Source organism: Scyliorhinus torazame, chromosome 5, assembly GCF_047496885.1.
Source record: "Scyliorhinus torazame isolate Kashiwa2021f chromosome 5, sScyTor2.1, whole genome shotgun sequence".
NCBI classification, from domain to species: Eukaryota; Metazoa; Chordata; class Chondrichthyes; order Carcharhiniformes; family Scyliorhinidae; genus Scyliorhinus; species Scyliorhinus torazame.
Genome location: NC_092711.1, coordinates 52059512 through 52131600, shown reverse-complemented (window position 1 = coordinate 52131600; position 72089 = coordinate 52059512).

Here is a 72089-nt window from a genome sequence, read left to right as displayed (position 1 = left end):
GGCCACTCCCGGCCACCCACACACACACTCCAGGCCACTCCCGGCCAGCCCACACACACACTCCAGGCCACTCCCGGCCAGCCCACACACATACTCCAGGCCACTCCCGGCCAGCCCACACTCACACTCCAGGCCACTCCCGGCCAGCCCACACACACACTCCAGGCCACTCCCGGCCAGCCCACACACACACTCCAGGCCACTCCCGGCCAGCCCACACACACACTCCAGGCCACTCCCGGCCAGCCCACTCACACACTCCAGGCCACTCCCGGCCAGCCCACACACACACTCCCGGCCAGCCCACACACACAGTCCATACCACTCCCGGCCAGCCCACACACACACAGTCCATACCACTCCCGGCCAGCCCACACACACACTCCCGGCCACTCCCGGCCAGCCCACACACACACTCCAGGCCACTCCCGGCCAGCCCTCACACACACTCCCGGCCACTCCCGGCCAGCCCACTCACACACTCCAGGCCACTCCCGGCCAGCACACACACACACTCCAGGCCAGGCCACTCCCGGCCAGCCCACACACACACTCCAGGCCACTCCCGGCCATCCCACACACAGACTCCAGGCCACTCCCGGCCAGCCCACACACACGCTCCAGGCCACTCCCGGCCAGCCCACACACACACTCCAGTCCACTCCCGGCCAGCCCACACACACACTCCAGCCCACTCCCGGCCAGCCCACACACACACTCCAGGCCACTCCCGGCCAGCCCACACACACACACTCCAGGCCACTCCCGGCCAGCCCACACACACATTCCAGGCCACTCCCGGCCAGCCCACACACACACTCCAGGCCACTCCCGGCCAGCCCACACACACACTCCTGGCCACTCCCGGCCAGCCCACACACACACTCCAGGCCACTCCTGGCCAGCCCACACACACACTCCAGTGAAACCCTTAGTGCTCACTCTCTCTAAACTCCGTCCTAATTTGGAGTCCTCTGTGAAATTGCTCTTTACCTTAAACTGATCTACAGATTACAATTCCAGTTCACTAATCCCACCATTCAACTGAGATCCTCCATCCCTGACAACACTCCATTAAATACCCTTTGTTTTGTCTCCAAGATCCTCACATCCTTTTGTATATTTAGCGGCAGAACAAGAAGCAATTCCTCAGCTATGGTCCTCTCTATAAACCTGGTTATAACTCTATAGGCTATTGGCAAACTATTAGAAAGTGGGATTCAAATACTCAGGTGGTTGTTTATGACCTGCCCAGTCCAGATGGGCCGAATGGCCTTTCTGTGCTCTGGACCTCGATGACTCTATGATCCTAACATCCTTCTTTTAGGAGTCTCCGCCTCTATTGATCAAGTTAAATATCTTCTGAGGATTTTCCAATCTTATCACCATGACCTTCCAGTGCAAAGTGTGGACATGTCCCCGCTCCCTTCCTGTACACTTTTTAAACTTGTCCCGTTTAGTTTATATTTCCTGTCCTCTGCCCTCCTCCCTAATGCATCACCCACACGACAGTGATTTAAATTTACTTTCCCCGTGACCCTCCCTTTCACAGATCTGGGAACATGCTGCTGAAGATTGCTGCTACCCTGCTCACTGTGTCATTGCTGAGTGTCTGTCATTTGTGAATGTTGAAATTCTTTCCATTGAAGCCTATCGCAGTGAATTGTATCTTGAAGAGCAATTGTCCTCATGTGGACCCCGAGTGAACATCAGTGTCTCCTCCCCTCCTGTCTGAACAACTATCATTCACCGCTTCTCTCTGCGTTCTGTTTCTTAACCAATATCACATTATCACTGTCACAGACCCTTTAATCCACGGCTTTGGGACTAGAGAACAACTCTAATAAATTACATTTGATCACAATATGTCCCAGTACATAAATTCATATCAGTTCCCTGATTAATCCTCCAGTTATTTTGAAATATAACTGCAATAACAACATGCGATGTGATTTCCCTCGAATATCGCCGTGTTTCTGGTCACATAACACCATTTCGTCGCGAAGGAGCAATATTCCTGTTGCCCACTCTGACCCCTAGAAATGTCCTGGTGACTAACATTATACTGACTGCTCTGTCACTCCAGGGTTTAATCCCTCTCTCTCCTTTTATAAACAGGATGGAACAGTGAAAATGCCCCAGTCCCCTGGAACCACTCAGATATCAATGAGGATTGAGTATCAGGGTCAGTGTGTCCACTATTTCCACACTCCATCCCGCAGTCACTGTCACACAACCGATCCAGACCCGGCTCATCTTCTATTTCATTGTGATAGAAAAAGTATTGGATTGAAAGGGGTTAACTGAGCCTGTTTGTTGAGTGACTGTGATTAATGTCAGTCTCCATGGATCTAACCGCGTCACTGGAGGGTTTGTCTCTGTATTAATAAGCGATTCCTTTCATTGTGTTATCCCAAACTGTCAGCGGGAGCGTCAATTCCAACACTGCCAGAGATCAGCGGCTCCAGAGAGACCGAGAGGAGGGAGCAGAATCTTGGAACTACCCGCGGGAACGTTACAGCAATGGATCAGAATCTGGGAACTAACCACAGGAACGTTACAGCAATGGATCAGAATCTGGGAACTACCCACAGGAACGTTACAGCAATGGATCAGAATCCGGGAACTATCCACAGGAACGTGACAGCAATGGATCAGAATCTGGGAACTATCCACAGGAACGTTACAGCAATGGATCAGAATCTGGGAACTATCCACAGGAACGTTACAGCAATGGATCAGAGTCTGGGAACTACCCACAGGAACGTTACAGCAATGGATCAGAGTCTGGGAACTACCCACAGGAACGTTACAGCAATGGATCAGAATGTGGGAACTATCCACAGGAACGTTACAGCAATGGATCAGAATCTGGGAACTATCCACAGGAACGTTACAGCAATGGATCAGAATCTGGGAACTGCCCACAGGAACGTTAAAGCAATGGATCAGAATCTGGGAACTACCCACAGGAACGTTACAGCAATGGATCAGAATCTGGGAACTACCCACAGGAACGTCACAGCAATGGATCAGAATCTGGGATCTAACCACAGGGACTTAACAGCAATGGACAGGAGTTTATCCCTGGGTCTTTATTGGATTGGCCGACATCCTTTCCTTTCAGCATATTGGATCCAAGATGTACTCTATATAATTCAGGCGGGTTATTATCCTCTCCTGGCTGTTGTCGGTGTCCCTGGTAAGTCTCACTATCCAGTTATTTATTGTATAAACTATTTTAAGTGTATTATTGCTCTGGAATTTCCATCTTGGAAAGATTGAATGCATGTTCTTCAGTTCCAGTCACTAATGTCAGTCCCTATCCAGTATCCACACACTGCTCTCTGGCTGAAATCGGAGACTGGGGTCACAATCTCCGCGCTCCCTTTGACACTGAAATTATTTATATCCAGATGTTCTTTCTATTCCCAATCCTGCCCACTTGCCATCGCCTCATCGCAGAACAATCCATCATCTGTGTCTGTGTCAAATCCAGACTCGACTATTGCGATTAAATTCGAGTCACTCAATTGCTGTTATAAATCTTCATGAAGCACAGATCACCCGCAACTCTGCTGTCCATAACCTAACCCACACACAATGCCAGTCACGTACCGTCCCTCTGCTCACTGATCTACATTGGTTCCCAATCTTGCAGCTCTCAAGAGCAATGTTCTCATTCTATGATTGAAATTCTCCACAGTCTCACGTAAAAAAATTATCCCATTTCCAACGAATGGGAAAACAGTTAATTTTCGTTCCATGTCCAGTTATATTATTGTTAAGATGGTGGAGTGTCTGTGGATGGGTCTCTGGAGGTTGTGTTATTGGGAGGTTAGTGGAGGTGATGTGGATGGATCTCTGGAGGTTGTGTTATTGGGAAGTTAGTGGAGGTGATGTGGATGTATTTCTGAAGGTTGTGTTATTGGGAAGTTAGTGGTGGTGAGGAGGATGTGTTTCTGGAGGTTCTGTTATTGGAACGTTAGTGCAGGTGATGTGGATGTGTTTCTGGAAGGTATGTCATTGGGAAGTTAGTGGAGGTGATGTGGATGGGTTTCTGGAGGAAGTGTTTATGGGAGGTTAGTGGAAGTGATGAGGATGTGTTTCTGGAGGTTGTGTTATTGGGGAGTTCCTGGAGGCGATAAGGATGTTTTTTGGATGTTGTGTTATTGGGAGGTTAGTGGAGTTGCTGTGGATGTGTTTCTGGAGGTTGTTTTATTGGCAAATTATTGGGGGTGCTGTGGTTGGGATCCTTGAGATTGTTAGGGGCTGCTTAGTACAGGGCATTATAGGGGCTGTTTAGCACAGGGCTAAATCGCTGGCTTTGAAAGCAGACCAAGGCAGGCAAGCAGCACGGTTCTATTCCCGTAACAGCCTCCACGAACAGGCGCCGGAATGTGGCGACTAGGGGCTTTTCACAGTAATTAATTTGAAGCCTACTTGTGAAATTAGGCGATTTTCATTTCATTCAGTGGAGTTGATGAGGGTGGTTTTCTCGAGGTTGTGTTATTTGGAAATTAGTGAGTGTGCTGTGCATGTGTTATTGGAGGCTGTGTTATTGGGTGGTTAGTGGACGTCATAAGGATGTGTTTCTGGAGGTTGTGTAATTCGGAATGTGTGGAGGTGTGTGGATGGGTTCTGGAGATTTTGTTATTGGGAAGTTAGTGGCGGTGCTTTGAGTGAAATTCTGGAGGTTGTGTTATTGGGAAGCTAGTGGGGCTACTGTGGTAGGGTTTCTGGAGATTGTGTTATTGGGAGGTTAGTGGAGGTGATGAGGATGGGTTTCTGGAGGTTGTGTTATTGGGAGGTTAGTGGAGGTGATGTGGATGGGTTTCTGGAGGTTGTGTTATTGGGAAGTTAGTGGAGTTGATGAGGATGAGTTTCTGGAGATTGTGTTATTGGGAGGTTAGTGGCGGTGATGTTGATGGGTTTCTGGAGGCTGTGTTATTGGGAAGTTAGTGCACGTGATGTTGATGGGTTTCTGGAGGTTGTGTTATTGGGAATTTAGTGGGGTTGTTGTGGTTGGGTTTCTTGAGATTGTGTTATTAGAAGTTTCGTGGAGGTGATGAGGATGTGTTTACCAAGGTTGTGTTATTGGGATGTTGGTGTGGGTGCTGTGAATGTGTTTCTGGAGGTTGTGTTATTGAAATTAAAAGGAAAATTGAAAATCGCTTATTGTTACAAGTAGACTTTAAATGATGGACCCTAGTCGCCACATTCCGGCGACAGTTCGGGGAAGCTGGGACGGGAATTGAACCATGCTGCTGGCCTGCTTTCACAGTGGAGGTTCTCTGGATGTGTTTCTGGAGGTTGTGTTATTGGAAAGTTAGTGGAGCTGCTGTGGATGTGTTTCTGGAGGTTGTGTTATTGGAAAGTTAGTGCAGCTGCTGTGGATGTGTTTCTGGAGGTTGTGTTATTAGGATGTTCGTGGAGGTGATGAGGACGTGTTTCTGGAGGTTTTGTTATTGGGAAGTTAGTGGAGGTGATGTGGATGTGTTTCTGGAGGTTGTTTTAATGGGAAGTTAGTGGAGGTGATGCGAATCTGTTTATGGACGTTTTGTTATTGGGAAGTTAGTGGTGGTGATATGCATGTGTTTCTGGAAGTTGTATTATCGCGCTCATAAGGGGGTGGTGTTTGCTAGAGCTGTTGGGGAGGGTTGGAACTGCTGTGGCAGGGTGATGGGAACCGATATAGGAAGTCGGAAATTAGTAAAACAGCGTCAGAAGCAAAAGGCAGTGAGGGCGTAAGTGTAAGGCAGAGGAGCCCTAGTCAAAAATCAAAAAACGGCGACAGTACAAGGAACAGTGAATATTAATATTAAACAGTGAACAGTAATATCAAAAGGAATACAACGGGAAGTAAAAATATAAATGGTAAGTGACGCGGCAGGTTGTTACATGAAGATATGGGTTCAACGACAAGGAAAATTCGGAGAAAAGTTAAGAGGAATTATAACTTAGGAGAGGTTACTGATCGAGGTGTTAAGAGTCAAAACAGAGGTATAAAAGCCGACATAAGTGTACTTTAGCTGAATGCTCGTAGTATTTGGAATAAGCTAAATGAGTTGATGGCGCAAATCATCGTGAATGACTATGATTTAGTGGCCATTACTGAAACATGGTTACAGGATGGTCACGACTGGGAGTTAAATATCGAGGGTATCAATCTATTCGGATTGACAGATTGAATGGTAAGGGAGGTGGTGTAGCTCTGTTATTTAAGGATGACATCCGGGCAATAGTGAGGGATTACATCAGTGTTATGCAGGATAAGTTTGAATTCGTTTGGGTGGAACTCAGGGATAATAAGGCGAAAATGTCACTGATAGCAGAAGTCTATAGGCCACCAAAGGGTAACATTATGGTGGGGCAGGCAATAAACAAAGAAATAACGGATGCATGTAGAAATGGTACAGCAGTTAGCATGGGGATTTTAATCTACATGTCGATTGGTTTAACCAGGTCGGTCAAGGCAGCCTTGAGGAGGAGTTTATAGAATGTATCCGGGATAGTTTCCTAGAACAGTATGTAATGGAATCTACGAGGGAACAAGCGGTCCTAGATCTGGTCCTGTGTAATGAGATAGGATTGATTAATGATCTCATAGTTAGGGATCCTCTCGGAAGGAGCGATCACAATATGGTGGAATTTGAAATACAGATGAAGGGCGAGAAGGTAAAATCAAACACTAGTGTTTTGTGCTTAAGCAAAGGCGAATACAATGGGATGAGAGAAGAGCTAGTTAAGGTAGACTGGGAGCAAAGACTTCATGGTGAAACAGTTCAGGAACAGTGGAGATCCATCCAAGCGATTTTTCTCAGTGCTCAGCAAAGGTTTATACCAACAAAAAGGAAGGACGGTAGAAAGAGGGAAAATTGACCGTGGATATTTAAGGGAGAGTATCAAATTGAAGGAAAACGCATACAAAGTGGCAACTATTAGTGGGAGACTAGAGGACTGGGAAATCTTCAAGGGGCAACAGAAAGATACTCAAAAAGCTATAAAGAAGAGTAAGATAGATTATGAGAGTAACCATGCTCAGAATATAAAAACAGATAGTAAACGTTTCTACAAATATATAAAACAAAAATGAGTGGCTAAGGTAAATATTGGTCCTTTAGAGGATGAGAAGGGAGATGAAGAAATGGCTGAGGAACTGAACTGGTGTTTTGGGTCGGTCTTCACAGTGGAAGACACAAATAACATGCCACTGACTGATTGAAATGAGGCTTTGACAGGTGAGGACATTGAGATGATTGTTATCAGTAAGGCGATAGTGATGGGCAAGCTAATTGGGCTAAAGGTAGACACGTCTCCTGGCCCTGATGGAATGCATCCCAGTGTGCTAAAATAGATGGTTAGGGAAATTGCAAATGCACTAGTGATAATTTACCAAAATTCACCAGACTTTGGGGTGGTCCCGGCGGATTCGAAATTCGCAAACTTGACACCACTGTTTAAAAAAGGAGGTAGCAGAAAGCGGGTAATAAGCGGATGAGCTTAACTTCGGTAGTAGGGAAGATGCTGGAATCTATCATCAAGGAAGAAATAGCGAGGCATCTGGATGGAAATTGTCCCACTGGGCAGTGGCAGCATGGGTTCATAAAGGGCAGGTCGTGCCGAACTAAATTAGTGGATTTCTTTGATGGCATTGCCACTGCGGTAGATAACGGGGAGACAATGGATGTGGTATATCCGGATTTCCAGAAAGCCTTTGACTTGTCACACCTTGGTGCCACACAAAAGGTTGATGCTTAAGATAAAGACGCATGGCATTAAGGGTAAAGTAGTAGCATGGTTAGAGGATTGGTTAATTAATAGAAAGCAAAAAGTGGGGATTAATGGTTGTTTCTCTGGTTGGCTATCAGTAGCTAGTGGTGTCCCTCAGGGATGTTGAGCCCACAATTGTTCACAATTTACATGGATGATTTGGAGTTGGGGACCAAGTGCAATGTGTCCAAGTTTGCAGACGACACTAAGATGAGTGGTAAAGCAAAACGTGCAGAGGATACCGGAAGTCTGCAGAGGGATTTGGATAAGTTAAGTGAAAGGCCTTGACTCTGGCAGATGGAATACAATGTTGACAAGTGTGAGGTAATCCATTTTGGTAGGAATAACAGCAAAAGGGATTATTATTTAAATGATAAAATATTAAAACATGCTGCTATGCAGAGAGACATGGGTGTGCTCGTGCATGAGTCGCAAAAAGTTGGTTCACAGGAGCAGCAGGCGTTTAAGAAGGTGAATGAAATTTTGTCCTTCATTGCTAGAGGGATGGAGTTTAAGACTAGGGAGGTTATGCTGCAATTGTATAAGGTGTTAGTGAGGCCACACCTGGAGTATTGTGTTCAGTTTTGGTCACCATACATGAGAAAGGACGTACTGGCGCTGGAGGGAGTGCAGAGGAGATTCACTAGTTTAATCTCGGAGCTGAATGGGTTGGATTAAGAGACAATGTTGAGGAGACGGGGACTGTACTCGTTGGAATTTAGAAGGATGAGGGGGGGATCTGACAGAAACATATAAGATTATGAAGGGAATAGATAGGATAGATGCGGGCAGGTTGTTTCCACTGACGGGTGAAAGCAGAACAAGGGGGCATAGCCTCAAAAGGGGAAGTAGATTTAGGATTGAGTTTAGAAACAACTTCTTCTCCCAAAGGGTTGTGAATCAATGGAATTCCTTGCCCAGTGAAGCAGTAGAGGCTCCTTCACTAAATGTTTTAAAGATAAAGATAGATAGTTTTTTGAAGAATAAAGGGATTAAGGGTTATGGTGTTCGGGCGGGAAAGTGGAGCTGAGTCCACAAAAGATCAGCCATGACCTCATTGAATGGTGAAGCTGGCTCGAGGGGCCAGATGGCCTACTCCTGCTCCTAGTTCTTATGTTCTGTTCTTAAAGATCATTGTGATGTGGATGGGTTTCTGGAGGTTGTGCTATTGGGAAGTTAATGGAGGTGATGAGGTTGTGTTTCCGGATGTTGTGTTATTGGGAAGTTAGTGGCGGTGATGAGGATGTGTTTCTGGATGTTGTGTTATTGGGAGGTTTAAGGGGGTGATGAGGATGTATTTCTGGAGGTTGTGTTATTGGGATGTTAATGGAGGTGATGTGGATGTGGTTCTGGAGGTTGTGTTATTGGGAAGTTAGTGGAGGTGATGAGGATGGGTTTCTGGAGGTTGTGTTATTGGGAAGTTAGTGGAGGTGATGAGGATGTGTTTCTGGAGGTTGTGTTATTGGGAAGTTAGTGGAGGTGATTGTTTTTGTTTTAACAATACAGTGCAGTACAGGCCCTTCGGCCCACGATGTTGCACCGAAACAAAAGTCATCTAACATACACTATGCCATTATCATCCATATGTTTATCCAATAAACCTTTAAATGCCCTCAATGTTGGCGAGTTCACTACTGTAGAAGGTAGGGCATTCCACGGCCTCACTACTCTTTGCGTAAAGAACTTACCTCTGACCTCTGTCCTATATCTATTACCCCTCAGTTTAAAGTTATGTCCCCTCGTGCCAGCCATATCCATCCGCGGGAGAAGGCTCTCACTGTCCACCCTATCCAACCCCTTGATCATTTTGTATGCCTCTATTAAGTCTCCTCTTAACCTTCTTCTCTCCAACGAAAACAACCTCAAGTCCATCAGCCTTTCCTCATAAGATTTTCCCTCCATACCAGGCAACATCCTGGTAAATCTCCTCTGCACCCGCTCCAAAGCCTCCACGTCCTTCCTATAATGTGGTGACCAGAACTGTACGCAATACTCCAAATGCGGCCGTACCAGAGTTCTGTACAGCTGCAACATGACCTCCCGACTCCGGAACTCAATCCATCTACCAATAAAGGCCAACACTCCATAGGCCTTCTTCACAACCCTATCAACCTGGGTGGCAACTTTCAGGGATCTATGTACATGGACACCTAGATCCCTCTGCTCATCCACACTTTCAAGAACTTTACCGTTAGCCAAATATTCCGCATTCCTGTTATTCCTTCCAAAGTGAATCACCTCACACTTCTCTACATTAAACTCCATTTGCCACCTCTCAGCCCAGCTCTGCAGCTTATCTATATCCCTCTGTAACCTGCTACATCCTTCCACACTATCGACAACACCACCGACTTTAGTATCGTCTGCAAATTTACTCACCCACCCTTCTGCGCCTTCCTCTAGGTCATTGATAAAAATGACAAACAGCAACGGCCCCAGAACAGATCCTTGTGGTACTCCACTTGTGACTGTACTCCATTCTGAACATTTCCCATCAACCACCACCCTCTGTCTTCTTTCAGCTAGCCAATTTCTGATCCACATCTCTAAATCACCCTCAATCCCCAGCCTCCGTATTTTTTGCAATAGCCTACCGTGGGGAACCTTATCAAACGCTTTGCTGAAATCCATATACACCACATCAACTGCTCTACCCTCGTCTACCTGTTCAGTCACCTTCTCAAAGAACTCAATAAGGTTTGTGAGGCATGACCTACCCTTCACAAAGCCATGCTGACTATCCCTGATCATATTATTCCTATCTAGATGATTATAAATCTTGTCTCTTATAATCCCCTCCAAGACTTTACCCACTACAGACGTGAGGCTCACCGGTCTATAGTTGCCGGGGTTGTCTCTGCTCCCCTTTTTGAACAAAGGTACCACATTTGCTGTCCTCCAGTCCTCTGGCACTATTCCTGTAGCCAATGATGACATAAAAATCAAAGCCAAAGGTCCAGCAATCTCTTCCCTGGCCTCCCATAGAATCCTAGGATAAATCCCATCAGGTCCCGGGGACTTATCTATTTTCAGCCTGTCCAGAATTGCCAACACCTCTTCCCTACGTACCTCAATGCCATCTATTCTATTAGCCTGGGGCTCAGCATTCTCCTCCACAACATTATCTTTTTCCTGAGTGAATACTGACGAAAAATATTCATTTAGTATCTCGCCTATCTCTTCAAACTCCACACACAATTTTCCATCCCTGTCCTTGACTGGTCCTACTCTTTCCCTAGTCATTCGCTTATTCCTGACATACCTATAGAAAGCTTTTGGGTTTTCCTTGATCCTTCCTGTCAAATACTTCTCATGTCCCCTCCTTGCTCGTCTTACCTCTCTCTTTAGATCCTTCCTCGCTACCTTGTAACTATCCATCGCCCCAACCGAAACTTCACACTTCATCTTCACATCGGCCTCCTTCTTCCTCTTAACAAGAGATTCCACTTCCTTGGTAAACCACGGTTCCCTCGCTCGACGCCTTCCTCCCTGTCTGACCGGTACATACTTATCAAGAACACGCAGTAGCTGATCCTTGAACAAGCCCTACTTATCCAGTGTGCCCAAAACTTGCAGCCTACTTCTCCACCTTATCCCCCCCAAGTCACGTCTAATGGCATCATAATTGCCCTTCCCCCAGCTATAACTCTTGCCCTGCGGTGTATACTTATCCCTTTCCATCATGATAAGGATGTGTTTCTGGAGGTTGTGTTATTGGGGAGTTAGTGGAGGTGATGTAGATGGGTTTGTCGAAGCTTTCTAATTGGGAAGTTAGTGTTGGTGATGTGGATGGGTTTCTGGTGGTTTTGTGATTGGGACGTTAGTGGAGGGGATGAGGATGTGTTTCTGGAGGTTGTGTGATTGGGAAGTTAGTGGAGGTGATGAGGATGTGTTTCTGGAGGTTGTGTTATTGGGAAGTGAGTGGAGGTGATGAGGATGTGTTTCTGGAGGTTGTGTTATTGGGGTGTTATGGAGGCCATGAGGATGGGATTCTGAAGTTTGTGTTATTGGACGTTAGTGGAGGTGAAGTGGATGTGTTTCTGGAGGTTGTGTTACTGGGAAGTAAATTGGAGGTGATGTGGATGTGTTTCTGGTGGTTGTGTTATTGGCAGGTTAGTGGAGGTGATGTGAATGTTTTTCTGGAGGTTGTGTTATTGGGAAGTTAGTGGAGGTGATGAGGATGTGTTTCTGGAGGTTGTGTTATTGGGAAGTTAGTGGAGGTGATGATGATGTGTTTCTGGAGGTTGTGTTATTGGGAAGTTAGTGGAGGTGATGATGATGGGTTTCTGGAGGTTGTTTTATTGGGACGTTAGTGGAGGTGATGAGGATGTGTTTCTGGAGGTTGTGTTATTGGGAAGTTAGTGGAGGTGATGAGGATGTGTTTCTGGAGGTTGTGTTATTGGGAGGTTAGTGGAGGTGATGTGGATGTTTTTCTGGAGGTTGTGTTATTGGGAAGTTAGTGGAAGTGATCAGGATGGGGTTCTGGAGGTTGTGTTATTGGAAAGTTAGTGGAGGTGATGAGGATGTGTTTCTGGAGGTTGTGTTATTGGGAAGTTAGTGGAAGTGATCAGGATGGGGTTCTGGAGGTTGTGTTATTGGAAAGTTAGTGGAGGTGATGAGGATGTGTTTCTGGAGGTTGTGTTATTGGGAAGTTAGTGGAAGTGATCAGGATGGGTTTCTGGAGGTTGTGTTATTGGAAAGTTAGTGGAGTTGCTGTGGATGTGTTTCTGGAGGTTGTGTTATTGGGAATTTTGTGGGGTTGTTGTGGTTGGGTTTCTTGAGATTGTGTTGTTGGAAGTTTCGTGGAGGTGATGAGGATGTGTTTACCAAGGTTGTGTTATTGGGATGTTGGTGGGGGTGCTCTGGATATGTTTCTGGAGTTTGTATTATTGAAATGAAAAGAAAAATTGAAAATCGCTTATTGTTACAAGTAGGCTTCAAATGAAGGTCCCCAGTCGCCACATTCCGGCGACTGTTCGGGGAAGCTGGGACGGGGATTGAACCGTGCTGCTGGCCCGTTTCGTCTGCTTTCAAAGCCAGCGATTTAGCCCTGTGCTAAACCAGTCCCTACTGTAAACAGTGGAGGTTCGCTGGATGTGGTTCTGGAGGTTGTGTTATCGGGAAGTTATTGGCGGTGATGAGGATGTGTTTCTGGAGGTTGTGTTATTGGGAAGTTAATGGAGGTGATGAGGATGTGTTTCTGGTGGTTGTGTTATTGGGAGGTTAGTGGCGGTGATGAGGATGTATTTCTGGAGGTTGTGTTATTGGGAAGTTAGTTGAGGTGATGTGATGTGTTTCTGGAGATTGTGTTATTGGGAAGTTAGTGGCGGTGATGAGGATGTGTTTCTGGAGGTAGTGTTATTGAGGAGTTAGTGGAGGTGATGAGGATGTGTTTCTGGAGGTTGTGTTATTGGGAGGTTAGTGGCGGTGATGAGGATGTGTTTCTGGAGGTAGTGTTATTGAGGAGTTAGTGGAGGTGATGAGGATGGGTTTCTGCAGGTTCTGTTTTGATAAGTTAGTGGAGGTGATGAGGATGTGTTTCTGGAGGTAGTGTTATTGAGGAGTTAGTGGAGGTGATGAGGATGTGTTTCTGGAGGTTGTGTTATTGGGAAGTTAGTGGAAGTGAAGTGGATGGGTTTCTGGAGGTTGTGTTATTGGGAAGTTAGTGGCGGTGATGAGGATGCATTTCTGGAGGTTGTGTTATTGGGACGTTAGTGGAGGTGCTGTGGATGTGTTTCTGGTGGTTGTGTTACTGGGAAGTTATTGGATGTGATGTGGATGCATTTCTGGAGGTTGTGTTATTGGGAAGTTAGTGGAGGTGATGAGATTGTGTTTCTGGAGGTTGTGTTATTGGGAGGTTAGTGGAGGTGATGTGGATGCATTTCTGGAGGTTGTGTTATTGGGAAGTTAGTGGAGATGATGAGGTTGTGTTTCTGGAGGTTGTGTTATTGGGAAGTTAGTGGAGGTGATGTGGATGGGTTTCTCGAGGTTCTGTTATTGGGAAGTTAGTGGAGGTGATGAGGATGTGTTTCTGGAGGTTGTGTTATTGGGAAGTTAGTGGAAGTGAAGTGGATGGGTTTCTGGAGGTTGTGTTATTGGGAAGTTAGTGGCGGTGATGAGGATGCATTTCTGGAGGTTGTGTTATTGGGACGTTAGTGGAGGTGATGTGGATGTGTTTCTGGTGGTGTTACTGGGAAGTTATTGGATGTGATGTGGATGCATTTCTGGAGGTTGTGTTATTGGGAAGTTAGTGGAGGTGATGAGGATGTGTTTCTGGAGGTTGTGTTATTGGGAGGTTAGTGGAGGTGATGTGGATGCATTTCTGGAGGTTGTGTTATTGGGAAATTATTGGAGGTGATGATGATGGGTTTAACATAGAACAATACAGCGCAGTACAGGCCCTTCGACCCACGATGTTGCACCGAAACAAAAGCCATCTAACCTACACTATACCATTATCATCCATATGTTTATCCAATAAACTTTTAAATGCCCTTAATGTTGGCGAGTTCACTACTGTAGCAGGTAGGGCATTCCACGGCCTCACTACTCTTTGCGTAAAGAACCTACCCCTGACCTCTGTCCTATATCTATTACCCCTCAGTTTAAAGCTATGTCCCCTCGTGCTAGCCATTTCCATCCGCGGGAGAAGGCTCTCACTGTCCACCCTATCTAACCCTCTGATCATTTTGGATGCCTCTATTAAGTCTCCTCTTAATCTTCTTCTCTCTAACGAAAACAACCTCAAGTCCATCAGCCTTTCCTCATAAGATTTCCCCTCCATACCAGGCAACATCCTGGTAAATCTCCTCTGCACCCGTTCCAAAGCCTCCACGTCCTTCCTATAATGCGGTGACCAGAACTGTACGCAATACTCCAAATGCGGCCGTACCAGAGTTCTGTACAGCTGCAACATGACCTCCTGACTCCGGAACTCAATCCCTCTACCAATAAAGGCCAACACTCCATAGGCCTTCTTCACCACCCTATCAACCTGGGTGGCAACTTTCAGGGATCTATGTACATGGACACCTAGATCCCTCTGCTCATCCACACTTTCAAGAACTTTTCCATTAGCCACATATTCCACATTCCTGTTTTTCCTTCCAAAGTGAATCACCTCACACTTCTCTACATTAAACTCCATTTGCCACCTCTCAGCCCAGCACTGCAGCTTATCTATATCCCTCTGTAACCTGCTACTTCCTTCCTCACTATCGACAACACCACCGACTTTAGTATCGTCTGCAAATTTACTCACCCACCCTTCTGCGCCTTCCTCTAGGTCATTGATAAAAATGACAAACAGCAACGGCCCCAGAACAGATCCTTGTGGTACTCCACTTGTGACAGAACTCCATTCTGAACATTTCCCATCAACCACCACCCTCTGTCTTCTTTCAGCTAGCCAATTTCTGATCCACATCTCTAAATCACCCTCAATCCCCAGCCTCCGTATTTTCTGCAATAGCCTACCGTGGGGAACCTTATCAAACGCTTTGCTGAAATCCATATACACCACATCAACTGCTCTACCCTCGTCTACCTGTTCAGTCACCTTCTCAAAGAACTCGATAAGGTTTGTGAGGCATGACCTACCCTTCACAAAGCCATGCTGACTATCCCTGATCATATTATTCCTATCTAGATGATTATAAATCTTGTCTCTTATAATGCCCTCCAAGACTTTACCCACTACAGACGTGAGGCTCACCGGTCTATAGTTGCCGGGGTTGTCTCTGCTCCCCTTTTTGAACAAAGGGACCACATTTGCTATCCTCCAGTCCTCTGGCACTATTCCTGTATCCAATGATGACATAAAAATCAAAGCCAATGGTCCAGCAATCTCTTCCCTGGCCTCCCAGAGAATCCTAGGATAAATCCCATCAGGCCCCGGGGACTTATCTATTTTCAGCCTGTCCAGAATTGCCAACACCTCTTCCCTACTTACCTCAATGCCATCTAATCTATTTACCTGGAGCTCAGCATTCTCCTCCACAACATTATCTTTTTCCTGAGTGAATACTGACGAAAAATATTCATTTAGTATCTCGCCTATCTCTTCAGACTCTACACACAACTTCCCATCCCTGTCCTTGACTGGTCCTACTCTGTCCCTAGTCATTCGCTTATTCCTGACATACCTATAGAAAGCTTTTGGGTTTTCCTTGATCCTTCCTGCCAAATACTTCTCATGTCCCCTCCTTGCTCGTCTTAGCTCTCTCTTTAGATCCTTCCTCGCTACCTTGTAACTATCCATCGCCCCAACTGAAACTTCACACCTCATCTTCACATAGGCCTCCTTCTTCCTCTTAACAAGAGATTCCACTTCTTTGGTAAACCACGGTTCCCTCGCTCGGCACCTTCCTCCCTGCCTGACCGGTACATACTTATCAAGAACACGCAATAGCTGATCCTTGAACAAGCTCCACTTATCCAGTGTGTCCAAAACTTGCAGCCTACTTCTCCACCTTATCCCCCCCAAGTCACGTCTAATGGCATCATAATTTCCCTTCCCCCAGCTATAACTCTTGCCCTGCGGTGTATACTTATCCCTTTCCATCCTTAACGTAAACGTCACCGAATTGTGGTCACTGTCCCCAAAGTGCTCACCTACCTCCAAATCCAACACCTGGCCTGGTTCATTACCCAAAACCAAATCCAATGTGGCCTCACCTCTTGTTGGCCTGTCAACAAACTGTGTCAGGAAACCCTCCTGCACACACTGAACAAAAAACGACCCATCTAATGTACTCGAACTATATCTTTTCCAGTCAATATTTGGAAAGTTAAAGTCTCCCATAATAACTACCCTGTTACTTTCGCTCATATCCAGGATCATCTTCGCCATCCTTTCCTCTACATCCCTAGAACTATTTGGAGGCCTATAGAAAACTCCCAACAGGGTGACCTCTCCTTTCCTGTTTCTAACCTCAGCCCATACTACCTCGGAAGATGAGTCCCCATCTAGCATCCTCTCCGCCACCGTAATACTGCTCTTGACTAGCAGCGCCACACCTCCCCCTCTTTTGCCTCCTTCCCTGAGCTTACTAAAACACCTAAACCCCGGAACCTGCAACATCCATTCCTGTCCCTGCTCTATCCACGTCTCTGGCTGTTTCTGGCTGTTGTGTCACTGGGAAGTTAGTGGAGGTGATGATGATGGGTTTCTGGAGGTTGTGTTATTGGGAAGTTAGTGGAGGTGATGATGATGGGTTTCTGGAGGTTGTGTTATTGGGAAGTTAGTGGGGGTGATGAGGATGTGTTCCTGCAGGTTGTGTTATTGGGGAGTTAATGGACGTGATGAGGATTTGTTTCTGGAGGTTGTGTTATTGGGAAATTAGTGGAGGTGATGAGCATGTGTTTCTGGAGGTTCTGTTATTGGGAAGTTAGTGGAGGTGATGAGGATGTGTTTCTGGAGGTTGTGTTATTGGGAAGTTAGTGGAAGTGAAGTGGATGGGTTTCTGGAGGTTGTGTTATTGGGAAGTTAGTGGCGGTGATGAGGATGCATTTCTGGAGGTTGTGTTATTGGGACGTTAGTGGAGGTGCTGTGGATGTGTTTCTGGTGGTTGTGTTACTGGGAAGTTATTGGATGTGATGTGGATGCATTTCTGGAGGTTGTGTTATTGGGAAGTTAGTGGAGGTGATGAGATTGTGTTTCTGGAGGTTGTGTTATTGGGAGGTTAGTGGAGGTGATGTGGATGCATTTCTGGAGGTTGTGTTATTGGGAAGTTAGTGGAGGTGATGAGGTTTTGTTTCTGGAGGTTGTGTTATTGGGAAGTTATTGGAGTTGATGTGGATGCGTTTCTGGCGGTTGTGTTATTGGGAACTTATTGGAGGTGATGATGATGGGTTTCTGGAGGTTGTGTCACTGGGAAGTTAGTGGAGGTGAAGATGATGGGTTTCTGGAGGTTGTGTTATTGGGAAGTTAGTGGGGGTGATGTGGATGGCTTTCTGGAGGTTGTGTTATTGGGAAGTTAGTGGAGGTGATGAGGATGTGTTTCTGGAGATTGTGTTATTGGGAGGTTAGTGGAGGCGATGAGGATGTGTTTCTGGAGGTTGTGTTATTGGGGAGTTAATGGACGTGATGAGGATGTGTTTCTGGAGGTTGTGTTATTGGAAGTTAGTGGAGGTGATGTGTATGCGTTTCCGTAGGTTGTCTGTGTTATTGGGGAGTTAGTGGAGATGGTGTGAATGTGTTTCTGGATTTTGTGTTTTTGTGTGTTTAGTGGAGGTGATGTAAATGTGTTTCTGGAGGGTGTGTTATTGGGAAGTTAATGAAGGTGCTGTGGATGTGTTTCTGGAGGTTGTGTTATTGGGAGGTTAGTGGAGGGGATAAAGATCGGCATGTGGACGTTGTGTTGTGAGCTGCTGCAGATATTCAGTGAGAACAGATAATTTGGTGACCCAGTTCTGGACTAGGTCTTGGGACTGTAGTTACCGTGAAACTGGGTCTGGGACATGACCAACAAATGGAGCAAACTCTGCCGAGAGTGGAAAGGCTGGAAAGAGAGAGGAGGAAGGTCTCTGTGCCAGAATCTTGGGGAATTACAAGAACACTTTAACAATATCTACTCCTAAACCAGGAGCAGAGCGTCTGGCACATCTGATACAACAAGGAGCTGGTTACAGAACGGTGTCACCTCCTTCAGAACGGCCTGGAGCCTCATACCAGGCTGTGGATGGTCCTGTCAAATCTGATATAACAAGGAGCTGGTTACGGAACGGTGTCGCCTCCTACAGCACGGCCTGGACCCTGACACCAGGCTGTGGATGGTCCTGTCAAATCTGATATAACAAGGAGCTGGTTACAGAACGGTGTCGCCTCCTTCAGCACGGCCTGGAGCCTGACACCAGGCTGTGGATGGTCCTGTCAAATCTGATATAACAAGGTGCTGGTTACAGAACGGTTTCACCTCCTTCAGCACGTCCTGGAGCCTGACACCAGGCTGTGGATGGTCCTGTCAAATCTGATATAACAAGGAGCTGGTTACAGAACGGTGTCGCCTCCTTCAGCACGGCCTGGAGCCTGACACCAGGCTGTGGATGGTCCTGTCAAATCTGATATAACAAGGTGCTGGTTACAGAACGGTTTCACCTCCTTCAGCACGTCCTGGAGCCTGACACCAGGCTGTGGATGGTCCTGTCAAATCTGATATAACAAGGTGCTGGTTACAGAACGGTGTCACCTCCTTCAGCACGGCCTGGAGCCTGACACCAGGTTGTGGATGGTCCTGTCAAATCTAAAATAACAAGGAGCTGGTTACAGAACGGTGTCACCTCCTTCAGCACGGCCTGGAGCCTGACACCAGGCTGTGGATGGTCCTGTCAAATCTGATATAACAAGGAGCTGGTTACAGAACGGTGTCGCCTCCTTCAGCACGGCCTGGAGCCTGACACCAGGCTGTGGATGGTCCTTTCAAATCTCATATTACAAGGAGCTGGTTACAGAACGGTATCGCCTCCTTCAGCACGGCCTGGAGCATGACACCAGGCTGTGGATGGTGCTGTCAAATCTGATATAACAAGGAGCTGGTTACAGAACGGTGTCGCCTCCTCCAGCACGGCCTGGAGCCTGACACCAGGCTGTGGATGGTCCTGTCAAATTTGATATAACAAGGAGCTGGTTACAGAACGGTGTCGCCTCCTTCAGCACGGCCTGGAGCCTGACACCAGGCTGTGGATGGTCCTGTCAAATCTGATATAACAAGGTGCTGGTTACAGAACGGTGTCGCCTCCTTCAGCACGGCCTGGAGCCTGACACCAGGCTGTGGATGGTCCTGTCAAATCTGATATAACAAGGAGCTGGTTACAGAACGGTGTCGCCTCCTTCAGCACGGCATGGAGCCTGACACCAGGCTGTGGATGGTCCTGTCAAATCTGATATAACAAGGAGCTGGTTACAGAACGGGGTCGTCTCTTTCAGCGCGGCCTGGAGCCTGACACCAGGCTGTGGATGGTCCTGTCAAATCTGATATAACTAGGAGCTGGTTACAGAACGGTGTCGCCTCCTTCAGCACGGCCTGGAGCCTGACACCAGGCTGTGGATGATCCTGTCAAATCTGATACAACAAGGAGCTGGTTACAGAACGGTGTCGCCTCCTTCAGCACGGCCTGGAGCCTGACACCAGGCTGTGGATGGTCCTGTCAAATCTGATATAACTAGGTGCTTGTTACAGAACGGTGTCACCTCCTTCAGCACGGCCTGGAGCCTGACACCAGGCTGTGGATGGTCCTGTCAAATCTGATATAACAAGGTGCTGGTTACAGAACGGTGTCACCTCCTTCAGCACGGCCTGGAGCCTGACACCAGGTTGTGGATGGTCCTGTCAAATCTAAAATAACAAGGAGCTGGTTACAGAACGGTGTCACCTCCTTCAGCACGGCCTGGAGCCTGACACCAGGCTGTGGATGGTCCTGTCAAATCTGATATAACAAGGAGCTGGTTACCGAACGGTGTCGCCTCCTTCAGCACGGCCTGGAGCCTGACACCAGGCTGTGGATGGTCCTGTCAAATCTGATATAACTAGGTGCTTGTTACAGAACGGTGTCACCTCCTTCAGCACGGCCTGGAGCCTGACACCAGGCTGTGGATGGTCCTGTCAAATCTGATATAACAAGGTGCTGGTTACAGAACGGTGTCACCTCCTTCAGCACGTCCTGGAGCCTGAAACCAGGTTGTGGATGGTCCTGTCAAATCTGATATAACAAGGTGCTGGTTACAGAACGGTGTCACCTCCTTCAGCACGGCCTGGAGCCTGACACCAGGTTGTGGATGGTCCTGTCAAATCTAAAATAACAAGGAGCTGGTTACAGAACGGTGTCACCTCCTTCAGCACGGCCTGGAGCCTGACACCAGGCTGTGGATGGTCCTGTCAAATCTGATATAACAAGGAGCTGGTTACAGAACGGTGTCGCCTCCTTCAGCACGGCCTGGAGCCTGACACCAGGCTGTGGATGGTCCTTTCAAATCTCATATTACAAGGAGCTGGTTACAGAACGGTGTCGCCTCCTTCAGCACGGCCTGGAGCATGACACCAGGCTGTGGATGGTTCTGTCAAATCTGATATAACAAGGAGCTGGTTACAGAACGGTGTCGCCTCCTTCAGCACGGCCTGGAGCCTGACACCAGGCTGTGGATGGTCCTGTCAAATTTGATATAACAAGGAGCTGGTTACAGAACGGTGTCACCTCCTTCAGCACGGCCTGGAGCCTGACACCAGGCTGTGGATGGTCCTGTCAAATCTGATATAACAAGGTGCTGGTTACAGAACGGTGTCGCCTCCTTCAGCACGGCCTGGAGCCTGACACCAGGCTGTGGATGGTCCTGTCAAATCTGATATAACAAGGAGCTGGTTACAGAACGGTGTCGCCTCCTTCAGCACGGCCTGGAGCCTGACACCAGGCTGTGGATGGTCCTGTCAAATCTGATATAACAAGGAGCTGGTTACAGAACGGGGTCGTCTCTTTCAGCACGGCCTGGAGCCTGACACCAGGCTGTGGATGGTCCTGTCAAATCTGATATAACAAGGAGCTGGTTACAGAACGGTGTCGCCTCCTTCAGCACGGCCTGGAGCCTGACACCAGGCTGTGGATGATCCTGTCAAATCTGATACAACAAGGAGCTGGTTACAGAACGGTGTCGCCTCCTTCAGCACGGCCTGGAGCCTGACACCAGGCTGTGCATGGTCCTGTCAAATCTGATATAACAAGGTGCTGGTTACAGAACGGTGTCGCCTCCTTCAGCACGGCCTGGATCCTGACACCAGGTTGTGGATGGTCCTGTCAAATCTGAAAGAACAAGAAGCTGGTTACAGAACAGTATCGCCACCTTCAGCACGGCCTGGAGCCTGACACCAGGCTGTGGATGGTCCTGTCAAATCTGATATAACAAGGAGCTGGTTACAGAACGGTGTCGCCTCCTTCAGCGCGGCCTGGAGCCTGACACCAGGCTCTGGATGGTCCTGTCAAATCTGATATAACAAGGAGCTGGTTACAGAACGGTGTCGCCTCCTTCAGCACGGCCTGGAACCTGATACCAGTCTGTGGATGGTTCTGTCAAATCTGATATAACAAGGGGCTGGTTACAGAACGGTGTCGACTCCTTCAGCACGGCCTGGAGCCTGACACCAGGCTGTGGATGGTCCTGTCAAATCTGATATAACAAGGAGCTAGTTACAGAACGGTGTCACCTCCTTCAGCACGGCCTGGAGCCTGACACCAGGCTGTGGATGGTCCTGTCAAACCTGCTATAACAAGGAGCTGGTTACAGAACGGTGTCGCCTCCTTCAGCACGGCCTGGAGCCTGACACCAGGCTGTGGATTGTCCTGTCAAATCTGATATAACACGGTTCTGGTTACAGAACGGTGTCGCCTCCTTCAGCACGGCCTGGAGCCTGACACCAGGCTGTGGATGGTCCTGTCAAATCTGATCTAACGCGGAGCTGGTTACAGAACGGTGTCACCTCCTTCAGCACGGCCTGGAGCCTGACACCAGGCTGTGGATGGTCCTGTCAAATCTGATATAACAAGGAGCTGGTTACAGAACGGTGTGACCTCCTTCAGCACGGCCTGGAGCCTGACACCAGTCTGTGGATGGGCCTGTAAGGGGGTGTTAACGTCACAGTTCTATTGTCCGTTTCTGCATCCGGAATTTAAAAACCCGTCTCAGTAATGGTGACCGTTACACTGCGGGGGTTTGAGGCAACACTGCAGGGGCTCCTTGTATCACACGAAAGGGTATTATTGAGAAAAAGTAAATGGTTAACTATATACAGCATAGAGGTCTCTGAAACAGCTTTTTAATTGGGGTCTCCCGGAGCCACACTGCCTGTCCCCTGCTCCCAGGGATTATTGAGCAGTAAATGGTTAACTATATATAGGCACAGAGGTCTTTGAAACAGCTTTTTAATTGGGGGCTCCCGGACCACACTGCCTGTCCCCTGCTCCCAGGGATTATTGAGCAGTAAATGGTTAACTGTATACAGTCACAGAGTGCAGCACAATCAATCACTCACGAGAAGAGAGGAGATGAGGAGTCGAACGATGGCTTTATTACGCTGACTTGTTCCACCCGCAGCACCGTTCCAGAATGCGGCTGCTGGGAGAATCAGGGCTCTTATACTCCACATTACTGGGTGGAGCCAGCAGGCGGCTGATCCAATCGGGATCCAGTGTCTATCCACCAATAGCCTTTCGGCCTCACAGGGTACCTTAATACCCCTAATACATACCACCACATTCACCCCTTGTTGAAAAAGAACCCGGCGGGGTCGTGGGCCGTATGGTTGTCGGTGTTTACAGAGTCGGTACCTAGGATGCCGCTAACACGGCGGTTATGCTCCGATTTCTTGCTTTACTGATTCGATGAGTCGAATGGGTTCCCTGGTCATCCTAACCGATCGGCTTAGCCCCGGTGGCGATGAAGACGCTAGTTCGGGCCCCGTCGTCTCTGGGAACGTCGCAATGCCTCTCCCCGCTCCAATATCCCTATTCGGACCGGGGGAAGGACCGATCCACCCGGGAAGGGGGCGGCTGTGGGGTGCGCCGGTGGGAGGGAGGGGTGATTGGTGTTGGGGGGGGGGATGGAGCTCCAGAGGGGGTGACTAGTGTTGGGGGGGGGGTGCAGCTCCGGAGGGGTCGGCTGTGGGGTGCGCCGGTGGGAGGGAGGGGTGATTGGTGTTGGGGGGGGGGGGGGGAGGTTGAGCTCCAGAGGGGGTGACTGGTGTTGGGGGGGGTGTGCAGCTCCGGAGGGGTCGGCTGTGGGGTGCGCCGCTGCGAGGGAGGGTGTGTGTGGAGCTCCGGCGGGTGCCGGGTCCCGCAGGGAGACCGTGTCCTGTCGGCCGTCGGGGTACGCCACGCAGGCGTATTGAGGGCTCGCGTGGAGGAGATGAAGCCTCTCGACCAACGGGTCCGATTTGTGCGTCCGCACATGTTTTCGGAGCAGGATGGGTCCCGGGGCTGCCAGCCAGGTCGGAAGTGACGTTCCGGAGGAGGACTTCCTAGGGAAGACAAGGAGGAGCCCCTGAGGTGTTTGATTCGTTGTTGTACACAGCAGCGACCGGATGGAGTGGAGGGCGTCCGGGATGACTTCCTGCAGCGGGAGACTGGGAGATTCCTGGACCGTAGGGCCAGCAGGACGGTCTTCCAGACCGTTCCGTTCTCCCTCTCTACCTGACCGTTCCCCCGGGGTTGTAACTGGTCGGCCTGCTCGAGGCGATGCCCTTGCTGAGCAGGAATTGACGCAGTTCGTCGCTCATGAAGGAGGGCCCCTATCGCTCTGTATGTCCGCGGGGAAAACGAATAGTGTAAAGATGGTGGTGAGGGCTCTAATGACCGTGGCCACGGTCATTTCGGGACAGGGAATAGCTAATGGTAACAGGGAGTACTTGTCAATCACGTTCAGGAAGTACGTGTTGCGGTCGGTGGAGGGGAGGGGGCCTTTGAAGTCCAGACTGAGGCGCTCAAAGGGACGGGAAGCCTTTATCTGGCCTGGAGAATTGTGTTTTGCGCTCTGCGCAGATTTGGCAGTTCCTGGTGGCTGTCCCGACCTCCTCGATGGAGTAGGGTAGGTTGCGGGTCTTTACGAAGTGATAGAACCGAGTGACCCCCGGGTGGCAGAGGTCCTCGTGGAGGGTTCAGAGACGGTCCACTTGTGCGTTGGCACATGTGCCGTGGGATAGGGGTCCAGATGGCTCGTTCAGCTTTCCGGGACGATACAAGGTCTCGGAGTTATAGGTGGAGAGTTCGATCCTCCACCGCAGGATCTTGTCGTTCTTTATCTTGCCCCGTTGTCATTATCGAACATGAAGGCAACCGACTGTTGGTCAGTGAGGAGAGTGAATCTCCTCCCGGCCAGGTAATGTCTCCAATGCCGCACAGCTTCCACTATGGCCTGGGCCTCCTTTTCCACTGAGGAGTGGCGGATTTCTGAAGCGTGGAGGGTGCGTGAAAAGAAGGCCAGGGGTCTGCCCTCTTGTTGAGTGTTGACTCCAGAGCTACGTCGGATGCATCGCTCTCGACCTGGAAGGGGAGGGACTCGTCGATGGCGTGCATCGTGGCTATTGCGATATCCGCTTTGATGCGGCTGAAGGCCTGGCGAGCCTCTGTCGACAGGGGAAAGACCGTGGACTAAATTAGTGGACGGGCCTTGTCCGCGTAGTTGGGGACCCACTGGGCGTAACAAGAGAAAAAGCCCAGGCAGTGGTTCAGGGCCTTGGAGCAGTGGGGGAGGGGGAACTCCATGAGGGGGCGCATGCGTTCGGGGTCTGGGCCTATCAATCCATTTCGCACTACGTAGCCGAGGATGGCTAGACGGTCGGGGCTAAACACGCATTTAGAACATAGAACATAGAACGATACAGCGCAGTACAGGCCTTCGGCCCACGATGTTGCACCGACATGGGAAATCAAAAAACAAAAGCCATCTAACCTACACTATGCCAGTATCATCCATATACTTATCCAATAAACTTTTAAATGCCCTCAATGTTGGCGAGTTCACTACTGTAGCAGGTAGGGCATTCCACGGCCTCACCACTCTTTGCGTAAAGAACCTACCTCTGACCTCTGTCCTATATTTATTACCCCTCAGTTTAAGGCTATGTCCCCTCGTGCTAGCCATTTCCATCCGCGGGAGAAGGCTCTCACTGTCCACCCTATCTAACCCCCTGATCATTTTGTATGCCTCTATTAAGTCTCCTCTTAACCTTCTTCTCTCCAACGAAAACAACCTCAAGTCCATCAGCCTTTCCTCATAAGATTTTCCCTCCATACCAGGCAACATCCTGGTAAATCTCCTCTGCACCCGCTCCAAAGCCTCCACGTCCTTCCTATAATGCGGTGACCAGAACTGTACGCAATACTCCAAATGCGGCCGCACCAGAGTTTTGTACAGCTGCAACATGACCTCATGACTCCGGAACTCAATCCCTCTACCAATAAAGGCCAACACTCCATAGGCCTTCTTCACAACCCTCTCAACCAGGGTGTCAACTTTCAGGGATCTATGTACATGGACACCGAGATCCCTCTTCTGATCCACATTTCCAAGAATTTTACCATTAGCCAAATATTCCGTATTCCTGTTATTCCTTCCAAAGTGAATCACCTCACACTTCTCTACATTAAACTCCATTTGCCACCTCTCAGCCCAGCTCTGCAGCTTATCTATGTCCCTCTGTAACCTTCAACATCCTTCCGCACTGTCGACAACACCACCGACTTTAGTGTCAAATTTACTCACCCACCCTTCTGCGCCTTCCTCTAGGTCATTGATAAAAATGACAAACAGCAACGGCCCCAGAACAGATCATTGTGATACGCCACTTGTAACTGAACTCCATTCTGAACATTTCCCATCAACCACCACCCTCTGTCTTCTTTCAGCTAGCCAATTTCTGATCCACATCTCTAACTCACTCTCAATCCCCAGCCTCCGTATTTTATGCAATAGCCTACCGTGGGGAACCTTATCAAACGCTTTACTGAAATCCATTTTGACCACATCAACTGCTCTACCCTCATCTACCTGTTCAGTCACCTTCTCAAAGAACTCGATAAGGTTTGTTAGGCATGACCTACCCTTCACAAAGCCATGCTGACTATCCCTAATCATATTATTCCTATCTAGATGATTATAAATCTTGTCTCTTATAATCCCCTCCAAGACTTTACCCACAACAGACGTGAGGCTCACCGGTCTATAGTTGCCGGGGTTGTCTCTACTCCCCTCTTTGAACAAAGGGACCACATTTGCTATCTTCCAGTTCTCTCAGCAATCTCTTCCCTGGCCTCCCAGAGAATCCTAGGATAAATCCCATCAGGCCCCGGGGACTTATCTATTTTCAGCCTGTCCATAATTGCCAACACCTCTTCCCTACGTACCTCAGTGCCATCTATTCTAATAGCCTGGGTCTCAGCATTCTCCTCCACAACATTCTCTTTTTCCTGAGTGAATACTGACGAAAAATATTCGTTTAGTATCTCGCCTATCTCTTCAGACTCCACACACAGCTTCCCATCCCTGTCCTTGAATGGTCCTACTCTTACCTTAGTCATTCTTTTATTCCTGACATACCTATAGAAAGCTTTAGGGTTTTCCTTGATCTTATCTGCCACATACTTCTCATGTCCCCTCCTTGCTTGTCTTAGCTCTCTCTTTAGATCCTTCCTCCCTGCCTGATCGGTACGTACTTATCAAGAACACGCAGTAGCTGTTCCTTGAACAAGCTCCACATATCCAGTGTGCCCAACACTTGCAGCCTACTTCTCCAACCTACCCCTTCCAAGTCATGTCTAATGGCATCATAATTGCCCTTCCCCCAGCTATAACTCTTGCCCTGCGGGGTATACTTATCCATTTCCATCACTAACGTAAATGTCACCGAATTGTGGTCACTGTCCCCAAAGTGCTCAACTACCTCCAAATCTAACACCTGGTGTTTCTCCCTGTTGTATGTGAGATTCAGGGCGTTTGCGGTCTGGAGGAATTTGCGGAGGTTGGTGTCGTAGTCCTGCTGGTCGTGCCCGCAGATGATGATGTTGTCAAGGTACGGGAACGTGGCCCGCAAACCGTCCCGGTCAACCATTCGGTCCATCTCCCGTTGGAAGACCGATACCCTGTTAATAACTCCAAATGGAGCCCTTAAAAAGTGATAGAGCCGCCCATCTGCTTCAAAAGCAGTGTATTTGCGGTCGCTCGGGCGGATGGGGTGCTGGTGGTAGGCGGACTTAAGGTCCACGGTGGAAAAGACCTTGTACTGTGCAATCCGATTGACCATGTCGGATATGCGGGGGAGAGGGTACGCATCCAGCTGCGTGTATCTATTGATGGTTTGACTATAGTCTACAACCATCCTCTGCTTCTTCCTGATCTTTACAACTACCACCTGGGCTCTCCAGGGACTATTGCTGGCCTGGGTTATGCCTTCCCTCAGCAGCCGCTGGATTCTGACCGGATAAAGGTTCGGTCCTGGGCGCTGTACCGTCTGCTCCTAGTGGCGACAGGTTTGCAATTCGGGGTGAGGTTTGCGAACAGGGACGGTGGGTTGACCTTGAGGGTCGCGAGGCCGCAGATAGTGAGTGGTGGTATTGGAACGCCAAATTTAAAAGTTAAACTCTGGAGGTTGCACTGAAAATCCAACCCCAGGAATGTGGCAGCGCAGAGGTGGGGGAGGACGTAAAGCCGGTAGTTCTTGAACTCCCACCCCTGCACCGTGAGGTTCGCGATGCAGAACCCTTTGATCTGTACGGAATGGGACCCTGCTGCCAGAACATTTTTTTAATTACTTGGGTTGATCGGAAGGGAACAGCGTCTTACCGTATCAGGATGTATAAAACTCTCGGTGCTCCCAGAGTCGATCAGGCAGGGCGTCCGTACCCGTTTATAAATACTGTTGTTGTTGCTGTTTGGAGCGTTCGGGGTCCAGGGTCACCGAAGCCAGTCGCAGTTGCTGCATTGGGGCCTTTTCTTCAGGCCCTGTGGAGCCGTCCATCCCGGGGTCCTTAGCCGTCAGCCAAGATGGCGGCGTCCACGGGTTGCACGTTGCCGGAGGAGCACAAAATGGCGACGGCCATCCCTCCCACATGGAGTCCGGGACCCAAGATAGCGGCGCCTGTTGGCCGCACATGGATCGCTGGGGGGGGGGGGGGTTGAGTTTGGGGTTCGCCCCCGGAGATAGCGGCTACCTCCCGGGCCTGGCACACTGCTAAAAAGTGCCCCTATTTGCCGCACCCTTTACAGAGGGCCGAGCGGGCCGGGCAGCACAGTCGGGGGTGTTTCCCTTGCCCACAAAAGTAGCAGCGGGGCCCCCCCCTGGGTGACCTGCTGCTCTGGCAGCGCAGGCCTGCCGGGGGGGGGGGTGCCCAAGGGGCTGATGCACGGTCGGCGGCGTAGGCATGGGAGTTCTGCGATGCCACATCGAACGAGGCCGCGAGGGCCCGTGCCTCTTTGAGGACTAGTGTGTCTCTCTCCAGCCGTCGCTGGATCTCAGACCAGCAGCTCTGTGTGTTCGTTAGCCGAAACCGATGGGCAGTTGCAGTTTCTCCCCAGTATTAACAGCGCACTGTAGAATTCGCCCAGCGATTCCCCGGGGATTTGCCGTCTCGTCGCGAGCTGGTGGCCTGTGTAGACCTGGTTGACGGGGCTGACGTAGATTCCTCTCAGCATGGCGATCGCCGTCGGGAAATCGTCCGCGTCCTCTATGAGAGTGTAGATTTCCGGGCTCACCCTGACAGGACCTGCAGTTTCTGGTCTTCTGTAACTATGCAGGTGCCCGTTCGGAGGTATCCTTCGAACCACGCTAGCCAATGTTTAAAAGTGGCCGCTGAGTCTGCCGCATGGGGGCTGATTCGCAGACACTCCGGAGTGAGTCGGAGCTCAATGTCCTTTAAGTCTGCGTAATAAATTGCAGCACAATCAATCACTCACGAGACGAGACGAGAAGGAGTCGAACGATGGCTTTATTACGCAGAATTGTTCCCCAGCAGCACAGTTACAGAATGCGGCTGCTGGGAGAACCCGGGCTCTTATACTCCGCCTTAATGGGTGGAGCCAGTAGGCGGCTGATCCACTCGGGATCCAGCGTCTATCCACCAATAGCCTTTCGACATCACAGGGTACCTTAATATACCTAATACATACCACCAAACAGAGGTGTCTGAAACAGCTTTTTAACTGGGGGCTCCCGAGGCCACACTGCCTGTCCCCTGCTCCCAGGGATTATTGAGCAGTAACTGGTTAACTATAGACAGCACAGATGTCTCTGAAACAGCTTTTCAATTGGGGGCTCCCGGACCACACTGCCTGACCCCTGCTCCCAGGGATTATTGAGCAGTAAATGGTTAACTATATAACAGGCGCAGAGGTCTCTGAAACAGCTTTTTAATTGTGGGCTCCCGGACCACACTGCCTGTTCCCTGCTCCCAGGGATTATTGAGCAGTAAATGGTTAACTATATACAGCAGAGAGGTCACTGAAACAGCTTTTAAATTGGGGGCTCCCGAGGCCACACTGCCTGTCCCCTGCTCCCAGGGATTATTGAGCAGTAAATGGTTAACTATATACAGCACAGAGGTCTCTGAAACAGCTTTTTAATTGGGGAGCTCCCGAAGCCACACTGCCTGTCCCCTGCTCTCAGGGATTATTGAGCAGTAAATGGTTAACTATATAAAGCACAGAGTCTCTGAAACAGCGTTTTAATTGGGGCTCCCGGAGCCACACTGCCTGTCCCCTGCTCCCAGGGATTATTGAGCAGTAAATGGTTAACTATATACAGCACAGAGGTCTCTGAAACAGCTTATTTATTGGGGGCTCCCGAGGCCACACTGCCTGTCCCCTGATCCCAGGGATTATTGAGCAGTAAATGGTTAACTATATACATCACAGAGGTCTCTGAAACAGCTTTTTAATTGGGGAGCTCCCGAGGCCACAGTGCCTGTCCCTCGCTCCCAGGGATTATTGAGCAGTAAATGGTTAATAGAACATAGAACATAGAACAATACAGCGCAGTACAGGCCCTTCGGCCCACGATGTTGCACCGAAACTAAAGCCATTTAACCTACACTATGCCATTATCATCCATATGTTTATCCAATAAACTTTTAAATGCCCCCAATGTTGGCGAGTTCACTACTGTAGCAGGTAGGGCATTCCACGGCCTCACTACTCTTTGCGTAAAGAACCTACCTCTGACCTCTGTCCTATATCTATTACCCCTCAGTTTAAAGTTATGTCCCCTCGTGCCAGCCATATCCATCCGCGGGAGAAGGCTCTCACTGTCCACCCCATCCAACCCCCTGATCATTTTGTATGCCTCTATTAAGTTCCCCTTAACCTTCTTCTCTCCAAAGAAAACAACCTCAAGTCCATCAGCCTTTCCTCATAAGATTTTCCCTCCATACCAGGCAACATCCTGGTAAATCTCCTCTGCACCCGCTCCAAAGCCTCCACGTCCTTCCTACAATGCGGTGACCAGAACTGTACGCATTACTCCAAATGCGGCCGTACCAGAGTTCTGTACAGCTGCAACATGACCTCGCGACTCTGGAACTCAATCCCTCTACCAATAAAGGCCAACACTCCATAGGCCTTCTTCACAACCCTATCAACCTGGGTGGCAACTTTCAGGTATCTATGTACATGGACACCTAGATCCCTCTGCTCATCCACACTTTCAAGAACTTTACCATTAGCCAAATATTCCGCATTCCTGTTATTCCTTCCAAAGTGAATCACCTCACACTTCTCTACATTAAACTCCATTTGCCACCTCTCAGCCCAGCTCTGCAGCTTATCTATATCCCTCTGTAACCTGCTACATCCTTCCACACTATCGACAACACCACCGACTTTAGTATCGTCTGCAAATTTACTCACCCACCCTTCTGCGCCTTCCTCTAGGTCATTGATAAAAATGACAAACAGCAACGGCCCCAGAACAGATCCTTGTGGTACTCCACTTGTGACTGTACTCCATTCTGAACATTTCCCATCAACCACCACCCTCTGTCTTCTTTCAGCTAGCCAATTTCTGATCCACATCTCTAAATCACCCTCAATCCCCAGCCTCCGTATTTTTTGCAATAGCCTACCGTGGGGAACCTTATCAAACGCTTTGCTGAAATCCATATACACCACATCAACTGCTCTACCCTCGTCTACCTGTTAAGTCACCTTCTCAAAGAACTCAATAAGGTTTGTGAGGCATGACCTACCCTTCACAAAGCCATGCTGACTATCCCTGATCATATTATTCCTATCTAGATGATTATAAATCTTGTCTCTTATAATCCCCTCCAAGACTTTACCCACTACAGACGTGAGGCTCACCGGTCTATAGTTGCCGGGGTTGTCTCTGCTCCCCTTTTTGAACAAAGGGACCACATTTGCTGTCCTCCAGTCCTCTGGCACTATTCCTGTAGCCAATGATGACATAAAAATCAACGCCAAAGGTCCAGCAATCTCTTCCCTGGCCTCCCAGAGAATCCTAGGATAAATCCCATCAGGTCCCGGGGACTTATCTATTTTCAGCCTGTCCAGAATTGCCAACACCTCTTCCCAACGTACCTCAATGCCATCTATTCTATTAGCCTGGGGCTCAGCATTCTCCTCCACAACATTATCTTTTTCCTGAGTGAATACTGACGAAAAATATTCATTTAGTATCTCGCCTATCTCTTCAGACTCCACACACAATTTCCCATCCCTGTCCTTGACTGGTCCTACTCTTTCCCTAGTCATTCGCTTATTCCTGACATACCTATAGAAAGCTTTTGGGTTTTCCTTGATCCTTCCTGCCAAATACTTCTCATGTCCCCTCCTTGCTCGTCTTAGCTCTCTCTTTAGATCCTTCCTCGCTACCTTGTAACTATCCATCGCCCCAACCGAAACTTCACACTTCATCTTCACATAGGCCTCCTTCTTCCTCTTAACAAGAGATTCCACTTCCTTGGTAAAACCACGGTTCCCTCGCTCGACACCTTCCTCCCTGTCTGACCGGTACATACTTATCAAGAACACGCAGTAGCTGATCCTTGAACAAGCCCCACTTATCCAGTGTGCCCAACACTTGCAGCCTACTTCTCCACCTTATCCCCCCCAAGTCACGTCTAATGGCATCATAATTGCCCTTCCCCCAGCTATAACTCTTGCCCTGCGGTGTATACTTATCCCTTTCCATCATTAACGTAAACGTCACCGAATTGTGGTCACTGTCCCCAAAGTGCTCTCCTACCTCCAAATCCAACACCTGGCCTGGTTCATTACCCAAAACCAAATCCAACGTGGCCTCGCCTCTTGCTGGCCTGTCAACATATTGTTTCAGGAAACCCTCCTGCACACACTGAACAAAAAACGACCCATCTATTGTACTCGAACTCCATCTTTTCCAGTCAATATTTGGAAAGTTAAAGTCTCCCATAATAACTACCCTGCTACTTTCGCTCATATCCAGAATCATCTTCGCCATCCTTTCCTCTACATCCCTAGAACTATTAGGAGGCCTATAAAAAACTCCCAACAGGGTGACCTCTCCTTTCCTGTTTCTAACTTCAGCCCATACTACCTTGGAAGAAGAGTCCCCATCTAGCATCCTCTCCGCCACCGTAATACTGCTCTTGACTAGCAGCGCCACACCTCCCCCTCTTTTGCCTCCTTCTCTGAGCTTACTAAAACAACTAAACCCCGGAACCTGCAACATCCATTCCTGTCCCTGCTCTATTCATGTCTCCGAAATGGCCACAACATCGAAGTCCCAGGTACCAACCCATGCTGCCAGTTCCCCTACCTTGTTTCGTATACTCCTGGCATTGAAGTAGACACACTTCAAACCACCTACCTGAACACTGGCCCCCTCCTGCGACGTCAAATCTGTGCTCCTGACCTCTATACTCTCATTCTCCCTTACCCTAAAACTACAATCCAGGTTCCCATGCCCCTGCTGCATTAGTTTAAACCCCCCCAAAGAGCACTAACAAATCTCCCCCCAGGATATTTGTGCCCCTCAGGTTCAGATGTAGACCATCCTGTCTGTAGAGGTCCCACCTTCCCCAGAAAGAGCCCCAGTTATCCAAAAATCTGAATCCCTCCCGCCTGCACCATCCCTGTAGCCACGTGTTTAAATGCTCTCTCTCCCTATTCCTCATCTCACTATCACGTGGCACGGGCAACAACCCAGAGATAACAACTCTGTTTGTTGTAGTTCTGAGCTTCCATCCTAGCTCCCTGAAAGCCTGCCTGGCATCCTTGTCCCCTTTCCTACCTATGTCGTTAGTGCCAATGTGGACCACGACTTGGGGCTGCTCCCCCTCCCCCTTAAGGACCCGGAAAACACGATCCGAGACATCACGTACCCTTGCACCTGGGAGGCAACATACCAAACGTGAGTCTCTCACGCTCCCACAAAATCTCCTATCTGTGCCCCTGACTATCGAGTCCCCAATTACTAATGCTCTGCTCCTCTCCACCCTTCCCTTCTGAGCAACAGGGACAGACTCCGTGCCAGAGGCCCGTACCCCATGGCTTACCCCTGGTAAGTCCCCCCCCCCACAAGTATCCAAAGCGGTATACTTGTTTCTCAGGGGAACGACCGCAGGGGATCCCTGCACTGACTGCTTCTTCCCAGTCCCTCTTACAGTTACCCACCTATCTCCAATCTTTGGTGTAACTAATTCCCTGAAGCTGCTATCTATGACCCCTTCTGCCTCCCGAATGATCCGAAGTTCTTCCAACTCCAGCTCCAGTTCCCTAACTCGGTCTTGGAGGAGCTGGAGATGGCAGCACTTCCTGCAGGTAAAATCAGCAGGGACACTAACTGCATCCCTCACCTCAAACATCCTGCAGGAGGAACATTGCACTCCCTTCCCTGCCATTCCTCTCACTTTCTATCAAGATCTGGCTAACAACTAAATTCAATTTTTTAAAAAAATAATAATATAATAAAATATGGTACTTACCTCACACCAATGGGTTTTATTATTAGGTTAGAGGACGAGGTCGGGTGGGAGACACTACACGTGTAGTGTCTCGGGTTTCCTCTCCACCAGAATTTATTGGTGAGGGTCTTCCCAGACGTCCGCGGGTGGACTTCCAGTCCACGCCTAAAAAACTAATTTAAAAAAAAAAGAAAAATTCTCAGCTCCTGCTAAAATTGACTAACCAGCCAGCTCCACTCCCGCCGAAATCGACTGGCCTGCCCCTGCAAAGACAAGTGCTTTTAAAGGTTGACTTACCTCCCAGCAACCTCCTTCCGCAATGCTCCCGCTGAAACTGACTCACCAGCTGTTCTCCCGCCGAAATCGACTGGCCTGCCCCTGCAAAGACAAGTGCTTTTAAAGGTTGACTTACCTCCCAGCAACCTCCTTCCGCACTGCTCCCGCTGAAACTGACTCACCAGCTGTTCTCCCGCCGAAATCGACTGGCCTGCCCCTGCAAAGACAAGTGCTTTTAAAGGTTGACTTACCTCCCAGCAACCTCCTTCCGCAATGCTCCCGCTGAAACTGACTCACCAGCTGTTCTCCCGCCGAAATCGACTGGCCTGCCCCTGCAAAGACAAGTGCTTTTAAAGGTTGACTTACCTCCCAGCAACCTCCTTCCGCAATGCTCCCGCTGAAACTGACTCACCAGCTGTTCTCCCGCCGAAATCGACTGGCCTGCCCCTGCAAAGACAACTATATAGAGGCACAGATGTCTCTGAAACAGCTTTTTAATTGAGGGCTCCCGAGGCCTCACTGCCGGTACCCTGCCCCCAGGGATTATTGAGAAGCAAATGGTTAACCATATACAGCACAGAGGTCACTGAAACAGCTCTTTAACTGGGGGCTCCCGAGTCCACACTGCCTGTCCCCAGCTCCCAGGGATTGTTGAGCAGTAAATGGTTAACTAGAGACAGGCACAGAGGTCTCTGAAACAGCTTTTTAACTGGGGGCTCCCGAGGCCACACTGCCTGTCCCCTGCTCCCAGGGATTATTGAGCAGTAAATGGTTAACTAAGAACACCACAGAGGACTCTGAAACATCTTTTTAATTGGGGGATGCCCAGGCCATTCTACCTGTCCCCTGCTCCGAGGGATTATTGAGCTGTAAATGGTTAACTATATAAAGGCACAGAGGTCTCTAAAACAGCTTTTAAATTGGGGGCTCCCGTGGCCACACTGCCTGTTCCCTGCTCCCAGGGATTATTGAGCAGTAAATGTTTAACTGTATACAGCACAGAGGTCACTGAAACAACTTTTTAAATTCAGGGTTCTCGAGGCCACACTGCCTGTCCCCTGCTCCCAGGGATTATTGAGAAGTGAATGGTTAACTATATACAGCACAGAGGTCTCAGAAACAGCATTTTAATTGGGTGCTCCCGAGGCCACACTGCCTTTCCCCTGCTCCCAGGGATTATTGGGAAGTAAATGGTTAACTATATACAGCACAGAGGCCTCTGAAACAGCTTTTTAATTGGGGGCCCCCGAGGCCACACTGCCTGTCCCCTGCTCCCAGGGATTATTGAGCAGTAAATGGATAACTACATACAGCTCAGAGGTCTCTGAAACAGCTTTTAATTGGGGGCTCCCAGAGCCACACTGCCTGGCCCCTGCTCCCAGGGATTATTCAGCAGTAAATGGTTAACTATATACAGGCGCAGAGGTCTCTGAAACAGCTTTTTAATTGGGGGCTCCCGGACCACACTGCCTGTCCCCTGTTCCCAGGGATTATTGAGCAGTAAATTGTAATCTATATACAGCACAGAGGTCTCTGAAAGACCTTTTAAACTGGGGGCTCCCGAGGCCACACTGCCTGTCCCCCCTCCTAGGGATTATTGAGCAGTAAATGGTTAACTATATACAGGCACAGAGGTCTCTGAAACAGCTTTTTAATTGGGGGCTCCCGAGGCCCAACTGCCTGTACACTGCTCCCAGGGATTATTGAGAAGTAAATGGTTAACCATATACAGCACAGAGGTCACTGAAACAGCATTTTAACTGGGGGCTCCCGAGTCCACACTGCCTGTCCCCTGCTCCCAGGGATTATTGAGCAGTAAATGGTTAACTATATACAGGCGCAGAAGTCTCTGAAACAGCTTTTTAATTGGGGGCTCCCGGACCACACTGTCTGTCCCCTGTTCCCAGGAATTATTGAGCAGTAAATTGTAATCTATATACAGCACAGAGGTCTCTGAAACACCTTTTAAACTGGGGGCTCCCGAGGCCACACAGCCTGTCCCCCCTCCTAGGGATTATTGGGCAGTAAATGGTTAACTATATACTGGCGCAGAGGTCTCTGAAACAGCTTTTTAACTTTGGACTCCCGAGGCCACACTGCCTGTCCCCTGCTCCCCGGGATTATTGAGCAGTAAATAGTTAACTATAAACAGGCACAGAGCTCACTGAAACAGCTTTTTAATTGGGGGCTCCCGGAACACACTGCCTGTCCTCTGCTACCAGGGATTATTGAGCAGTAAATGGTTAACTAAGAACAGCACAGAGGTCTCTGAAACAGCTTGTTAACTGGGGGCTCCCGGACCACACTGCCTGTCCCCTGCTCCCAGGGATTATTGAGCAGTAAATGGTTAACTATATACAGCACAAAGATCTCTGAAACAGCTTTTAAATTGGGAGCTCCCGAGGACACACTGCCTGACCCCTGCTCCCAGGGATTATTGAGCAACAAAAGGTTAACTATATACAGCACAGAGGCCTCTGAAACAACTTTTTAATTGTGGGCTCCCGGACCACACTGCCTGTCCCCTGCTCCCAGGGATTATTGAGCAGTAAATGGTTAACTATGTACAGCACATACGTCTCTGAAACAGCTTTTTAATAGTGGCTCACGGACCACACTGCATGTTCCCTGCTCCCAGGGCTGATTGAGCAGTAAATGGTTAACTATATACAGCACAGAGGTCTCTGAAACAGCTTTTTAATTGGGGGCATCCGAGGCCCCACTGCCTGTACCCTGTTCCCAGGGATTATTGAGCAGTAAGTGGTTAACTATATACAGAACAGAGGTCACTGAAACAGCTTTTTAACTAGGGGCTCCCGAGTCCACACTGCCTGTCCCCTGCTCCCAGGGATTATTGAGAAGTGAATGGTTAGCTATATACAGAACAGAGTTCTCTGAAACAGCATTTTAATTGGGGGCTCCTGAGGCCACACTGCCTTTCCCCTGCTCCCAGGAATTGTTGAGCAGTAAATGGTTAACTATATACAGCACAGAGGTCTCTGAAACAGCTTTTTAATTGGGGGCTCCCGAGGCCACACTGCCAGTTCCCTGCTCCCAGGGATTATTGAGCAGTAAATGGTTAACCATAAACAGCACAGACGTCTCTGAAAAAGCTTTTTAATTGGGGGCTCCCGAGGCCACACTGTCTGTCCCCTGCTCCCAGGGATTATTGAGCAGTAAATGGTTAACGATATACAGCACAGAGGCCTCTGAAACAGCTTTTTAATTGGGGGATCCCGGACCACACTGCCTGTCCCCTGATCCCAGGGATTATTGAGCAGTAAATGGTTAACTATATACAGCAAAATGATCTCTGAAACAGCTTTTAAATTGGGAGCTCCCGAGGCCACACTGCCTGACCTCTGCTCCTACGGATTATTGAGAAGTAAATGGTTAATTATATACAGCACAGAGGTCTCTGAAACAGCTTTTAAATTGGGGGCTCCCGAGGCCACACTGCCTGTCCCCTGCTCCCAGGGATTATTGAGCAGTAAATGGTTAACCATATACAGCACAGAGGTCTCTGAAACAGCTTTATAATTGGGGGCTCCCGGACCACACTGCCTGTCCCCTGCTCCCAGGGATTATTGAGCAGTAAATGGTTAACTATATACAGGCACAGAGGTCTCTGAAACAGGTTTTTAATTGGGGGCCCCCGAGGCCACACTGCCTGTCCCCTGCTCCCAGGTATTATTGAACAGTAAATGGATAACTACATACAGCTCAGAGGTCTCTGAAACAGCTTTTTATTTGGGGTATCCCAGAGCCACACTGCCTGTCCCCTGCTCCCAGGGATTATTCAGCAGTAAATGGTTAACTATATACAGGCGCAGAGGTCTCTGAATCAGCTTTTTAATTCGGGGCTCGCGGACCACACTGCCTGTCCCCTGCTCCCAGGGATTATTGAGCAGTAAATTGTAATCTATATACAGCACAGAGGTCTCTGAAACAGCTTTTTAATTGGGGGCTCCCGAGGCCCCACTGCCTGTACACTGCTCCCAGGGATTATTGAGAAGTAAGTGGTTAACTATATACAGCACAGCGGCCTCTAAAACAACTTTTTAATTGGGGGCTACCGGACCACACAGCCTGCCCCCTGCTCACAGGGATTATTGAGCGGTAAATGGTTAACTATTTACAGGCACAGAGGTCCCTGAAACAGCTTTTTAATTGGGTGCTCACGAGGCCCCACTGCCTGTCCCCTGCTCACAGGGATTATTGAGAAGTAAATGGTTAACCATATACAGCACAGAAATCACTGAAACAGCTTTTTAACTGGGGGCTCCCGAGTCCACACTGCCTGCCCCTGCTCCCAGGGATTATTGAGCAGTAAATGGTTAACTAGAGACAGGCACAGAGGTCTCTGAAACAGCTTTTAAACTGGGGGCTCCCGAAGCCACACTGCCTGTCCCCTGCTCCCAGGGATTATTGAGCAGTAAATGGTTAACTATATACAGCACAGAGGCCTCTGAAACAACTTTTTAATTGGGTGCTCCCGGACAATACTGCCTGTCCCCTGCTCCCAGGGATTATTGAGCAGTAAATGGTTAACTATATACAGCACAGAGTCCTCTGAAACAGCTTTTTAATTGGGGGCCCCCGAGGCCACACTGCCTGTCCCCTGCTCCCAGGGATTATTGAGCAGTAAATGGATAACTACATACAGCTCCGAGGTCTCTGAAACAACTTTTTATTTGGGATATCCCAGAGCCACACTACCTGTCCCCTGCTCCCCGGGATTATTGAGCAGTAAATGATTAACTATATACAGCACAAAGATCTCTGAAACAGCTTTTAAATTGGGAGCTCCCGAGGCCACACTGACTGACCCCTGCTCCCAGGGATTATTGAGCAATAAATGGTTAACTATAAACAGACACAGAGCTCTCTGAAACAGCTTTTTAATTGGTGGCTCCCGGAACACACTGCCTGTCCCCTGCTCCCAGGGATTATTGAGCTGTAAATGGTTAACTATATACAGGCACAGAGGTCTCTGAAACAGCTTTTAAATTGGGGGCTCCCGTGGCCACACTGCCTGTCCCCTGCTCACAGGGATTATTGAGCAGTAAATGTTTAACTATATACAGCACAGAGGTCACTGAAACAACTTTTTAAATTGAGGGTTCTCGAGGCCACACTGCCTGCCCCCTGATCCCAGGGATTATTGAGCAGTCAATGGTTAACTAGAACAGGAGCAGAGGTCTCTGAAACAGCTTATTAACTGGGGGCTCCCGGACCACACTGCCTGTCCCCTGCTCCCAGGGAGTATTGAGCAGTAAATGGTTAACTATATACAGCACACAGATCTCTGAAACAGCTTTCAAATTGGGAGCTCCCGAGGTCACACTGCCTGACCCCTGCTCCCAGGGGTTATTGAGCAATAAATGGTTAACTATATACAGCACAGAGGTCTCTGAAACAGCTTTTTAATTGGGGGCTCCCGAGGCCACACTGCCTGTCCCCTGCTCCCAGGGATTATTGAACAGTAAATTGTTAACTATATACAGCACAGAGGTCTCTGAAACAGCTTTTTAATTGGGGGCTCCCGGACCACACTGCCTGTCCCCTGCTCCCAGGGATTATTGAGTAGTAAATGGTTAACTATATACAGCACAGAGGTCTCTGAAACAGCTTTTTAATTGTGGCTCACGGACCACACTGCATGTTCCCTGCTCCCAGGACTTATTGAGAAGCAAATGGTTAACTATATACAGGCACAGAGGTATCTGAAAGAGCGTTTTAATTGGGGGCTCGCGGACCACACTGCCTGTCCCCTGCTCCCATGGATTATTGAGCAGTAAATGGTTAACTATATACAGCACAGAGGCCTCTGAAACAGCATTTTAATTGGGGGCTCCTAAGGCCACACTGCCTTTCCCCTGCTCCCAGGGATTATTGAGCAGTAAATGGTTAACTATATACAGCACAGAGGTCTCTGAAACAGCTTTTTAATTGGGCGCTGCAAGGCCACACTGCTTGTCCCCTGTTCCAGGAAATATTGAGCAGTAAATGGTTAACTATATACAGCACAGAGGTCTCTGAAACAGCTTTTTAATTGGGGGCTCCCGAGGCCACACTGCCAGTTCCCTGCTCCCAGGGATTATTGAGCAGTAAATGGTTAACTATATACAGGCACAGAGGTCTCTGAAACAGCTTTTTAATTGGGGGCCCCCGAGGTGACACTGCCTGTCCCCTGCTCCCAGGGATTGTTGAGCAGTAAATGGATAACTACATACAGCTCAGAGGTCTCTGAAACACATTTTTAACTGGGGGCTCCCAAGGCCACACTGCCTGTCCCCTGCTCCCAGGGATTATTGAGCAGTAAATGGTTAACTATATACAGCACAGAGGCCACTGAAACAACTTTTTAATTGGGGCTCCCGGACCACACTGCCTGTCCCCTGCTCCCAGGGATTATTGAGCAGTAAATGGTTAACTAAGAACAGCACAGAGGTCTCTGAAACATCTTTTTAATTGGGGGCTGCCCAGGCCATTCTACCTGTCCCCTGCTCCGAGGGATTATTGAGCTGTAAATGGTTAACTATATACAGGCACAGAGGTCTCTGAAACAGCTTTTAAATTGGTGGCTCCCGTGGCCACACTGCCTGTCCCCTGCTCACAGGGATTATTGAGCAGTAAATGTTTAACTATATACAGCCCAGAGGTCACTGAAACAACTTTTTAAATTGAGGGTTCTCGAGGCCACACTGCCTGTCCCCTGCTCCCAGGGATTATTGAGCAGTAAATGGTTAACTATTTACAGCACAAAGATCTCTGAAACAGCTTTTAAATTGGGAGCTCCCGAGGCAACACTGCCTGACCCCTGCTCCCACCGATTATTGAGAAGTAAATGGTTAATTATATACAGCACAGAGGTCTCTGAAACAGCTTTTAAATTGGGGGCTCCCGAGGCCACACTGCCTGTCCCCTGCTCCCAGGACTTATTGAGCAGTAAATGGTTAACTATATACAGCACAGAGGTCTCTGAAACAGCTTTTTAATTGGGGGCTCCCGAGGCCACACCACCTGTCCCCTGCTCCCAGGGATTATTGAGAAGTAAATGGTTAAATATATACAGCACAGAGGTCACTGAAACTACTTTCTAATTGGGGGCTCCCGAGGCCACACTGCCTGTCCCCTGCTCCCTGGGATTATTGAGCAGTAAATGGTTAACTATATAGAGCACAGACGTCTGTGAAACAGCTTTTTAATTGGGGCCTCCCGGACCACACTGCCTGACTCCTGCTCCCAGGGATTATTGAGCAGTAAATGGTTCACTGGATACAGGCACAGAGGTCACTGAAACAGATTTATAATTGGGGGCACCCGGACCACACTGCCTGTCCCCTCCTCCCAGGGATTATTGAGCAGTAAATGTTTAACTATATACAGCACAAAGATCTCTGAAACAGCTTTTAAATTGGGAGCTCCCGAGGCCACACTGCCTGACCCCTGCTCCCACAGATTATTGAGAAGTAAATTGTTAATTATATACAGCACAGAGGTCTCAGAAACAGCTTTTAAATTGGGGGATCCCGAGGCCACACTGCCTGTCCCCTGCTCCCAGGAATTATTGAGCAGTAAATGGTTAACTATATACAGCACAGAGGTCTCTGAAACAGCTTTTCAATTGGGGGCTCCCGGACCACACTGCCTTTCCCTTGCTCCCAGGGATTATTGGGAAGTAAATGGTTAACTATATACATCACAGAGGTCTCTGAAACAGCTTTTTAATTGGGGGCTCCCGAGGCCACACCGCCTGTCCCCTGCTCCCAGGGATTATAGAGCAGTAAATGGTTAAATATATACAGCACAGAGGTCACTGAAACTACTTTCTAATTGGGGGCTCCCGAGGCCACACTGCCTGTCCCCTGCTCCCAGGGATAATTGAGCAGTAAATGGTTAATTATGTACAGCACAGACGTCTCTGAAACAGCTTTTTAATTGTGGCTCACGGACCACACTGCATGTTCCCTGCTCCCAGGACTTATTGAGAAGCAAATGGTTATCTATATACAGCACAGAGGTCTATGAAACAGTTTTTTAATTGGGGGCACCCTGAGCCACACTGCATGTTCCCTGCTCCCAGGACTTATTGAGAAGCAAATGGTTCACTATATAGAGGCACAGAGGTCTCTGAAACAGATTTTTAACTGGGGGCTCCCGAGGCCACAATGCCTGTCCCCTGCTTTCAGGGATTATTGAGTAGTAAATGGTTAACTATAAACAGGCAAGGAGGTCACTGAAACAGTTTTTAAATTGGGGGCTCCTGAGGCCACACTGCCTGTCCCCTCCTCCCATGGATTATTGAGCTGTAAATGGTTAACTACGTACAGCGCAGAGGTCTCTGAAACAGCGTTTTAATTGGGGGCTCCCGGACCACACTGCCTGTACCCTGCTCCCAGGGATTATTGAGCAGTCAACGGTTAACTGTAGACAGGCACAGAGGTCTCTGAAACAGCTTTTTAATTCTGGGCTCCCGAGGCCACATTGCCTGTCCCCTGCTCCCAGGGATTATTGAGAAGTAAATGGTTAAATACGTACAGCACAGAGGTCACTGAAAAAGCTTTTTAATTGGGGGCTCCCGAGGCCACACTGCCTGTCCCCTCCTCCCATGGATTATTAAGCAGTAAATGGTTAACTACGTACAGCGCAGAGGTCTCTGAAACAGCGTTTTAATTGGGGGCTCCCGGACCACACTGCATGTCCCCTGCCCCCAGGGATTATTGAACAGTAAATGGTTAACTATCTACAGCACAGATGTCTCTGAAACAGCTTTTTAATTGGGAGCTCCCGAGGCAACACTGCCTGTCCCCTGCTCCCAGGGATTATTCAGCAGTAAATGGTTCACCATAAACAGCACAGACGTCTCTGAAACAGCTTTTTAATTGGGGGCTCCCGAGGCCAGAATGCTGTCCCCTTCTCCCAGGGATTATTGGGCAGTAAATGCTTAACTATATACAGCTCAGATGTCTCTGAAACAGCTTTTTATTTGGGGTATCTCAGAGACACACTGCCTGTCCCCTGCTCCCAGGGATTATTGAGCAGTAAATGGTTAACCATATACAGCACAGAGGTCACTGAAACAGCCTTTTAACTGGGGGATCCCGACTCCACACTGCCTGTCCCCTGATCCCTGGGATTATTGAGCAGTAAATGGTTAACTAGAGACAGGCACAGAGGACTCTGAAACAGCTTTTTAATTGGGGGCTCCCAGACCACACTGCCTGTCCCCTCCTCCCAGGGATTATTGAGCAGTAAATGGTTAACTATATACAAGCGCAGAGGTCTCTGAAACAGCTTTTTAATTGGGGGCTCCCGGAGCCACACTGCATGTTCCCTGCTCCCAGGGCTTATTGAGAAGCAAATGGTTCACTATTTCGAGGCACAGAGGTCTGTGAAACAGCTTTTTAACTGGGGGCTCCCGAGGCCACACTGCCTGTCCCCTGCTCCCAGGAATTATTGAGCAGTAAATGGTTAACTATAAACAGGCAAGGAGATCACTGAAACAGCTTTTTAATTGGGGGCTCCCGGACCACACAGCCTGTCCCCTGCTCCCAGGGATTATTGAGCAGTAAATGGTTAACTAAGAACAGCACAGAGGTCTCTGAAACAGCTTTTAAATTGGGAGCTCCCGAGGCCACACTGCCTGCCCCCTGCTCCCAGGGATTATTGAGCAGTAAATGGTTAACTATATACAGCACAGAGGTCTCTGAAACAGCTTTTTAATTGGTGGCTCCCGAGGCCACACTGCATGACCCCTGCTCCCACGGATTATTGAGAAGTAAATGGTTAACTAGACACAGGCACAGAGGACTCTGAAACAGCTTTTTAATTGGGGGCTCACAGACCACACTGCCTGTCCCCTCCTCCCAGGTATTATTGAGCAGTAAATGGTTAACTATATACAAGCGCAGAGGTCTCTGAAACAGCTTTTTAATTGGGGGCTCCCGGAGCCACACTGCATGTTCCCTGCTCCCAGGGCTTATTGAGAAGCAAATGATTCACTATATAGAGGCACAGAGGTCTGTGAAACAGCTTTTTAACTGGGGGCTCCCGAGGCCACACTGCCTGTCCCCTGCTCCCAGGAATTATTGAGCAGTAAATGGTTAACTATAAACAGGCAAGGAGGTCACTGAAACAGCTTTTTAATTGGGGGCTCCCGGACCACACAGCCTGTCCCCTGCTCCCAGGAATTATTGAGCAGTAAATGGTTAACTCAGAACCGCACAGAGGTCTCTGAAACAGCTTTTAAATTGGGAGCTCCCGAGGCCACACTGCCTGTCCCCTGCTCCCAGGGATTATTGAGCAGTAAATGGTTAACTATATACAGCACAGAGGTCTCTGAAACAGCTTTTTAATTGGTGGCTCCCGAGGCCTCACTGCCTGACCCCTGCTCCCACGGATTATTGAGAGGTAAATGGTTAATTATATACAGCACAGAGGTCTCTGAAACAGCTTTTTAATTGGGGGCTCCCGCACCACACTGCCTGTACCCTGCTCCCAGGGATTATTGAGCAGTAAATGGCTAACTATATTCAGCACAGAGGCCTCTGAAACAGCTTTTTAATTGGGGGCTCCCAGAGCCACACCGCGTGTCCCCTGCTCCCAGGGATTCTTGAGCAGTAAATGGTTAACTATATACACACAGAGGTCTCTGAAACAGCTTTTTAATTAGGGGCTCCCAGTGCCACACTGCCTGTTCCCTGCTCCCAGGGCTTATTGAGAAGTAAATGGTTAACGAGATACAGGCACAGAGCTCTCTGAAACAGCTTTTTAATTGGGGGCTCCCGGACCACACTGCCAGTCCCCTGTTCCCGGGGATTATTGAGCAGTAAAAAGTTAACTATTTTTGTAATGGCCACGAAGAATCCAGCACGAGTTTTAAGGATACAAAATAATAAAATTTATTTATATAACAATATATACATAACAGTAGCAGTAACTTCCCTTGCTACCTTCTCCTTCCTTTGCACTGAGTGCTGAATTTGGTGCTTTTTGAGTGCGATAGTGAGAGTTTGGTGACCGAGGGAGTTAGGTGAGGAGGGAGTAAGGTGCTCCTTTCGTTTTGTTTCCGACATTTCCGCAAAGCGTGCGAAGAGAGCCAGGAGTTTACAGAAAGTGTAGCTGACTGGGAGCAGGGTCGGAGGGCGGAGATCTAGTTAGTCCACAGGGCAGCTATATTCTGTCAGATAAGAGGGGATGGAGGCTAGGCCAGTTACATGCTCCTCCTGTAGGATGTGGGTGGTGAGGGATACCACCGGTGTCCCCACTGACTATACCTGCGGGAAGTGCACCCAACTTCAGCTCCTCAAAGACCGTGTTAGGGAACTGGAGCTGAAGCTGGATGAACTTCGGATCATCCGGGAGGCAGAGGGGGTGATTGAGAAGAGTTCCAGGGAGGTAACCACAAGAATAGCTGGGTTACAGTCAGGGGGAAAAAAACAAACAGGCAGACAGTGCAGGGATCCCTCGTGGCCGTTCCCCTTCAAAACAAGTATACCGTTTTGGATGCTGTTGGGGGGGATGACCTACCGGGGGAAGGCCCTAGCGGCCAGGTCTCTGGCACTGAGTCTGGCTCTGGGGCTCAGAAGGGAAGGGGGGAGAATAGAAAAGCAATAGTTGTAGGAGATTCAATGGTTAGGGGAATAGATAGGAGATTCTGTGGTCGCGAGCGAGACTCCCGGAAGGTATGTTGCCTCCCGGGTGCCAGGGTCAGGGATGTCTCGGATCGTGTCTTCAGGATCCTTAAGGGGGAGGGGGAGCAGCCAGAAGTCGTGGTGCACATTGGTACCAACGACATAGGTATGAAAACGGATGTGGAGGTAATAAACAAGTTTAGGGAGTTAGGCTGGAAGTTAAAAGCCAGGACAGACAGAGTTGTCATCTCTGGTTTGTTGCCGGTGCCACGTGATAGCGAGGCTAGGAATAGGGAGAGAGTGCAGTTGAACACGTGGCTGAAGGAATGGTGTAGGAGGGAGGGCTTCAGGTATTTGGATAATTGGAGCGCATTCTGGGGAAGGTGGGTCCTGTACAAGCAGGACGGGTTGCATCTGAACCAGAGGGGCACCAATATCCTGGGAGGGAGGTTTGCTAGTACTCTTCGGGAGGGTTTAAACTAATTTGGCAGGGGAATGGGAACCGGATTTGTAGTCCAGCAACTAAGGTAGCCGAAATTCAGGACGTCAAAGCATGTAATGAGGCAGTGGGGAAGGGAACACTAACAAAGGAGAGTATTTGCAGGCACGGAGATGGGTTGAAGTGTGTATACTTCAATGCAAGAAGCATCAGGAATAAGGTGGGTGAACTTAAGGCATGGATCGGTACTTGGGACTACGATGTGGTGGCCATCACGGAAACTTGGATAGAAGAGGGGCAGAAATGGTTGTTGGAGGTCCCTGGTTATAGATGTTTCAATAAGATTAGGGAGGGTGGTAAAAGAGGTGGGGGGGGGTGGCATTATTAATTAGAGATAGTATAACAGCTGCAGAAAGGCAGTTCGAGGAGTATCACCCTATTGAGGTAGTATGCGTTGAAGTCAGAAATAGGAAAGGAGCAGTCACCTTGTTAGGAGTTTTCTATAGGCCCCCCAATAGTAACAGAGATGTGGAGGAACAGATTGGGAAACAGATTTTGGAAAGGTGCAGAAGTCATAGGGTAGTAGTCATGGGCGACTTTAACTTCCCAAATATTGAGTGGAAACTCTTTCGATCAAATAGTTTGGATGGGGTGGTGTTTGTGCAGTGTGTCCAGGAAGCTTTTCTAACACAGTATGTGACTTTCACTTTAGTAATGGAGAAGGATAGGTACGTGCAACAGGGCAAGGTTTACAATTGGGGGAAGGGTAAATACGATGTTGTCAGACAAGAATTGAAGTGCATAAGTTGGGAACATAGGCTAGCAGGGAAGGACACAAGTGAAATGTGGAACTTGTTCAAGGAACAGGTGCTACGTGTCCTTGATATGTATGTCCCTGTCAGGCAGGGAAGAGATGGTCGAGTGAGGGAACCATGGTTGACAAGAGAGGTTGAATGTCTTGTTAAGAGAAAAAAGGTGACTTATGTAAGGCTGAGGAAACAAGGTTCAGACAGGGCATTGGAGGGATACAAGATCGCCAGGAGGGAACTGAAGAAAGGGATTAGGAGAGCTAAGAGAGGGCATGAACAATCTTTGGCGGGTAGGATCAAGGAAAACCCCAAGGCCTTTTACACATATGTGAGAAATATGAGAATGACTAGAACGAGGGTAGGTCCGATCAAGGACAGTAGCGGGAGATTGTGTATTGAGTCTGAAGAGATAGGAGAGGTCTTGAATGAGTACTTTTCTTCTGTATTTACAAATGAGAGGGGCCATATTGTTGGAGAGGGCAGTGTGAAACAGATTGGTAAGCTCGAGGAAATACTTGTTAGGAAGGAAGATGTGTTGGGCATTTTGAAAAACTTGAGGATAGACAAGTCCCCCAGGCCTGACGGGATATATCCAAGGATTCTATGGGAAGCAAGAGATGAAATTGCAGAGCCGTTGGCAATTATCTTTTCGTCCTCACTGTCAACAGGGGTGGTACCAGGGGATTGGAGAGTGGCGAATGTCGTGCCCCTGTTCAAAAAAGGGACTAGGGATAACCCTGGGAATTACAGGCCAGTTAGTCTTACTTCGGTGGTAGGCAAAGTAATGGAAAGGGTACTGAAGGATAGGATTTCTGAGCATCTGTAAAGACACTGCTTGATTAGGGATAGTCAGCACGGATTTGTGAGGGATAGGTCTTGCCTTACAAATCTTATTGAATTCTTTGAGGAGGTGACCAAGCATGTGGATGAAGGTAAAGCAGTGGATGTAGTGTACATGGATTTTAGTAAGGCATTTGATAAAGTTCCCCATGGTAGGCTTCTGCACAAAGTAAGGAGGCATGGGATAGTGGGAAATTTGGCCAGTTGGATAACGAACTGACTAACCGATAGAAGTCAGAGAGTGGTGTTGGATGGCAAATATTCAGCCTGGATCCCAGTTACCAGTGGTGTACCGCAGGGATCAGTTCTGGGTTCTCTGCTGTTTGAGATTTTCATTAATGACTTGGATAAGGGAGTTGAAGGGTGGGTCAGTAAATTTGCAGACGATACGAAGATTGGTGGAGTTGTGGATAGTAAGGAGGGCTGTTGTCGGCTGCAAAGAGACATAGATAGGATGCAGAGCTGGGCTGAGAAGTGGCAGATGGAGTTTAACCCTGAAAAGTGTGAGGTTGTCCATTTTGGAAGGACAAATATGAATGCGGAATACAGGGTTAACGGTAGAGTTCTTGGCATTGTGGAGGAGCAGAGAGACCTTGGGGTCTATGTTCATACATCTTTGAAAGTTGCCACTCAAGTGGATAGAGCTGTGAAGAAGGCCTATGGTGTGCTCGCGTTCATTAACAGAGGGATTTAATTTAAGAGCCGTGAGGTGATGATGCAGCTGTACAAAACTTTGGTAAGGCCACATTTGGAGTACTGTGTACAGTTCTGGTCGCCTCATTTTAGGAAGGATGTGGAAGCTCTGGAAAAGGTGCAAAGAAGATTTACCAGGATGTTGCCTGGAATGGAGAGTAGGTCTTACGAGGAAAGGTTGAGGGTGCTAGGCCTTTTCTCATTAGAGCGGAGAAGGATGAGGGGCGACTTGATAGAGGTTTATAAGATGATCAGGGGAATAGATAGAGTAGACAGTCAGAGACGTTTTCCCCAGGTGGAACACACCATTACAAGGGGACATAAATTTAAGGTGAAAGGTGGAAGATATAGGAGGGATATCAGAGGTGGGTTCTTTACCCATAGAGTAGTGGGGGCATGGAATGCACTGCCTGTGGAAGTAGTTGAGTCGGAAACATTAGGGACCTTCAAGCAGCTGTTGGATAGGTACATGGATTACGGGAAAATTATATAGTGTAGATTTATTTGTTCTTAAGGGCAGCACGGTAGCATTGTGGATAGCACAATTGCTTCACAGATCCATGGTCCCAGGTTCGATTCCGGCTTGGGTCACTGTCTGTGCGGAGTCTGCACGTCCTCCCCGTGTCTGCGTGGGTTTCCTCCGGGTGCTCCGGTTTCCTCCCACAGTCCAAAGATGTGCGGGTTAGGTGAATTGGCCAATGATAAATTGCCCTTAATGTCCAAATTGCCCTTGGTGTTGGGTGGAGGTGTTGAGTTTGGGTAGGGTGCTCTTTCCAAGAGCTGGTGCAGACTCAAAGGGCCGAATGGCCTCCTTCTGCACTGTAAATTCAATGATAATCTATGATTAATCTAGGACAAAGGTTCGGCACAACACCGTGGGCCGAGGGGCCTGTTCTGTGCTGTATTTTCTATGTTCTATGTTCTATGTTCCTGCTGGTTCCTGAACTGGCCAGCTTATTTATACTAGGAGTTTCTCCGCTTCCCTCATTGGGGAAGTTCATACTCCCACAGAATTGTGGGATAGTCATTAGTCCCCAGCCAATCGTAAGTAGGCAGGTTATAACATCCCTCCCCCGCCAAAGTCCAAGGAATCCACCGAAGACCCTGGCGAAGGAGGGCGTCGGACTCGTTTGGCCGCAGGCGGACGCCATTTGCACGCGGCGCTGGATCAGGCGGCGTGTAACGAGACAGAGACCGGTGCTTCCGCGATGAACGTCGCGGTTGTACATCCACGGCCCGTGGACCCGAGGATTCCCCCTCTGATGCATCCTGTGTCTCCATCTCGGAGTCAGAGTCTGCTGCCTCCGTCATGTCAGCGTCTCTATCTCCATTTGGTCCCGTAACGACCTGCGCAGGCTTCGAGTGAGGCACCAGTGGAAGATTGTGAGGACTACCTTCCCTTGTCTCTGGTCTCTGCGGCTGTAGAAATGAGCTCCGGGGGCGGGGGATCTTTTGAGGGGATGATCTGCTGGATCGAACGTAGTCTACATGTTTTCGCTGGAGACGACCCTGGGCTTGCACCTGGTAAGATATAGGGCCCGTTTGGCGAAAGATTACACCAGGAACCCATTGGGCACCACCAGCAAAATTCCGCACGAACACTGGGTCACCGGGCGCAAACTGACGAATCGGCCGATGCCGAGACAAACCCGGTCCCTGTCGTTCTTGTGTGCGGCGTACTTTTGCGCCAATGTCCGGGAAAACCATACTAAGGCGGGTGCGGAGTCTCCGGCCCATTAGGAGTTCTGCGGGAGCTACCCCAGTCACTGCATGGAGGGTGGTCCTATCCGTAAACAAAAAGTGAGCCAGTCTCGTGTCCATTGATCCGGGAGACTGCTTCTTTAGCCCTCTTTTGAATGTCTGCACTGCGCGCTCTGCCAACCCATTTGAAGCCGGGTGGTGAGGGGCAGTGCGGATATGGCGGATGCCGTTCATCTTTGTAAACCTAGCAAACTCCTCACTCGTGAATGGAGTGCCATTATCCGTGACCAGCACCTCGGGGAGGCCATGCGTACTAAACGATAAACGCATCTTTTCAATTGTTGCGCAGGACGTTGTCCCCTGCATCTTATGCACCTCCAGCCATTTGGACTGGGCATCAATTAGCAGAAGGAACATGGATCCCTGAAAAGGGCCTGCGAAATCTGCATGTAAGCGTGCCCAAGGCCGCCCTGGCCATTCCCAGTGATGTAGGGGCACGGCCGGCGGAAGCTTCTGATGCTCCTGGCAAATGGAGCAGTTTTGGGCCACCTTCTCAATGTCGGTGTCGAGGCCTGGCCACCAGACATAACTCCGGGCCAACATTTTCATCTTGGTCACGCCCGGATGCCCATTGTGCAAGTCTGATAGTATCAGCTCCTGGCCTTTTTCCGGGACAACCACACGCGACCCCACAACAGGATGCCGTCTTCCACGCTGAACTCTGACAGCTTGGAGGAAAATGCCCGCAACTCGCCTGGGAGCTGTCTATGCTGCCCACCATACAGGACTATGTGCCGAACCTTTGACAAGACTGGCTCCGTCTGGGTCCAGTCACGGATCTGTGATGCCGTGACAGGCAAGGTGTCCATAAAATTTAGGGTTGCAACCACCTCACCAGTCGTGGGAGTCGACATGGGGCCGGTCGGTAAAGGCAATCGGCTCAGTGCGTCGGCATTTGCTATCTGTGTTCCTGGTTTGTGCTCCAGAGAATACTCGTATGCAGCAAGCAACAAAGCCCAGCGCTGGATCCGTGCAGAAGCAATGGGCGGTATTGGCTTATCCTCCCTGAAAAGTCCCAGCAGAGACTTATGATCAGTCACGATAGTGAAACGGCGGCCGTACACATACTGGTGGAAGCGTTTCACCGCGAAAACCACTGCCAGGCCCTCCTTCTCGATCTGCGCGTACTTTTTCTCCGCTGCAGTCAATGTGCGGGAGGCGAGCGCTATCGGTCGCTCGGCCCCGTTCTCCATCTTGTGGGACAGGACGGCCCCAATACCATACGGGGATGCATCACATGTGACGAGCAAAGGATTTCCCGGATCATAGTGGGTTAGTAACCCAGACGACGACAATTGTTGCTTTACCCGCCGGAAAGCGGTTTCTTGCGGCTGACCCCAAACCCAGGTGTGATTTTTCTTTAGCAGCAGGTGTAAGGGGGCCAGCGTAGTTGCCAGATTGGGGAGGAACTTCCCGTAATAGTTTACGAGACCGAGAAAAGAACGAAGATGCGAAGTGTCAGTCGGGGTGGGGGCATGTTGAATTGCACGCACCTTCTCTGCGACGGGGTGCAGACCCTCGCGGTCCACCCGATAACCTAGGTAGACTTGTTTTGCCTGAAATACGCACTTTGTGTGACGTAAACGGACTCCAGCCTCCGAAAGGCGTCTAAGGACAGCCTCCAGATTTTCCAAATGCTCTTGCTCCGACGTCCCTGTAATCAACACGTCATCTAGGTAGACAGCCACACGTGGTAAACCTCTCAAAATGCCTTCCATAACACGTTGAAAAATTGCGCAGGCAGAGGATACTCCAAAGGGCAACCGTGTATATTCATACAGGCCCCAGTGTGTATTAATCGTTACATATGGTCGGGAGGCAGGGTCCAGCTCCAACTGCAGGTAGGCGTGACTCATATCTAATTTTGTGAATGAGAGTCCACCTGCATGTTTCGCGTAGAGATCCTCTATGCGAGGCATTGGGTATCGGTCGAGTCGGGAAACTGTATTCACTGTAAGTTTATGGCCGCCACACAAGCGAACTGTGGCATCTGGCTTCAATACTGGTACAATTGGTGCTGCCCAGTCAGCAAAACGGACGGGCCTGATAATACCCAAACTCTCTAAACGAGTGAGCTCCCCTTCTACCTTCTCGAGCAAAGCGTAAGGCACTGGGCGCGCCCGGAAATGGCACGGTGTGGCTCCTGGTTCAACTTGGATACGGGCTACGGCCCCTTTTATTTTCCCCAAACCAGGCTGGAATACCACTGGGTATCGTCCTAGCTCCTCAGTCAACCCTCCAGAAACTGTTTGGAGGATGTGCTGCCATTGCAACCGCAAATGGCGCAACCAGTCCCGACCCAACAGGCTGGGCGCATGGCCGCGCACCACGATAAGTGGGAAACGCCCCTCCTGGTGTCCATAAACAACAGGGGTCAGCGTAGTTCCTGCAATGTCCAATGGTTCCCCCATGTAGGTGGCCCACATGGCCTGTGTGTCGGTTAATGTAAGGGTCTGTATACCCTGCTTGATGCGGTCGAATGTCCTCTGGGCGATCACGGAGACCGCTGCGCCAGTGTCCAACTGCATCTCAAGCGGGTGGCCATTGACCCGTACTGTCACCTTAATGGGGGTAACACGGGGAGCTGCCACACAATGCAGCTGCAGGCAGTCGCCCTCCGTCTCCACGTCCTCAGGAGTGGTCGCCACAGGTTCACCCACATGGAAGGTACGGCCCCTGGGCTGGTCCCAGTTACGGCCCCTGGGCTGGTCCCAGTTTCGGTCGGAACGACGGCGCCTCTGGCGTCCCCAGGACCGCCATCCGCGACGGGATCGGCGCCTACAAGTCTGGCACGGACATGGCTCCTCATCCATTGGCTCTGGAGAAGGCTCCCTTCGGGAAGGAATGTCCGACGGCCACTGGCGTAGGTCCGGTCGTTGCCTCGCCCAAGGTACCTCAGGAGTGCGGCGGGACATTTTTGGGCGGAAAGGGTTGCGCCCCAAGGCATGCACTTCCATTCCCTGTAGCTCCTGCACTTCTCGTTCTGCACACCCTCGGGACAAGACTATTTGTATTGCCTGTTGAAAAGTCAATGTTGGCTCCACTAACAACTTTCTCTGGGTTGCTGCATTGTTAATACCGCAAATCAAACGGTCACGTAACATTTCTGACAAGGTCTCACCATAGTCACAGTATTCCGCAATCCTGCGTAGCCTGGATAAAAAAATCGGCAAGGGATTCTCCAGGGGTCCTCTCAGCGGTATTAAACCGGTAACGCTGGACTATCGTGGACGGGGTTGGGTTAAAATGTTGCCCCACTATATTCACGAGTTCATCAAACGTTTTGGTGTCCGGCGCAGCTGGGTACGTAAGGCTCCTAATCACCCCAAACGTATGCGGTCCGCAGGCGGTGAGCAATATGACCACCTGCCGCTCGTTTTCAGTGATATTGTTTGCCCGGAAATAGTAACGCATCCGTTGTGTGTACTGGTTCCAGCTTTCCAGCACAGCATCAAAAACATCCAAACGTCCGTACAGAGGCATGGTATAATAGAAAACAACTTCCAACCTGTATCCAACAAAAATCCAGGGAGGTGGCTTCAGCAGTGTAGACAGCTATTCACTTTAACCCACGTCGCCAGTTTTGTGAGGGCCACCAAGAATCCAGCACGAGTTTTAAGGATACAAAATAATAAAATTTATTTACTATAACAATATATACATAACAGTAGTAGTAACTTCCCTTGCTACCTTCTCCTTCGTGCTGGTTCCTGAACTGGCCATCTTATTTATACTAGGAGTTTCTCCGCCCCCCTCATTGGGGAAGTTCATACTCCCACAGGATTGTGGGATAGTCATTAGTCCCCAGCCAATCGTAAGTAGGCAGGTTATAACAACTATATACAGCACAGAGGTCTCTGAAACAGCTTTTTGATTGGGGGCTCCCGAGGCCACACTGCCAGTCCGCTGCTTCCAGGGATTATTGAGCAGTAAATGGTTAACTACATACAGGCACAGAGGTCTCTGAGACAGCTTTTTAATTGGGGGCTCCCGGACCACACTGCATGTCCCCTGCTCCCAGGGATTATTGAGCAGTAAATGGTTAACTATATACAGGCACAGAGGTCTCTGAAACAGCTTTTTAATTGGTAGCTCCCGAGGCCACACTGCCTGTCTCCTGCTCCCAGGGATTATTGAGCAGTAAATGGTTAACTATATACAGCACAGAGGTCTCTGAAACAGCTTTTTAATTGGGGGCTCCCGAGGCCACACTGCCTGTCCCCTGCTCCCAGTGATTATTGAGCAGTAAATGGTTAACTATATACAGGCACAGAGGTCTCTGAAACAGCTTTCTAATTGGGAGCTCCCGAGGCCACACTGCCTGTCCCCTGCTCCCAGGGATTATTGAGCAGTAAATGGTTAACTATATACAGCACAGAGGTCTCTGTAACAGCTTTTTGATTGTGTGCTCCCGAGGCCACACTGCCTGCCCCCTGCTCCCAGGGATTATTGAGCAGCAAATGGTTAACTAGATACAGGCACAGAGGTCTCTGAAACAGCTTTTTAATTGGGGGCTCCCGAGGCCACACTGCCTGTCCCCTGCTCCCAGGGATTATTGAGCAGTAAATGGTTAACTATATACAGCACAGAGGGCTCTGAAACAGCTTTTTAATTGGGGTCGCACGAGGCCACACTGCCTGTCCCCTGCTCCCAGGGATTATTGAGCAGTGAATGGTTAAGAATATACAGCACAGAGGTCTCTGAAACAGCTTTTTAATTGGGGACTCCCGAGGCCACACTGCCTGTCCCCTGCTCCCAGGGATTATTGAGCAGTAAATGGTTAACTATATACAGCACAGAGGTCTCTGAAACAGCTTTTTAATTGGGGGCTCCCGGAGCCACACTGCCTGGCCCCTGCTCCCAGGGATTATTGAGCAGTAAATGGTTAACTATATACAGCACAGAGGTCTCTGAAACAGCTTTTTATTTGGGAGCTCCCGAGGCCACACTGCCTGTCCCCTGCTCCCAGGGATTATTGAGCAGTAAATGGTTAACTAGAAACAGCACAGAGGTCTCTGAAACAGCTTTTTAATTGGGGGCTCCCGAGGCCACACTGCCTGTTCCCTGCTCCCAGGGATTATTGAGCAGTAAATGGTTAACTATATACAGCACAGAGGTCTCTGAAACAGCTTTTTAATTTGGGGCTCCCGAGGCAACACTCCCTGCCCCCTGCTCCCAGGGATTATTGAGCAGCAAATGGTTAACTAGATACAGGCACAGAGGGCTCTGAAACAGCTTTTTAATTGGGGTCGCACGAGGCCACACTGCCTGTCCCCTGCTCCCAGGGATTATTGAGCAGTGAATGGTTAACAATATACAGCACAGAGGTCTCTGAAACAGCTTTTTAATTGGGGGTTCCCGAGGCCACACTGCCTGTCCCCTGCTCCCAGGGATTATTGAGCAGTAAATGGTTAACTATATACAGGCACAGAGGTCTCTGAAACAGCTTTTTAATTGAAGGCTCTCGAGGCCACACTGCCTGTCCTCTGCTCCCAGGGATTATTGAGAAGATAAATGGGCATCTATATACAGCGCAGAGGTCTCTGTAACAGCTTTTTAACTGGGGTCTCCCGAGGCCACACTGCCTGCCCCATGCTCCCAGGGATTATTGAGCAGTAAATGGTTAACCATAGGATTATTGAGCAGTAAATGGTTAACTCTCTACAGGCGCAGAGGTCTCTGAAACAGCTTTTTAATTGGGGGCTCCCGAGGCCACACTGCCTGTGCCCTGTTCCCAGGTATTATTGAGCAGTAAATGGTTAACAATATACAGGCACAGAGGTCTCTGAAACAGCTTTTTAATTGGGGGCTCCCGAGGCAACACTGCCTGTCCCCTGCTCCCAGGGATTATTGAGCAGTAAATGGTTAACTATATACTGGCACAGAGGCCTCTGAAACAGCTTTTTAATTGGAGGATCCCGAGGCCACACTGCCTGTCCCCTGCTCCCAGGGACTATTGAGCAGTAAATGGTTAACTATATACCACCGGGAAACTGGGAGATCCTTGGACCGTAGGGCCAGTAGGACGGTCTTCCAGACCGTGCCGTTCTCCCTCTCTACTTGCCCGTTCCCCCGGGGGTTGTAGCTGGTCGTCCTGCTCGAGGCTATGCCCTTGCTGAGCAGGAACTGGCGCAGCTCATCACTCATCAAGAAGGACCCCCTATCACTATGGATATATGGGGGCAACCGAACAGTGTGAATATGGTGCCAAGGGCTTTAATGACTCTGGCCGCTGTCATGTCGGGGCAGGGGATGGCGAAGGGGAAACGGGAGTACTCGTCCACCACGTTCAGGAAGCATGTGTTGCGGTCGGTGGAGGGGAGGGGCCCTTTGAAATCCAGACTGAGGCGTTCAAAGGGGCGGGAAGCCTTGATCAGGTGCGCTCTATCCGGCCTGAAAAAGTGCGGTTTGCACTCTGCGCAGATGTGGCAGTTCCTGGTGACTGTACGGACCTCCTCCACAGAGTAGGGGAGGTTGCGGGACTTTATAAAATGGTAGAGCCGAGTGACCCCCGGGTGGCACAGGTCCTCGTGGTGGGCTTGGAGACGGTCTATTTGTGCGTTGGCACATGTGCTGCGGGATAGGGCATCGGACGGCTCGTTCAGCTTTCCGGGACGGTACAAGATCTCGTAGTTGAAGGTGGAGAGCTCGATCCTCCACCTTAAGATCTTGTCATTTTTAATTTTGCCCCGCTGTGCATTATCGAACATGAAGGCTACCGACCGTTGGTCAGTGAGGAGAGTGAATCTCCTGCCGGCCAGGTAATGACTCCAATGTCGCACCGTTTCCACTATGGCTTGGGCCTCCTTTTCCACTGAGGAGTGGCGGATTTCTGAGGCGTGGAGGGTTCGGGAGAAAAAGGCCACAGGTCTGCCCGCTTGGTTAAGGGTGGCCGCTAGAGCTACACCGGAGGCGTCGCTCTCGACCTGGAAGGGGAGGGACTCGTCGATGGCGCGCATCGTGGCCTTTGCGATATCCGCTTTGATGCGGCTGAAGGCCTGGCGAGCCTCTGTCGACAGGGGGAAGGTCGTGGTCTGTGTTAGGGGGCGGGCCTTGTCTGCGTACTGGGGGACCCACTGGGCGTAGTATGAAAAGAACCCCAGGCAACATTTCAAGGCTTTGGAGCAGTGGGGGAGGGGAAATTCCATGAGGGGGGGCATGCGTTCGGGATCGGGGCCTATTATCCCATTGCGCACTACATATCCCAGGATGGCCAACCCAGCAGCACAATTACAGAATGCGGCTGCTGGGAGATCCCGGGCTCTTATACTCCACCTTACTGGGTGGAGCCAGTAGGCGGCTGATCCACTCGGGACCCAGCGTCTATCCACTAATAGCCTCTCGGCATCACAGGGTACCGCAATACCCCTAATACATACCACCACAGGGGGCTAGTGTGTGTATGGGAGGGTTAGTGTGTGTGTGGGGGTGTTAGTGTGTGTGGGTGGGAGGGGTAATGTGTGCCTGGGGGAAGGGGGGGGGGTTGAGTGTGTAGGAGGGTTAGTGTGTGTGGGGGGGATTAGTGTGTGTGGGAGGGTTAGTGTGTGTGGGAGTTAGTGTGTGTGTGGGCGGTTTAGTGCGTGTGTGGGGTGGGTTAGTGTGTATGGGGGAGGTTAGTGTGTTTGGGTGGGGGTTAGTGTGTGTGTGGGGGATTAGTGTATGTGTGAGGGGGGTTAGTGTGTGTGTGGGAGGGTTAGTGTGTGTGGGGGTGTTAGTGTGTGTGGGAGGGTTAGTGTGTGCGTTGGCTGTGATTAGTGCATGTGTGTGTGGTTCGTGTGTGTGGTGGGTTTAGTTTGTGTGTGGGGCGGTTAGTGTGTGGGGGTGTCAGTGTGTGTGGGTGCGTTAATGTGTGTGTGTGTGGTGGGGGTTTTAGAGTGTGAGTGTGTGAGGGGGGTTAGTGTGTGTGGGGTGGGTTTAGTGTGTTTGTTGGGGAGGTTAGTGTGTGTGGGGTTAGTGTGTGTGTAGTGGGGATGTTAGTGTGAGGGGGTGTTAGTGTGTGTGGGGGGGTGTTAGTGTGTGTGTGTATTTGGGGGGGGGTTAGTGTGTGTGTGGGGGGGGGTTACTGTGTGAGGGGGTTAGTGTGTGTGAGGGGTGAGGATTAATGTGTGTGTGGGGGGTTAGTATGTGTGTTTGTGTGGCAGGGGGTGGTTAGTGTGTGTGAGGGAGGGTTAGTGTGTGGGGGGTTAGTGTGTGGGGGGGGGGGTTAGTGTGTGTGGGGGGGGTTAATGTGTGCGTGGGGGGTTAGTATGTGTGTTTGTGTGGCGGGGGGTGGTTAGTCTGTGTGAGGGAGGGTTAGTGTGTGTGGGGGGTTAGTGTGTGAGGGGGTTAGTGTGTGTGAGGGGTGGGGATTAATGTGTGTGTGGGGGGTTAGTATGTGTGTTAGTGTGTGTGGGGGGGTTAGTGTGTGTGAGGGAGGTTTAGTGTGTGTGGGGGGTTAGTGTGTGTGAGGGGTGGGGATTAATGTGTGCGTGGGGGGTTAGTATGTGTGTTTGTGTGGCGGGGGGTGGTTAGTGTGTGCGAGGGAGGGTTAGTGTGTGGGGGGGGGTTAGTGTGTGAGGGGGTTAGTGTGTGTGTGGGGGGATTAATGTGTGCGTGGGGGGTTAGTATGTGTGTTTGTGTGGCGGGGGGTGGTTAGTGTGTGTGAGGGAGGGTTAGTGTGTGTGGGGGTTAGTGTGTGAAGGGGTTAGTGTGTGTGAGGGGTGGGGATTAATGTGTGTGGGGGGGTTAGTATGTGTATTAGTGTGTGTGGGGGATTAGTGTGTGTGAGGGAGGGTTAGTGTGTGTGGGGTGGGGGAGTGTATGTGTGGGGGGTTAGTGTGTGTGGGGGGTTAGTGTGTGTGAGGGAGGGTTAGTATGTGTGGGGTGGAGGAGTGTATGTGTGGGGGGTTAGTGTGTGTGGGGGGTTAGTGTGTGAGCGGGTTAGTGTGTGTGAGGGGTGGGGATTAATGTGTGTGTGGGGGGTTAGTATGTGTGTTAGTGTGTGTGTGGGGGGGTTAGTGTGTGTGAGGGAGGGTTAGTGTGTGTGGGGGGTTAGTGTGTGTGAGGGAGGGCTAGTGTGTGTGGGGGGTGAGTGTGTGTGTGGGGGGTTAGTGTGTGTGGGGTGGGGGAGTGTGTGTGGGGGGGGTTAGTGTGTGTGTGGGGGGATTAGTGTGCGTGGGTGGGAGGAGGAACAGTGTGTATGGGTGTTAGTGTGAGTGGGGGTGTTAGTCTGTGTGGGGGGGTTAGTGTGTGTGGGAGGGGGTCAGTGTGTGTGGGGTGGGGTCAGTGTGTGGGGGGGTTCGTGTGTGTGGAGGGGTTAGTGTGTGTGGGGTGGGTTAGTATTTGTGGGAGGTTAGTATGTCTGTGGTTGAGGGGGTTAGTGTGTGTGGAGAGGGTAGTGTGTGTGGAGGGTGGTGTGTGTGTGTGGAGGGACGTTTGAGTGTGTGTATTAGAGTCTGTGTGTGTCTGTATTTCTGTGTATATTGGTGTATCTGTGAGTATCGGTGTGTGTGTGAGAATGTGTGCATTAGTCTGTGTGTGTGAGTGTATTAGTGTCTATGTGTGTGAGTGTCTCAATTAGTGTGTGTGTGTCTGTGTAGTAGTGTCTCTGTCGGTCTGTGAGCTGTGTACAAGTGTCTCTCTGTGTGTGCGTGTCTGTATTAGTGTCTGTGTGTGTCTGTGAATGTGTATTAGTGTCTGTGTGTGTCTGTGAGTGTGTATTAGTCTCTCTGTGTGTGCGTGTCTGTATTAGTATCTGTGTGTATGTGAGTGTGTGGTATTGCCTCTGTGTATCAGTAAGTATGTGTATTAGTATCTGTGTGTTTGTGTTAGAGTGTTTATTAGTGCATGTGTGTGTGTGAGTGTGTGTATTAGTGTCGCTGTGTGTGTGTGTGAGTGTATGCATTAGAGTCTCCCTGTGTCTGTGAGTGTGTATATTATTGTCTCTGTGTATCACTGTGTGTGTATTGCTATCTGTGTCTGTGCGTTAGTGTGTGTGTGTATTAATGCCAGTGTGTGTGTGAGAGTGTATGTGTGTATTGGTTCCAGTGTCTGTCTGTGAGTGCGTGTATTATTGTCTGTGTCTGTGAGTGTTTGTATTAGTGTCTGTATGTGTTTCTGTGAGTGTGTGTATTAGTGTAACTATGTGTCAGTGAGTGTGTGTACTAGTGTCTGTGTGTGTGTGAGTGTGTGTATTAGTGTCTGTGTGTGTCTGAGCGTGTGTGAGAATGTGTGCATTTGTGTCTGTTTGTGTGAGTGCATTAGTGGCTATGTCTGTGAGTGCCTCTATTAGTGTGTGTGTGTTTGTGTATTAGTGTCTCTGTCGGTCTGTGAGCTGTGTACTTGTGCCTCTCTGTGTGTGAGTTGGTGTATTAGTGTATCTGTGTGTCTGTGAATGTGTATTAGTGTTAGTGTGTGTATTAGTGTCTCTGTGTGTCTGTGAGTGTGTGTTAGTGTCTGTGGGTCTGTGAGTGTCTGTATTAGTGTCTCTGTGTGTCTGTGAGTGTGTGTATTAGTGTCTCTGTGTGTCTGTGAGTGTGTGTATTAGTGTCTCCGTGTGTCTGTGAGTGTGTGTTAGTGTCTGAGAGTGTCTGTATTAGTGCCTCTGTGTGTCTGTGTATTAGTGTCTCTGTGTGTCTGTGAGTGTGTACATGACAATCTCCCTGTGTCTGTGAGTGTGTATATTGTTGTCTCTGTGTATCAGTGAGTGTGTGTATTAGTGTCTCTGTGTGTGTGTGTTAATATCTGGTGCCAGTGTGTGTCTGTGAGTGGGTGTAATAGTGTCTGTGTGTGTGTATTAGTGTCTGTATGTGTTTCTGTGAGTGTGTATTAGTGTATCTGTGTGTCTGCGAGTGTGTATTAGTGTTTCTTTGAGCCTGTGAGTGTGTATTAGTGCCAGCGTGTGTCTGTGAGAACATAAGAACTAGGAGCAGGAGTAGGCCATCTGTCCCCTCGAGCCTGCTCCACCATTCAGTGAGATCATGGCTGATCTTTTGTGGACTCAGCTCCACTTTCCGGCCCGAACACCATAACCCTTAATCTCTTTATTCTTCAAAAGACTATTTATCTTTATCTTAAAAACATTTAATGAAGGAGCCTCTACTACTTCACTGGGCTTCACTTTCACAAGAAATTCCATAGATTCACAACCCTTTGGGTGAAGATGTTCCTCCTAAACTCAGTCCTCAATCTACTTCCCCTTATTTTGAGGCTATGCCCCCTAGTTCTGCTTTCACCCGCCAGTGGAAACAACCTGCCCGCATCTATCCTATCTATTCCCTTCATAATTTAAATGTTTCTATAAGATCAACCCTCATCCTTCTAAATTCCAACAAGTACAGTCCCAGTCTCCTCAACCTCTACTCGTAATCCAACCCCTTCAGCTCTGGGATTAACCTAGTGAATCTCCTCTGCACACCCTCCAGTGCCAGTACGTCCTTTCTCAAGTAAGGAGACCAAAACTGAACACAATACTCTAGGTGTGGCCTCACTAACACCTTATACAATTGCAGCAGAACCTCCCTTGTCTTAAACTCCATCCCTGTAGCAATGAAGGACAAAATTCCATTTGCCTTCTTAATCACCTGTTGCACCTGTAAACCAACTTTTTGCGACTCATGCACTAGCACACCCAGGTCTCTCTGCACAGCAGCATGTTTTAATATTTTATCATGAAAATAATAATCCCTTTTGCTATTATTCCTACCAAAATGGATAACCTCACATTTGTCAACATTGTATTCCATCTGCCAGACCCTAGCCCATTCACTTAGCCTATCCAAATCCCTCTGCAGACTTCCAGTATCCTCTGCACTTTTTGCTTTACCACTGATCTTAGTGTCGTCTGCAAATTTGGACACATTGCCCTTGGTCCCCAACTCCAAATCATCTATGTAAATTGTGAACAGTTGTGGGCCCAACACTGATCCCTGAGGGACACCACTAGCTACTGATTGCCAACCAGAGAAACACCCATTAATCCCCACTCTTTGCTTTCCATTAATTAACCAATCCTTTATCCATGCTACTACTTTCCCCTTAATGCCATGCATCTTTATCTTATGCAGTAACCTTTTGTGTGGCACCTTGTCAATGGTATTCTGAAATCCAGATAAACAATATCCATTGGCTCCCCGTTATCTACCGCACTGGTAATGTCCTCAAAAATTCCACTAAATTAGTTAGGCACGACCTGCCCTTTATGAACCCATGCTGCATCTGCCCAATGGGACAATTTCCATCCAGATGCCTCGCTATTTCTTCCTTGACGATAGATTCCAGCATCTTCCCTACTACCGAAGTTAAGCTCACTGGCCTATAATTACCCGCTTTCTGCCTACCTCCTTTTTTAAACAGTGGTGTCACGTTTGCTAATTTCCAATCCGTGTATTAGTGTCTATGTGTTTGAGTGTGTGTATTAGTGACTGTATGTGTGTCTATAAGTGTGTATTAGTGTATCTATGTGTCGGTGAGTGTGTGTATTAGTGTGTCTGTGTGTGTGTGTTTTAGTGTCTGTGTGTGTGTATCTGTGTCTCTGTGTGTGTCTTTGGGTTTGTGCATTAGTGTCTGTGTGTGGTTGTGTGTGTTTGTGAGTTTGTGTGTTAGTGTCTGTGTCTTTGAGTGTATGCATTACTATATGTGCGTGTGTGTGCGTGTGTGTATTAGTGACAGTATGTCTGTCTGTGAGTGTGTATTAGTATATCTATGTGTCGGTGAGTGTGTATATTAGTGTTGATGTGTGTGTGAGAGTGTGTGTATTAGTGTCTCTGTGTGTTGTGTGAGTGTGTGTTTTAGTGCATCTGCGTGCCAGTGAGTGAGTGTATTAGTGTCTATGTGTGAGTGGTGTATGCGTGACTCTGTGTGTCTGTGTGTGTGTATTAGTGTCTCTGTGTGTGTATTTGAGTTTGTGCATTAGTGTATGTGTGTGTCTGTGTGAATGTATTAGTGTCTGTGTGTGTGTGAGTGTGTGCATTCGTGTCTGTGTTTGTGTGAGTGTCTGTATTAGTTTACCTGCATGTCAGTGTGTGTGTGTATTAGTGTCTGTGTGTGGCTGTGAGTGTGTGTATTAGTGTCTCTGTGTGTCTGAGAGTGTGTGTTAGTGTCTCTGTGTGTATGTGAGTGTGTGTATTTGTGTGTCTGCGAGTGTGTGTATTAGCGTGTCTGTGTGCCTGTGGGTGTGTGGATGGATGTCTCTGTGTGTCTGTGAGAATGTGAATAAGTGTGTGTGTGTATTAGTGTCTCTATGTGTGCCTGTGAATGTGTGTATTAGAGTCTTTGTGTGTCTGTGTTTCTGTATGTATTAGTGAATTTGTGAGTGTCTGTGTGTGTGTGAGAATGTGTGCATTAGTGCCTGTGTTTGCGTGTGTGAGTGTCTTAGTGTCTGTGAGTGTGAGTGTCTCTATTAGTGTGTGTGTGAGTACTCGTGTCTCTGCCTGTCTGTGAGCTGTGTACTAGTGTCTCTGTGTGTGAGTGCGTGTGTACATATATACGAGTATCTGTGTGTCTGTGTGTATCAGTGTATCGGTGTATGTGTGTGTTTTAGTGTCTATGTGTGTCTGTGAGTGTCTGTATTAGCATATCTGTGTGTCTCTCAGTGTGTGTAGCATTGCCTTTGCATCTGTGACTGTGTGTATTAGTCTCTCTGTGAATTTGTGTCTGTTTGTGACTGTATGTGTGTATTAGTGTCTGTATGTGTGTATGAGTCCGTGTATTAGGGTTTGTTTGTGTGTGAATATAGTATTAGTATCTCTGTGTGTATGTGAGTGTGTGTAGTAGTGTCTCTGTGTGGCTGTGAGTGTGTGTATTAGTGTCTCTGTGTGTCTGAGAGTGTGTTAGTGTATCTGTGTGTATGTGAGTGTGTGTATTTGTGTGTCTGCGAGTGTGTGTATTAGCGTGTCTGTGTGTCTACGAGTGTGTGTTAGTGTTTCTGTGTGCCTGTGAGTGTCTGTATTTGTGTCTGTGAGTGTGTGTATTAGTGTCTCTGTGTGTCTGTGAGTGTGTGTATTAGTGTTTCTGTGACTGAGAGTGTGTTAGTGTCTCTGTGTGTATGTAAGTGTGTGTATTTGTGTGTCTGTGAATGTGTGTATTAATGCCTCTGTGTGTCTGTGAGTGTGTGTGCTACTGTCTGTGTGAGTCTGTGAGTGTATGTATTAGTGTCTGTGTGTGTGTGTGAGTGTGTGTATTGGTGTCTCTGTGTGTCTGTGAGTGTGTGTGCTACTGTCTGTGTGAGTCTGTGAGTGTATGTATTAGTGTCTCTGTGTGTGCCTGTGAGTGTGTGTATTAGTGTTTCTGTGTGTGTGTGTGCTAGTGTCTGTGTGAGTCTGCGATTGTGTTTATTACTGTCCCTATGTGTGTATCATTGTATCTGTGTGTGTCTGTGTGTGTGTTTTAGTGTCTCTGTGTATGTAAGTGTGTATATTAGTGTCTCTATGTGTCAGTCAGATAGTGTATTCGTGTCTCTGTATGTCTGTGAGTGTGTGCATTAGTGTGTGTGTGTGATTGTGTGTATTAGTGTCCCTATGTGTCTCAATTTATCTATCAATGTACCTGTGTATGTCTGTGTGTGTGAGTTTTGTGTCTCTGGGTCTTTAAGTGTGTACATTAGTGTCTCTGTGTGTCAGTGAGTGTGTGAATTAGTGTCTCTGGGTGTCTGTGAGTGTGTGTATTAGTGAGTGTGTGTCTCTGAGTGTATGTATTAGTGCGCCTGTGTGTGTGAGTGTGTGTATTCGTATCTGTGTGTGTCTGTGAGTGTGTGTATTAGTGAATCTGTGAGATTGTGAGTGTGTATTAGTGCCTGTGGGTGAGTATGTGTATTATTGTGTCTGTGTCTCTGAGTGTGTATATTACTGTCTCTATGTGTCAGTGAGTGTGTGTATAAGCATCTGTGTGTGCGTGTGTATTAGTGTGTGTGTCTGTGAGTGTGTGCATTCGTGCTTGTGTTTGAGAGTGTGTGTATTAGTGTGCGTGTGTGTGTGTCTGTGAGTGTCTGTTTGTGTGTGTATTAGTGTGTGTGTGTGTGTCAGAGTATGTATTAGTGTATCTGCTTGTCAGTGAGTGTGTGTATTAGTGTCTCTGTGTGTCGTTGAGTGTGTGTATTAGTGTCTGTGTATGTCTGTGTGTGTGCATTAGTGTATCTGTGTGTGGCTGTGTGTGTTTATGAGTTTGTGTATTCGTGCCTCTGCCTGTGTCTTTGTGTGTGTGTGTGTTAGTGTCTATGTGTGTGAGTGTGTGTATTAATGTCTGTGTTTGTGTCTGTGAGTGTGTGTATTATTGTCTCTGTGTGAGTGTGTGTGTATTTGTGTCTCTGTGTCTGTGAGTGTGAATTAGTGTCCCTGTGTGTGTCTGATTTGTGTGAGTGTGTGTGTTAGTGTTTCTGTGTGTGAGTGTGCGTATTGATGTCTGTGTGTTTGTCTGTGAGTGTGTGCATGAGTGTATCTGTGTGTGTGTATTAGTGTCTGTGTGTGAGTGTGTGCATTAGTGTATCTGTGTGTGTGTGTTAGTGTCTGTGTGTGAGTGTGTGTGTGTATTCGAGTCTCTGTTTAGATCTGTGAGTGGATGTGTATTAGTGCATCTGTGTGTGAGATTGTGCCCATTGGTGTCTTTGTGTGTGTGAGTGAGTGTGTGTATTAGGGTCTATCTGTGTGTCTGTGAGTGTGTGTATTTGTGTTTGCTGTCTCGGTGTGAGTGTGTATTTGTGTCCCTGTGTGTGTCTGTGAGTGTGTGTTACTGTCTGTGGGTGTGTGTGCATTAGTGTGTGTGTGTAATACTGTGCATGTGTGTGTGCATGTGAGTATGTATTAGTGTATCTGCGTGTCAGTGCGTGTGTGTATTAGTCTATCTACAGGTCGGCGCAACATCGAGTGCTGAAGGGCCTGTACTGCACTGTAATGTTCTATGTTCTATCTGTGTGTCTGAGAGTGTGTGTATTTGTGTGTGTGTGAATGTGTGTATTAGAGTCTTTGTGTGCGGCTGTGTGTGTGTCTATTAGTTTCTGTGTGTGTGTATTCGTGTCTCTCTGTGTCTGTGTGTGTATGTATTAATGTCTGTGTGAGCCAGTGATTGTGAGAATTAGTGTATCTGTGTGTGAGTGTGTGTATTAGTGTCACAGTCTGTCTGTGAGTGTGTATTAGAGTCTATGTGTGAGTATGTGTATTATTGTCTCTGTGTCAGTTTGTGTGTGTGTGAGTGTGTATTAATGTCTGTGTGTATATTTCTTTCTCTATGTGTCCGTGTGTGTGTATTAGTGTCAATGTGTGTCTGTGAGCGTGTATATTTCTTTCTCTATGTGTCTGTGTGTGTGTATTATTGTCTGTGTGTGTGTATTAGTGTCTGTGTGTGTCTGTGAGTTTGTATTAGTGTATCTGCGTGTCAGTGAGTGTGTGTATTAGTGTCTCTGTGTGTCTTTGAGTGTGTGTATTAGTGTCTCTGTTTCTGTGAGTGTTTGTATTAGTGTATCAGTGCCAGTGAGTGTGTGTCTTTGTGTCTGTTTGCGTGAGTGTGTGCATTAGTGTCTCTGTGAATGTGTATTAGTGCCTTTGTGCCTGAGTGTATTACTGTCTCTGTGTGAGTGTGTTAGTGTCTGTGTGAGTGTGAGTGTATTACTGTCTGTGTGTGTGTGTGTGTGAGTGTATCACTGTCTCTGTATGTGTGTGTGTGAGTGTGTTAGTGTCTGTTTGAGTGTGAGTGTATTACTGTCTCTGCATGTGTGTGTGTGTGTGAGTGTCTGTGTGTGAGTGTATTACTGTCTGTATGTGTGTGTGTGTGAGTGTATTACTGTCTGTATGCGTGTGTGTGAGTGTGTTAGTGTCTGTTTGAGTGTGAATTTATTACTGTCTCTGCGTGTGTGTGTGTGTCAGTGTCTGTGTGTGAGTGTATTACTATCTCTGTATGAGTGAATGTGAGTGTGTAGTGTCTGTGTGTGTGTGAGTGTATTACTGTCTCTGTATATGTGTGTGTGTGTTAGTCTCTGTGTGAGTGCATTACTGCCCCTGTCTGTGCATGTTTGTGCATTACTGTGTGTGTGTGTTAGTATCTGTGTGAGTGTGAGTGTATTACTGTATCTGCCTGTGTGTGAGTGTATTACTGTATGTGTGTGTGAGTGTCTGTGTGGGTATGCAAGGGTATGTCTCTGTATGTGTGAGTGTGAGTGTATTACTCTCTCTGTATGTGTGTGTGAGTGTATTACTGTCTCTGTATGTGTGTATGTGTGTGTTAGTGTCTGTGTGTGTGTATATTACTGCCTCTGTATGTGTGTGTGAGTGTGTGTCAGTGTCTGTGAGTGTGAGTGTATTACTGTCTCTGTCTGTGTGTGTATGTGAGTGTGTGACTGTATGCATGTGTGTGGTTTAGTGTCTGTGAGTGTGAATGCATAACTGTCGCTGTCCGTGTGTGTGTGAGTGTATTACTGTATGTGTGTCAGTGTGTGTTTGTGTCTGTGTAAGTGTGAGTGTATTAATGTCTCCGTATGTGTGTGTGAGTGTGTTAGTGTCTGTGTGAGTGTGAGTGTATTACTGCCTGTGTGTGTATGTGAGTGTATTACTGTCTGTATGTGGGTGTGTTAGTGTGTGTGTGTTAGTGTGTGTGTGTGAGTGTGTTACTGTCTCTGTATGTGTGAGTGTGTTAGTGAAATGAAATGAAATGAAAATCGCTTATTGTCACAAGGAGGCTTCAAATGAAGTTACTGTGAAAAGCCCCCAGTCGCCACATTCCGGCGCCTGTTCGGGGAGGCTAGGACGGGAGGTGTCTGTGTGTGTCAGTGTATTACTGCCTGTGTGTGAGTGTGTTACTGTCTCTGTGTGTGTGTGTGTTAGTGTCTGTGTGTGTGTGAGTGTATTACTGTCTGTGTGTGAGTGTGTTAGTGTGTGTGTGTGTGTTAGTGTCTGTGTGATTGATAGTGTTAGTGTGTTAGTGTCAAAGTGTCAGTGAGTGTGTTACTGTCTCTGTGTGTGTGAGAGTGTGTTAGTGTGTGTGTGAGTGTATTACTGTCTGTGTGTGTTAGTGTGTGTGTGTATAACTGTCTGTGTGTGAGTGGGTTAGTGAGAGTGTGAGTGTCTGTGTGTGTGTTAGTGTCTGTGTTTGTGAGTGTGTTAGTGTCTGTGTGTGAGTGTGTGAGTGAGTGTATTACTGTCTGTGTGTGAGTGTGTTAATGTGTGTGTGTTAGTGTCTGTGTGTGTATTACTGTCTGTGTGTGAGTGTGTTAGTGTCTGAGTGTGTGTTAGTGTCTGGGTTTCTGAGTGTGTTAGTGTCTGTGTGTGAGTGAGTGTATTATTGTCTGTGTGTGAGTGTGTTAGTGTGTGTGTGTTATTGTGTGTGTGTGTGTGTTAGTGTCTGTGTGTGTGTATTACTGTCTGTGTGTGAGTGTGTTAGTGTGTCTGTGTGTTGGTGTCTGTGTGTGTGTTAGTGTCTGTGTTTGTGTGAGTGTGTTAGTGTCTGTGTGTGAGTGTGTGTGTGAGTGTATTACTGTCTGTGTGTGAGTGTGTGAGTGAGTGTATTACTGTCTGTGTGTGAGTGTGTGTGCGTGTTATTGTGTGTGTGTGTTAGTGTCTGTGTGTGAGTGCATTACTGTCTGTGTGTGTGTGTTAGTGTGTCTGTGTGTTAGTGTCTGTGTTTGTGTGAGTGTGTTAGTGTCTGTGTGTGTGTGTGTGTGTGAGTGTATTACTGGCTGTGTGTGAGTGTGTTAGTGAGTGTGAGTGTGTTAGTTTGTGTGTGTGTGTGTGAGTGTGTTACTGTCTCTGTATGTGTGTGAGTGTGTTACTGTCTCTGTGTGTGTGAGAGTGTGTTAGTGTGTGTGTGAGTGTATTACTGTCTGTGTGTGTTAGTGTCTGTGTGTGTATAACTGTCTGTGTGTGAGTGTGTTAGTGAGAGTGTGAGTGTCTGTGTGTGTGTTAGTGTCTGTGTTTGTGAGTGTGTTAGTGTCTGTGGGTGAGTGTGTGAGTGAGTGTATTACTGTCTGTGTGTGAGTGTGTTAATGTGTGTGTGTTAGTGTCTGTGTGTGTATTACTGTCTGTGTGTGAGTGTGTTAGTGTCTGAGTGTGTGTTAGTGTCTGTGTTTCTGAGTGTGTTAGTGTCTGTGTGTGAGTGAGTGTATTATTGTCTGTGTGTGAGTGTGTTAGTGTGTGTGTGTTATTGTGTGTGTGTGTGTTAGTGTCTGTGTGTGTGTATTACTGTCTGTGTGTGAGTGTGTTAGTGTGTCTGTGTGTTGGTGTCTGTGTGTGTGTTAGTGTCTGTGTTTGTGTGAGTGTGTTAGTGTCTGTGTGTGAGTGTGTGTGTGAGTGTATTACTGTCTGTGTGTGAGTGTGTGAGTGAGTGTATTACTGTCTGTGTGTGAGTGTGTGTGCGTGTTATTGTGTGTGTGTGTTAGTGTCTGTGTGTGAGTGCATTACTGTCTGTGTGTGTGTGTTAGTGTGTCTGTGTGTTAGTGTCTGTGTTTGTGTGAGTGTGTTAGTGTCTGTGTGTGTGTGTGTGAGTGTATTACTGGCTGTGTGTGAGTGTGTTAGTGAGTGTGAGTGTGTTAGTTTGTGTGTGTGTGAGTGCGTTACTGTCTCTGTATGTGTGTGTGTGTGAGTGTGTTAGTGTCTCTGTGTGTGTGAGAGTGTGTTAGTGTGTGTGTGAGTGTATTACTGTCTGTGTGTGGTAGTGTCTGTGTGTGTATAACTGTCTGTGTGTGAGTGTGTTAGTGAGTGTGTGAGTGTCTGTGTGTGTGTTAGTGTCTGTGTCTGTGAGTGTGTTAGTGTCTGTGTGTGAGTGTGTTAATGTGTGTGTGTTAGTGTCTGTATGTGTATTACTGTCTGTGTGTGAGTGTGTTAGTGTCTGTGTGTGAGTGAGTGTATTATTGTCTGTGTGTTAGTGTGTGTGTGTTATTGTGTGTGTGTGTGTTAGTGTCTGTGTGTGTGTATTACTGTCTGTGTGTGAGTGTGTTAGTGTGTCTGTGTGTTGGTGTCTGTGTGTGTGTTAGTGTCTGTGTTTGTGTGATTGTGTTAGTGTCTGTGTGTGAGTGTGTGTGTGAGTGTATTACTGTCTGTGTGTGAGTGTGTGAGTGAGTGTATTACTGTCTGTGTGTGAGTGTGTTAGTGTGTGCGCGTGTTATTGTGTGTGTCTGTGTGTGTGTTAGTGTCTGTGTGTGAGTGCATTACTTTCTGTGTGTGTGTGTGTTAGTGTGTCTGTGTGTTAGTGTCTGTGTTTGTGTGAGTGTGTCAGTGTCTGTGTGTGAGTATATTACTGTCTGTGTGTGAGTGTGTTAGTGTCTGTGTCTGTGTGTGTGAGTGTATTACTGTCTGTGTGTGAGTGTGTTAGTGAGTGTGAGTGTGTTACTGTCTGTGTGTGTGTGTGAGTGTGTTAGTGTCTCTGTCTCTGTGAGTGTGCGTGTGTGTGTGTTACTGTCTGTGTGTGTGTGTGAGAGAGAGTGTGTCAGTGTCTGTGTGTGTGTGTTACTGTCTGTGTGTGTGTGAGAGAGAGTGTGTCAGTGTCTGTATGTGTGTTAGTGTCTGTGTTTGTGTGAGTGTGGAAGTGTATGTGTGTGTGTGTACTACTGTCTGTGGGTTAGTGTGTGTGTGTTACTACCTCTGTGTGTGTGTGAGTGTGTGTTACTGTCTCTGTATGTGTGTGTGTTACTGTCTCTGTGTCTGTGTGTGAGTGTGTTACTGTCTCTGTGTGTGAGTGTGTGTATTAGTATATATTTATTTCACTCCCTCAACACCACGCCGACCATACTTGTGATGTCTTTCCCAGGCTGATGTATAATTTCATTGTGTATTTCCCTTCCTCACAGTGAACCTCATCACAATTGTGGTCCTGAAGAGAAGAAACTGTGGGCTGTCCAAATGTGTGACTTGTTACCTGTTGGCCATGGCAGTGGGGGATCTCCTGGTCGTGATTCTCGACCTGATATTCAGACACATTCCCATTGTTTTTTGGGAACAGTTTAATTTCCTGTACTCCATCCCCGTGTGTAATATCCACGCCGCCCTGCTTTATGCAGCCACTGACTGTTCTGTCTGGTTCACCGTCACTTTCACCTTTGATCGATTTGTGGCCATTTGTTGCCCGAGGCTGAAAAGTAAATATTGCAGCGACAAAGCGGCGGCTGTGGTTCTGGGAACAGTGGCTGTGCTGAGCTGTCTGAAGGACATTACCTGGGGGGTGATGCTGGCCGGTGGGTATCGGCTGGAGAACAACCCCTGGTTTTGTGATGTCACAGACGGTGCTGTGCAATCTCCGGTCTGGGGAACAATCGAGTTCCTCCACCACATTCTAACCCCGTGTGTTCCATTCGCCCTGATTCTGCTGCTCAATGTTCTCACCGTCAGGCACATTGTCCTGAGCAGCAGGGCCCGCAGGAGACTCCGGGCTCACAGCAGTGGGCACAGTGCCAGAGACCCAGAGATGGAGAGTCGGAGCAAATCCATCATCTTACTCTTCGTTATCTCCGCCAACTTCATCCTGTTATGGTCA